The sequence below is a fragment of the Notolabrus celidotus genome, chromosome 11, assembly GCF_009762535.1.
Source record: "Notolabrus celidotus isolate fNotCel1 chromosome 11, fNotCel1.pri, whole genome shotgun sequence".
Lineage (NCBI taxonomy): Eukaryota > Metazoa > Chordata > Actinopteri > Labriformes > Labridae > Notolabrus > Notolabrus celidotus.
The window spans coordinates 33,494,704-33,549,847 of NC_048282.1; the positions used below are offsets into that span (position 1 = coordinate 33,494,704).

Consider the following 55,144-nt stretch of genomic DNA (forward strand, 5'->3'; position numbering starts at 1 on the left):
ACCCTCATCATGTAGGTCATTAGAAGGAAGAGAGAAGCTCAAAATCTGTCCAGCTGTTCCTGTAAAGTGAAATATTTTTATGTGCCTCGTAAATATGAAGCCAATTTTTCAGAACAATATTCAACCACTTGAAAGAGTTTGTGGTTTGTTTATAACAAATCTTATCAAAGTGAATCACAGCATGTAATGCTGCTGGAGTATTAGAAACCAGATCTAATGGCCTACATAGAGGCAAAAGTCCATGCCTCCCTCTGCCCCCTGAATTTCCTCCGAAAGTTTTCCATGAGACACGACTCAATTAACCATTTCCATATTGAGGTTCCACTTCTTGGGTTTAAAAGCTCAACCACACATGTTACACTTGGAAAACTCAAACAGGGTTTATGCTCTAACCCAGACAACTCTACCTCAATGAGCTGTTTTTACAGTGATGGAAAATACTGCATGAACTCGGAAAAAGTGGGCTCTCCGTGGAGAGAAGAAAAAAGAGAGACGGAAGTGCAAAGTCGGCCGTCTGGACACAGGCGGGTTTTCCTTTCTTAAGCGTGTGCCGTATTCATTTACTCATTCATAATTTGGGTTGCATAAGCGTTCCGTAACAGTGGAGGAATTTACATCTGGAAGACGAGGCTTCTGCTGCCGGATGGTAACCCCTTAAAAAACGAAGGCTCTCTGGACGCCGACGTTTACAAACACATCAAGTCACCTTGTTCAAGCAGCAGGCCAGGACGGGATCCCCTCACTCAGACTAATCCATGTCTCAATCCAGAACAGATCCTCTGATTACAGTCCAACCCGCTCCCCCTCCCCTCCCCTCCCTGTAGTACACACATTTTCCTATGAATGGCCTTGAGTCTGACATGTCTGATGTAAGCACTGAGCAGTCAGAGGCCATGCAGGCAGCTTTGAACATGATATATAGTGAAGATGTTTTATTCAAGGCAGAAAATTAATCCTCTTTTTTTTTAAGTTACCTCTCATGTTTTGAGTATTTGTCAGATTTCTGAAAAGTGTGTGCTCTGAAGAACAGGAAGGTGGTCAGAGTGGAAGGCCTGGAGAGAAACTCCATCTTCTGCTGTGTTTGATATTTTCTTTTTTTGAAAGTATTTCAAAAACCAGAATCATTTTTTATCTGACGGCTAAAAACAACTTTGAGCAACATTTTTAGAACTTATTTGAGACGCAGAACTTCACCATGAATAAACTGTTTAGTCACAGCAGCCACAACAACTACACAGACAACACCGCAGTCTATGTTTAAACCCTGAAAAATGTACACTCAGGCATATTTTCCCATTTTAGACAAAGCTGCAGATTCTGTTTCATAATGTAGAGCTTTTAAAAACCCTCACATTTTAAAAGTTTCACCATATGTCAGATCTAACATGTAATATCACTGCATACTCTTACAACCGACTGGACTGAGGGGTCTTTGAGGCGTCTGTCTGACAGTGTGAACATTGTCCTAATGTTTCTGGGACATTTTATGATCTTGAAAACATCGTAATTTGCATCTTGGAGAAGATTCAATGTGGTGTGAGGCCGCTGATAATAGATGGAAAACAGGGTTTCTGCTGATCCTTGTAAAGTCTCACTAAGTCCTAAATTAGATTGTGAAATTTAAAGGCCTTTAAATGTCTTATTCTTGCTTCGATTGAGTCATGTCTGAATACTTAATCAGCATCTGAACTCTCTAGTTTTGTTTCATTTAACTTTTTTATAAATCTATTTTTAGGATTCGCTTGTATATGTGAAAAATCACAGCACTTACACACTGGGATCCTATCTCACCCCCTTCCCTCCAACCCCTTCATCACTTACTTTAACTCTACCTGTCCTATTAAAAGTTGCTAACCATAGACCTTTCTGGAGTCCCTGAGCTCCCTTGTCTTATAGGTTCCTCTGATCCTCCTGCTGTGGACGTTCCAGACTCCAGCTGATACGGATGTGCTGGACTCAAGCGGCAACAGCTACTACTACTCGTCTCATCACTATCACCGCTCCCTCTGTCTCGTATTCTCCTCTATCCCTCTTTCCAGACCCAACTCAGTCCAGGCAGATGTGTGTCTAACATGAGTCTGGTTCTGCTCAAGGTTTCTGCCTGTTAAAGGAAGTTTGTCCTCGCCTCTGTAACTAGCTAAGTACTGCGAGGTGCAATTCTCATGGTGGATTAAGATGGGGTAAGACTGAGTCTTGCTCTGTTTGTAAAAGCGTCTTGAGATAACATTTGTTGTGATTTGGCACCATACAAATAAAGATTGATTGATTGACTTAGAGAGCATATAACATACATATTCACAAACTGTGGAGGGAAGAGAAAAAGAAGAAGAAAACAGGGAAGTTTAAGTTCAAGGAAACTTGCTCTCCAGATGAAATTAAAGGGGGAAGGTAGAGTCAAACAAGGTGACTTGCAAGATGTGTAAGAACTCTTTAACTTGGAATAAACTCCTCTGATTAAATGTGTCACTCCTGTGTTAATTGACATTTATCCTGTAGTGAATAAAGGTATTCATTTTCCTTTTTAGGATCTTTAAAACCTTACATTTGATTTTATTAAGTGTGAAGCAGCCCTGGAATAACAAAGCAAGGGAACCCCTCTCACAGGCCACACATACCTTTGTAGACTACGACACAGACGTCACAGAAAGTAAGTTCGAACTATTTTATTATTCACTGTTTTAATGGGGCTCTTCTTTGACGTACTTTATTCATATTATTTTAAAGCCTTTCTGCTTTTTATACATGTCTGAGGATACTAAAGAATCTTTCATACAGTGTGTTTATGCTCTACTTCATTTGTATTTACTGTCACCAGCTTTGTAGGTTGTTTATTTTAAAGGTACATTAAGTTGCACCGAGCTGTATGTTTCTTTGGCACACTTGCTCGCGGCACATTTCCCCCTCAGGAACAATAAAAGTTAACCAGCCTGAAAGCAGACATTCTGGATATGTGAATATTCTCTTTCATGCCAGAGAGATTGAGGCTACTCTAATGTGTAGGGTATTAATAAGGCCACAGCAAACAGCATGTTAGCTTAGCATAGGTTGTTAAAGTATTGTGTTCTGCACAACTTACTGTGTATATGGTGGAAGTTCTTTTTGACTTTAAGATTTGTTTTAATCTTGAGATAGACTCAATTATTATCTGTTGTGATCTTCTGACTGTTTCTGTATTCTTTGTATTATTTTCTGTTTCTCTTTTAGATTATTTTTCTCAGGGTTGCTATGGCTTATTTCACGTTCAGCAATATTTTATTATATATTTTAAGATGTTTTGAATTGTGTTTGTAAATGACTGTTTTTTATTGTTATGTGTGGACCCCAGGAAGACTAGCGACCATGTTGTGGAAGCTAATGGCGATCCGAATAAAGAATAAAGTTCTTTTTGGCAGGGTTGCTCCTTTAACTCCAAGTCATTATTTTAAGCTAACAAGCTCAGCTATGGCTATCTGTCAACTGTTTGCTTAGCTTAGCTTGGATTGGTTTAGCATAGCCTAGCATATGTTTAAAAATGTGGTGATTTGCGCAACGTAGGCTTCAAGTTAAGTGACCAATGTGCTGGAAGTTATTTGAGACAGAGCTGCTCCCAATACTTCAAATCATTATTTTAAGCTAGCCAGCTCAGCTATGGGCATCTGTCAGCCGTTTGCTTAGCTTAGCCTAGCATTGATTTAAAAATACTGTGATGGAAGTTATTTAAGACAGAGCTGCTCTCCATACTTCAAGACGTTATTTTAAGCTAGCCAGCTCAGCGAAAGGCATCTGTAAGCAAAATTAGCTAGCCTAGCCTAGCTTAGCTTAGCTTAGCCAAGCATGGACTTTAAAAAATTTACTATTTGCACAACTTACGCTAATAGTTAAGTGAACTATGTGCTGGTAGTTCTTTAAGACAGAGCCGCTCTCCATACTTCAACGCATTATTTTAAGCTAGCCAGTGCCGAATTAACTTAGTTTAGCCCAAATTAGCTTAGCTCAGCTTAGCTTATCTTATCTTAGTATAGGGTTTAAAAGAACGTCTTCTTGTTGTACACCTTAAGCCGTATGTTGGATAAGTTAGCAAGATTTGATTTTCCTTAATTCCAGCCAGAAAGCTAAGCTAACCACCGCCAGGCATTAGCTTTATATTTAATAGACAGACAGGCGAGTGGAACATGTTTTTGATGTCTTTATTCAAACAAATAAATGTACTTTTATCAAACATTAAGTGCCACAAAACATATTTAAATCACCCTTTAAATGTGATCAGACAACATTTTTGTCACAGCTTTTGTATTTCAGTCTTCTTGTGTTTTCAGGCCTTCACACTCCAAAGTTCTACCAGGTAAGTATCTCCTCACCTACTCACCTGTTCCTCCAATCTTTCACTAATTACTTAGTTTATTCAGCAGATCATTTACACCACTTATCTGTCTTTGAGCATTTAGATTACCTGCCTGCTCTGAGACCTGGTCTCGTTGTGACCCAGTTTCTGTAAGTTGGATTTTTTGTTTGTTTGTTTTAAGCACACCTGTATTTACTGTTTGCTTCTCACCTCCTGAGTCGTGCTGCAAGGTGACTTTTTGTGAACTGTCGCAATTATCCACACTCTGTACACTTGGAAACTTTATCCTCCATTTGGGATTAATTCAAAGGTGGTTCTGGTTTTTCTGAATCCAAACACACACACCCCTGGATCTCCTTCTTTTCACTCTTTATTTTGGAGTCTATACCATAAGCATGGCACTGCGCTGAAAGCACCTGGGCAGGCATGAATTCATGGCACTGAAACAGTAATGTATAGTTTGACTTGGCTCTTATGGATGGTTTATGCTACTGCTTCCTCTTCTGGCAGAATGTGAGCTTCTTCTTGTTGAAACAGCTTCTTTTAAAAAACAGTCTCAACTACCTGCTTTCAACAGCTTCAGCAAATACATTCAGGGTGCATTTCAAACTGTTCCCAAACACCTGAAAGCACCTTTATTTAACACTTGGGACTGTCATGACTCGCACATCTGCTGTTTGCTTCCTGCTACGTCTGTTTTTGTTGTTGTGATTTTAAGGAGTTGTAACTTTACACTCATCATCTGTTTAGAAATTAAAAGCGAACCTCAACAGACGAGTGCTATTAATACACATGACGGCACATAAACTGAGACATGACTCAGACTCAGCGTATAAGATTAACCCGTGGATTGTTTGCCAGCACTGCAGTGAGGTCTGTGTTGGATTTAGAGCAGTATGAGACAGTTCATCAGATATGCTGGAGGCTAATATCATCATCACTCTTACACAATACTGACTCCTTTGAGTTATGTTACCCAGGTTCAACTTTGAGTCGCCTCAGTTTGAAGTTTTTATGTTTCAGCGAGGCTCCAGTGAAGTTTCATGTGGAAATGAAAAAGTGAGTCTATATTTTTGGCATCCAGAATATCCATACTTTTTTCCCCTTAGATGCTTCCTTATGTAACTTATATTGCAATGGAGAATACGTCTGGGGTCAGTCTGTGTCTTGTTCGTCCTCTTTTTCCACTCAGCTATCAGAATATGCTGCATAATTCCATGAGGACATGGAAATATTAGTGGCTTCAACACAATGGAAACAATGGAATTCTCTATATTCCATGTTCAAAAACGCACCTTCCCCCTTTTTCTGAGTCCAGACTTATTCTCAAACCAGGAGAAAAGCTGAACTCCTCCACAGTCCAGTAAACTGTGTGAAGTAAATTTCATGTAGTGTATCCTGTAATCAAACTTAAACTATTTTTTTCCCTCTCCTTCTCTCCTTCTCTCTCAGCGTCCTACAGTAATTTCTTCATCCCCACAATGAAGTTCTTGTGTGCTACTGTCTGAGAGAAGCCGCAGAAATGCCTTGGCGCAGGACTCGGAGACGTCATGGATTCCTGAGTGTGGGGCTTTGCAGGAAAGCCCTGAGTCTCCGACATGGACCGGCTCCAGGTTTCCATGGCAAAGGCGCACAAACAGGAGGAAACACTGAGGGAATCCCGTTATTTTACAGCATTGGACCATTATAAACACCCAGAGCGGGGAAGGAAGCTGCTCTTGATACTCAAGTAATCCTTATAGAGCTCTAGGAAGAGGGACTTCATACCAGATCTGCTGCTGGAGCTGATGCGACTGCATGTTTGTAGTTACAGAGTTTGCGCGCAGCTGCTGTGTCGCAGCTTGAAGTTTTTCTCAACGTGTCCTGAAAGTTTTTTTTTCCTCTTTTTGAATCATTTTAACATTTTTAACCGAGGAGATTTCATTCTTCTGGGATCATCTGAGGAGATTATTTTTTTTATTTTTCTGTATTTTGTCGCTTCTTTTTTTTTTGTCTCCAGATGTTCAGAGAGGCTTGGAGGCTGGCACAGTACCACACCATGAGGTCCATGGATCAAGGTACTGCTGAAGTGTTGTGATTATCTGGTAATCAAAACATTTGATTTTTAATTTAAAGTCGTTTTTAGCCCTGTCTGTTATAATGTGAGCTTGTATATATATAGTGCCATGTGTCAGTGACAGTGACAGATCATCAGAGACAGTCTGGATGTTGATGTTTGGGGGATGATGAGCGCACAGCATCACGGAAACACCTACATATTGATTAGGGAACAATAAACCAATCAAATACAGGGACGTACAACTATTATAGCCTATAATAAAAAGCAGTACAAACTTTGTTTAATGGTGCAACATGTCAGAGAAACTTTGGATATGAAATAAAGTAAGTTCTTTTTAAGTTATGACAAACTTTCAAACTTAATAATGACATCAGTGTGTTACCTCGGAGCAAAGACAGCAAACTTATATTTTTAAATCCTCTGTCTACTGTAAACCGGGTGTCGCTATAATTAAGAAACGGACTCGTGTTTCCTTTAATAGACTTATTAAATCATGGAGTGATTATATCTAACCCCAGAACAACCTATAAATGATAGTATTGTCATCTTGAATACTTCCTCACATGTTTTAGACTTTATAATCAAGTAAAAGTGGTGTGAAATTCATGTCTTTGGTTCTAGTTTCCAAATTACCCTCTCACACACATCACAGTCCCTATAAATAAATTACAGTGTAGAATCAGACACATCTGACTGTTTTTATTGGGTACATGATGTGCATGAATGCTGAGTGAGCATGCAGCCTGCTGGATGAGTGAGTGGGTGGGAGAAACGCCCCAGGATCTGTTGCTGTGTCGTGCGTAAATCTGGGGATTCCCTCAGGAGTCACGACCTGTGCGTAAATCTAGTGAACTGTCAAAGAGCGTTTAAACGACACACTGGTTGGTTGCTTCCTGAAATATAATCCAGGCTGACACGATGATGTGGCGCGTTTCTGGTGACTCTCTGACTCTGTTATTGTCCACACGAGCCTGAGTGAGCGAGCCAGCTGCGTCTTTACGCATACCTGAAGGTGTAGTCAGTTGTTAAACCGGTTTGGGAATCCGGTCAGAACCCTGCTGTGTCACTGCGACGTGTCAGACACCCGGGGGCAGCACCAGGCTGCAGTCTGTCACAAACAGAGTCTGTGATCAGTCTGAACGGGGGCAGTAATTCATCCACATCAAGCTTTGCTTCTTTTTTTTTCTTCGACGCATCATCGAGAAGTGGAGGCGTGATCACACTCAGAGATAAACTCCAAAAGCCTGCATTCAGAGTGAAAAATAGACCCGCCTCCCTCTGAAAATACACTGCGGCGAGCTCAAACAGGAAACTCGGGTAGCCTACTTCACCTCCTTGCAGCTCACCGATGCATCACCTGACAGTCGAGCAGCAGGTTCCCCAAATCCACATCAGCGCCGCAGCACCCAGATCCGCGTCCTCTTCGCTTCGCTGTACCTGCAGGGAAGGAACAGATTTAGACAGATGACCTCTTTTTACGACGAGAAAGATCTGGAGGAAGAGCTCAGTCGAGTCGGCTGCCCAGATGACGATTTGGAGTTTGAGTACTTGTTTGAGTATGAACCACCTGGCAGCGACTTTGCAGGAGGGAATCAAGGTTTGTGTGAGGCGTTTTGAAGAATAGGATGACTCCTCTCTGTCTCTCTTTAGGTCACAAATTAATATCTCACCTGTTGTGTTTATTCATGTGAATGGGAATGAAAATCAGGAAGTAATTTTGACAGGCTGCAGTGAAAATGTCAACAATGAAGAAGCTTCCTATGCTGAAAGATGTGATTGAAATAAAACCTACACGTGTCTGTGTTGTTGCACATCAACCTATGATGAAGTTACTGTTGACTTAATACTGAATATCTATGACAGCTTTTGTTGATTTTAAATTATTTCCTCCCCCTGCAGATGATCCAAACCTTGCATCTCAAAAAGTCCTCAGTCCTGAGTCTGATCAGGCTTTCCCCTTGGAGGAGGCTTCCCCATACGGCATCAAGTCCTGCAGCCCCTCCTACAGCGAGCACAACACAGAGGTTCTATCAGGATATGAGAACCAGGAGGCCAGACACTACCTGGACAATACCCGGCCCGCAGGCCTGGCCCTGAGCCCGCGGATAGAGATCACCCCCTCCCGTGAGCACTACAACTATGTTCGGGACTCCCTGCAGAACCACCATCTGAACATCAGCCCTAGACCCACCCTCACCGTGCCCGGACATGATAACCTCTCCTACCGTGAGCCCCAGTGCCTGAGCCCCGCCAGCAGCAACTCCTCCACCAGCTGGCACTCTGAGAGCTACTCCCCGTGGGCGTCTCCCTGCGTGTCCCCCAGTAGCGGTCAGAACCCCGGTGACCTCTGCCCCCGACTCCAGAACATCCACACTGGCTCTCCTCGCACCTCTCCGGGCACCTCTCCTCGCACCAGTCTGACTGAGGACGGCTGCCTGGGACCCCGTTCACCTTCCCCTAGACCTGGCTCCCGCTCCACCTCCCCTCAGGGCAAACGCACCTACGACATGTACAGGAACCCGAGCCTGGTCCCTGGGCACCGCTCCCGCAGCCCCTCCCCCCACAGTGGCCATGAAGATCACAACATAGGAGCCCACTATCCACACAGCACCCTCGCTGATGCCATGAACGGCTTTGGTCAGCCCGGCCTGGTGCCCACGAAAATAGTCAAGACGTCCAACCAGGTTTACACTCTGTACCCAGAGAACCACCTAGAAGGAAACTACCTGGTGTCCTGCGACCAGGACATCAAAACCAAACCGGCTCCTGAGCCTTACTTTGTTATCCCCCCAATCTGGTCCAAACCTCTGGTCTCCAGCATCTGCAGGTAAATCAGCTGGAGGCCCACAAACTCATCGCTTACACAGCTCACACATTACACATCTCCATCTTTGTGATGATTCACATCTTCATGTGTGTCCTTCATGTTCTGTAGCATCCCTGTGACGTCTGTCCCTCCTCTGGAGTGGCCGATCCCCAGTCGCACAGACCAGTATGAACTCCGCATCGATGTCCAGCCCAAGCCTCATCACAGAGCTCACTATGAGACGGAGGGAAGCAGGGGAGCCGTCAAAGCCCCCACAGGAGGACATCCTGTCATTCAGGTACGACTCAAACAGGATAAAAGATCACATTACTCGACCTCTGTTCAAAACAAAAGTGTCAGATAAACCACAGTAGAGGATTCTGAATGCACAAATCTTACAACACCATCTCAAAAAACCCTTTTAGATAACATACATGTTATTTCTATTGATAAGCAGCTGCAGGGAACATCTCTCCTCACTTCTGAAAGTGATGTGATAAAAAGTGTTTGATGGGAAACCCTGCTCACTGAGATTTTGCTAATGTTGCACTCTTTGCTTGGAGCACACTGCACCTCTCTGCTGCTCTGAAACAAAGCTGCTGGTTGCAGCCTGAATTTATGTTGTCACTGTGAAGGCTAATACCTGTGAGAATAGAAACAACTTCCTGTTTGAGGAGACAGAGACATGATCATTTCAGGCTGATGGATGGTTGAACACACATTGTAGCCTTAACTTTACTTCTACATCAGTTAAATTACAGAGAATACTTTTGCATGAGTAGAATCTTTTAGTTTCTTTCCAACCCTGAATGCATTGGATTTGACTTCCTGCTCATTATGCATATCTACAAAGGATCCTTGTTAGTTACTTAAATGTTAAATAGCACAACTTAAACAAAAGCATAACGCTCTTTAATTCATAAAATGTCACCAAATCAGCAGATGATTGAACGGTAGATCCTGTATGTCTTCTCTTATTTCTAGTATAAAATGTCTGTAAGACGTAATATAAGCCACATTCTCCTGACAAGTCCAGAGAAATTTCTTATTTTAAGGTATTAGAAGACATAAATAAGACCTGAATATCTTCTAATGAGCAGAACAATCTGCCAGGGGAATAAAAAAAATGCACTTCTGAAGTTTTTAAAATAAGAATAATAATTTAATTCATATATTTCTTATTTCTAGTATAAAATGTGTCTTTAGACATACTATGAGCCACAGTCTCCTGAAAAAAACAGAGACATTTCTTATTTTAATACATTAGAAAACATAAATAAGACCTGGAGCTGCAAATGGAATAGGAAAAATGTCCCTTTAAAGTTTCTTGAAGTACGAATAATCTTTTTAATTCAAGAAGCTTCACAAACACATTTTTCACCTCTTGTAGTTTCTTCAAATAAGACATTTTTCTGGACTTGTCAGGTGAATGTGGCTTATTTTTTAAATTTTTTTTTAAAGTTATATTTTTGGGCCTTTTTGCCTTTATTTGATAGGATAGTGAAGAGAGACAGGAAATGTGGGGAGCAGAGAGCGGGGGAAGACATGCAGGAAATGATCGACCAGCCGGGAATCGAACCGGCAACCCCTGCGACGAGGACTATAGCCTCTATATGTGGGGCGCTTAGACCGCTAGGCCACCAGCACCCCAAATGTGGCTTATTTTAAGTCTAATAAGATTTTTTTTTTCCTGAAATTAGATAAAAACACTTGTTTTGTTTTGACTTTTTGCAGGGTAGCTTAACTCTCCCCTCTTATCCCTTCAAATATGTAAAATCTGACTCTTTTTTAAGACTTTATTTCTTAATTTCTTAGTTTATTACCTTGGTGAAATGTACTGTTGTTGTCCAGGTGCAGCAGTATGAAAAACTTCCTCTGATTGAATTGCTCTCACATCAAACAGCTCAGACCTACACTACCAGCCCAAGACCAATTTTGGACACACCTTCTCATTCAAGGGGTTTATATTTATTCCAATTAGTTGAAACACTGTAGATTAATACTGAAGACATCCAAACTATGAAAGAACATAAATGGAAATATTGAATGCACAAAAAAGTGTTAAACAAAGCAGAATCTGTTTTATATTTCAGATTCTGTAAAGTAGCCCCCTTTTTCCTTCATGACAGCTTTGCACACTCTTGGTATTCTCTCAGTCTGCTTCATGAAGTGGTCTCCTGGAATGCTTTCTAATGAACATGAGCCTTGTCAAGAGTTCATTTGTAGAATGACTTGCCTTCTTAATGTGTTTGAGACCATCAGTTGTGTTGTTCAGAGGTAGGGTTAGCACACAATGGATAGCTCTATTTGACTACTGTTGTAATCCAGATTATGGTAAAACCAGATTATTTCATAGTTTAGATGTCTTCAGTATTAATCTAATATAATTGGAATAAATAAAAACCATTGCATGAGAAGGTGTGTCCAAACTTTTGACTGGTAGTGTGAGTGACACACAGTAACCCCCTGCAGCCTCACCATGCCCTGAGGCTTGAACTCAGGTCAGTGAGCACCACAGACTGTCTGATTTGCTTATTTTCAGCTGTGCTTCTTTATATAGTCTGCTGTTGTTCCCCCTCCCCCTGTTTTTTTTTTCACTACCACACAAACAGATCAGTGTTCACGTTGTCTTTAACTTCCTCTTACACACTGGTTTGACTGCCGAGGTGTTGAAACACTCGGGCCTGTGCGGACCCGTGTGAGAAAAAAGTGTGAAGATAATTACAGATCAGGAAAGAAAAAGTCCCAACTTTGAATCCAAACACAGCATGTTGAAATTAGCAGTGACACGGATACGGGTCGGCTGTATCGTCCAAGAATAGGTTCGACTTCCCCTTCTCTGAGTTGCTGTGGCAACATTTCAAAGCTGTTTTTGTTGGTGATAGGAGCAACTTGTTGGAAAGAAAGCGTCTCTCGCTGCTTTTCCATATTCTGCCCAATCCGAGGAAGCCTCACCCTGAGGTCAGCTCTGCCCGCTCTGCCCGGCCAATCAGATGGTCAGGCCTGGCTAGACACGACTGCACTCTTTCACCTCCTCTCTCTCTCTCTCTCTTCCTCTTCTCCTCCTTTTTTTTACTCTGTTTTTCCTCTTTCCCCCTCTCTCTCCCTCTCTCTCTCTCTCTCTCTCTCTTCTGAGCCTCGTACCGTCCACTTTTCCAACACCGCTCTCAGTCATGACTCACTGCCCCTGCCACTGCCATGACAACCAGCCCAGCGCTCACATGGCCCCGTTGAGTGTTTGCTGTCGGCTTCCTCTGTTTCACTCCGCTGTGTGTGTGTGTGTGTGTGTGTGTGTGTGTGCGTGTGTGTGTGTGTGTCAGCTACCTGGACACGGAGCCAGTACGCTCCTGCATGTTGCCATAGCTTCTGCTCACACTCGGCAGCTGCTATGATAATCACGTCTCAGATGTGAGTGATGCTGAACTTGATGTTTGGAGTTTTCCTCATCGACAGGAAATCTGCATCTGGATGTTCTGCTCTTTGAAACGCTGCATTCAGAAAAAAACTAACACAGTCTCTTCTTTGAAAAGAAAAAAAAAAGCGGTCACCTGTCGAGTTTTTGTGTTCTTGCACAGTGCAACGACTTCATGGTTCTATTCTTAGATAAAGGTTACGCATTTCTGTGTTTGCACAAAAACAGCTCTCAGATGCGAAGTTGGTGCCTTGTGGTTTTTTGCAGGTTTCCTCAGGAGGCACCCTCAGGTTAGGTCTGTCTTTCCGTCTCACTATCTCTCTGCAGAGCTTCACCTTTTCACTTCTAGGGCACAGCATTCAAGTCGGTGTGAGGGGCGAGAGGGGATGAGCGTGAGCAAAAGTTAGACAGTATGAAAGAAGGAAACAGGGGGTATGATTCAGTGGAGCGTTATAAGATTAAATATTATAAATTAAATCTAAGAAAGAAGTTGTTAAAGACACAAGACAACATGTGCATGAAAACAGAATGAAACAGAGTATTATTTCATTCTAACTCAAATCTTATTCACTTATTTTATGTATAAATATTATAGATGACAAAACAGACCACCATCATGTTGGACAGGAATACAAGAATAACTCAAATCAGTTACAGTGCAGTGAGCTTAACTAGTGCATGAATTACAATATGTGATTGCATTACTATATTATGTGATGCATCAATCCATCATCTTGAGGACGTCAGCGTTTACAGGCCGTCTCTTTATTCCTTAAGCCTGATTTATACTTCTGTGTCGAATCAACGGAGTACCATACGTCAGAGGTACGTGTAGCTCCTGTACCTACGCAGAGGCCTACGCACGTAGCTGACGTGCACCTCCTTCAAAATGTAACTACCAGTAGAATCGACACAGACCACAAGCCCTGTGATTGGTCCACTCGGTGGCCGTGTATTTCATCTCCTCCTCTCTACTCTTCATGTAACCATGTCTGTATGATAAACAGCAACATGTATCAGCTGTAGATGAACATAACACGCTCTGAAGCCGTGTCAAGAAAGTGTTCTTTTTAATGGAAACAGGACAGTGGGGTAACATTCAGTACCACAGCACTACTTTTTGTGCAAAATAATAAACATTACCCTGCAGAGAAAAGTCTAATACTTGCATATAAACTACAAACTATGAATTGTGAGTTCAATAACTTCATAATCAGGGTTCACACTCATATTGGAGATGTCTTTATTTAGATTTAAGGTCATAAAAAGTCATACAATGTCTTAGTTTTAATTCATTTCTTTAGATCCAAGAATTTTCCACTAGAGGTGTCCTGATACAACATTGTCACTTATGCAATATGATGCTGATATTGCAGCCTCGAGTATTGGCCGATACTGATGTGGATGAGATACGATATCAGTACAAACATACTGTTATCACTTGTTTTGTAGTATGGAATGTTAGAAAAGGCTTGATCAAGTGATATTACTCAAACAGAGAACAATAGTCAGCAACAGTAGGTATGAGAAAAACTAACCCATGTATTATTAACCAATTGGCTACATAACTTTTAACCTTAAACATAAGAATATACTACAATTTAATAAAATAAATAAAAAATACATTAGAAGACCCTGAAAAATAACCTCAATAAATCCCCTAAAAACAAATTATGCTGCCAGGGTGGGTGGGGGGAGTCGAGCTTGGTTGGCTCTCCAGTAATGTCAAGGATTGTTCTTGCGTTCAATATTGGTAGCTCTCCATTTCAAAGATTGCAATACTGCCACACGGCCGACATCACTCCTACTCCTTGCTACTTTCTTAGCACCTTAGCACACGCTGTTGTTGTGATCACGTGGGCTCTGGAGTCTGGAATGGACTGCTTGTATGGGAGTGCTTATATCAGAGATTTTAGATGCAGTCTGATATAATCTGATACCCGTTTTTTTGCTGATATCGGACCGATATCCGATTTCAATATCGGATTGGGACACCCCTATTTTCCACTAAGTCCAGTTACTTTTACGGATCAAGCTTTGAATTACCATGACCTGGATGGATGAGAACCTTCAGAGACACATCTTATTTTTTCTTGAGTCTCAGACATATCAGAATACTGTATCAAATCTACACTAACTACAAAGTGTTAGAATTAACTTGCAATAAATGCAAAGAAGCTTTTAATATTGGGATCTATTTTTGTTGAACGTGCCACATGTGTCAATTGCTGTTTGTTCTGATCTGCATTTTATTTGTTTTCTCTGTTTGAGTCCTTAAAAGTTCTCAAAAAGTCTTGATTTTGATTTAACATTGCATCACTAAAAGGTATCAGGATCTTCTCACGCTGCTGTTTGACATATCTCAGAGTGAAAGTCATCACTGCGCCTCTGAGTCCTCCCCGCTGTGTTCAAAGAGCTTCTATTTGGCTCAAAGTTGTGATTGTTGGATTCTATTTCAGGCTTTAGAGGCGGGACTCACGTGGGTGCTTTAACGCGTAGGTGTGACGGTGATTAGCCACCTGAGGGGAACAACATCTGGCAACACAGAGTTAGAACAAACCCAGACAGTTTGGGATGACTCAGATGTTTCCTTCATTCTGTGTTTCTGCTGTAACGCTTTAATAAGTATCTGTTTCTATCATCACTTTTCTGATGCAGTTACACGGCTACAGAGGCAAGGAGCCGCTCGGCCTGCAGATCTTCATCGGCACTGCTGACGAGCGCATCCTCAAACCGCACGCCTTCTACCAAGTCCACCGCATCACCGGCAAAACCGTCACGACCACCAGCTACGAGAAGATCATCCACGGCACCAAAGTCCTGGAGATGCCCCTGGAGCCGAAGAACAACATGAAGGCAATGTAAGAAAACTGAAACATGCATTTTTATTATTTAACGATTTAAATCAATCAATCAATCTTTATTTGTATAGCGCCAAATCACAACAAACATTATCTCAGGACGCTTTTACAAACATAGGAGGTCTAGACCACTCGATGTCAAATTATGAACAGAGACCCAACTTCAAGACAGGATAAGACTCAGTCTGACCCCACCTTAATCCATCATGAGCATTGCACATCGCAGTATTTAGCTAGTTACAGTGGTGAGGAAAAACTTCCTTTTAACAGGCAGAAACCTCAGGCAGAACCAGACTCATGTTAGACAGCCATCATGCCTCGACTGAGTTGGGTCTGGAAAGACAGATAGAGGGGAGTAAGAGAGAGAGGTGATAGTGATGAGACGAGTCGTAGAAGCTGTTGCCGCTGGAGTCTAGAACGTCTGCAGCAGGAGGACGTCTACAGCAGCTCAGAGGAATCTATGAGACAATGGAGCTCAGGGACTCCGGAAAGGTCTATGGTTAGTAACTTTAATGGGACAGGGAGAGTTAAAGTAAGTGATGAAGGGGTTGGGGGGAAGGGGGTGAGCTAGGATCCCAGTGTGTCAGTGCGCCAGTTCCCCCGGTAGTCTAGGCCTATAGCAGCATAATAAAAGCTGGTCCAAGCCTGAGCCAGCTTTAATTATAAGCTTTATCAAAAAGGAAAGTTTTAAGCCTACTCTTAAAAGTGGAGAGGGTGTCTGCCTCCCGGACCCTGACTGGTAGATGATTCCAAAGGAGAGGGGCCTGATAACTAAAGGTTCTACCTCCCATACTACTTTTAGAGATTTTAGGTACAACTAGCAAGCCTGCATGTTGGGAGCGTAGTGTTCTAGAGGGGTAATAGGGCACTATGAGCTCTGTAAGATACAAGGGTGCCTGATTTTTAAGAGCTTTGTAGGTTAAAAGAAGGATTTAAAATTCTAGTCTATATTGTAGAGAAGCTAACACTGGAGAGATGTGCTCCCTCTTCCTAGTTTTAGTCAATACTCGAGCTGCGGGTTTTTGAACTAGCTGAAGAGTCTTTAGAGACTTATTGGGGCAGCCTGATAAGAGGGAGTTACAGTAATCTAACCTGGAGGTAACAAATGCATGGACTAGTTTTTCTGCGTCGCTCTGAGATAGGAAGTGTCTAATTTTAGAAATATTGCGCAAGTGAAAATAGGCTGACTTTGAGATTTGTTGAATTTGGGAGTTGAAGGATAGATCTTGATCAAATAGGACTCCTAGATTCCTAGCAGAGGTGCTGGATGCTAGACTAATGCCGTCTAAGGTATAGGGGAGAACCCAACTAAGGATTTGCTTAGTCGAATCTGATCCATCAGATTTTGCTCATAGTGGACGAATAGTGGAATGTTTGTTGTTTTTCCTTATTGACCCAAAGTCTGCATGATGGTGACCGCATGACAATATTACACATAACCCTTTACAATTAAGAGACTCATAGCTTAAAGTCAAAGGGACAACAGAATATTATAAGTATAAAACTTAGATTTTTTAAATCTATATTGCAAAAACAACGAGGTGATGAAGGAGAGAAAACTCAAGTAAGGCCACCATCCGTTAAACATGGAACAACGCTCCACTATAGAGAAAGGAATCAGGAGATATTTAAACAGTGTTCACACAGAGGAGAGCAGCACTGCAGAGGGTAGTTTGTCCAACTTCAGGCTAAACATGTTTATAATGTTCAAAATCAAACCTGAACCAGCTAAAGGGTTTTTAAATCTCTTAACAGAACCTTTTAAAACAGTCTTTCATCGCATCTTTGTCCGCTTGAGTCTTTTCAAACTGTACGTGAGGAAAACCATCGTGTTTACAGGCAGAAGTGCGCTCCTTGCTTTGTTGACTGTAAATCCTGTCTTTGAGAACATCCTCTCTGATGGCGTGGAGGTGGATGGGATGCTGTGGATTGTTTTTGAGGCTTCGGACAGCTTTGGGTATCCCTCCTCGTTCATTTGGCCCCGTACAGTTTTTATGTGGTCCTGTAATCCTTGATCTCACAGCCCTCTTCATGAAGCTGCTCCTCATCTTCATTAATATTTTTTAGGATCAACTGAAGTTTTATTTCCTGACATTCTGAGCTGCCATGAACGTAGAAAGATTTAAAGACCAGCTGAGGTACGTCTGCTCCACAGGTCCCGCTAAATGGGAGAGTCCACCTTTAATTACCAGGGGAGATTGAATTACCACTTAAAGGAGATTTAACACTTCAAGAGCTGTTCTCAGAATTACATTAAATAAGTTTATATTTATATAAAAATAGTCTAAATGAGACACTATTTTTACGGGAAACAGGAAAATAGTGTAAAATTAGACATTGAGCACCCCCATGGTTTGAATGGAATGATCCACGTTTCATATGCAAATATTCAACTATGAGATTGGCAGTCGACTAAGGCTCGTTAGAACCAATCGTCCAATATTCGACTATTTGGGTAGTTATATTATTATCATTATTATTAAAGGTGACATATCATGCAAAATTGACTTTTTAATGGTTCTCTACCTGAAATATGTGTCCCTGGCATGTCTACAAACCCCCCGAGAATGAAAAAAATCCATTCTGCCCCTGTTCTGATTTCTACACCTTTCTGTAAATGTGTGTGAAACGAGCCGTTTCAGACTTCCGTGTTTTTGTTACGTAACAACAATATCCGGTCTGTCACGGAGTCAGAGCTCGGAGCTTGTTCAGCCCATAGACTGTATAAAATAATACTGAATCCCTCCTCCGTTTTTCATTACCTGCACAAATGTGTGCTAACAAGGAGCTTAGGAGGGAGGCATGCTAGTTGTAGGCTGTCTTAATAAACACAAAGGTCGGTTTTACTCCCCACGTCTGCAGATTTGAAGATATAGTGGATGATTTTTATTTGTCATGGATAAGTGCTAGCGCTAGTTAGCATAGCCACATAGCTATATGTTCATAGCTGTAGCTGTAGCTGTAGCTGTAGCTGTAGCTGTAGCTGTAGCTGTAGCTGTAGCTGTAGCTGTAGCTGTAGCTGTAGCTGTGTACCAAGACACACGTCGAAATACTGACAAATAAAACAACAAGAAACACAGAATCTGTGACCAATCCTTCATAAAAGGTCCTGCTGCCTTTCTGGCAGAGGTCGGTTTTACTCCCCACGTCTGCAGATTTGAAGATCTAGTGGATGATTTTTATTTATCATGGATAAGTGCTAGCGCTAGTTAGCATAGCCACATAGCTACATGTTCGTAGCTGTACCAAGACACACGTCTACATACTGATAAATAAAACAACAAGAAACACTAAATCTGTGACCAGTCCTTCAGAAAGGTCCTGCTACAGGCGCCTCTCCATCAGGATCAGATTCAGAGGGTTGAAGTAACGTGATCTCTGAGCAGCCGTGTATATTCAGCCAACATGTAAACATTAGATCAACGTGCTGGAGAGCCGAGGCACATCCACTTCCGGAGGGGGCGTGGTCAGAGGGAAAACAGAGTGTTCTGATGAGGAATGAAGAAGAGGACTTTTCAGGCAGACCAAAATCTGATTTCAAAGTGTTTTTTTGAGCATAAACTTTAAAGATATGTTTTGGGGACCTCTTAGACCAATATATATTGATGAAAAAAGCGTGATATGTCCCCTTTAAATCTTTCCTCCTCACGTTTGAATTCACATTCTCTTCTCACAGGATCGACTGTGCCGGGATCCTGAAGCTCAGGAACGCCGACATCGAGCTGAGGAAGGGCGAGACGGACGTCGGTCGGAAAAACACGCGCGTCCGCCTGGTGTTCCGCGTGCACATACCTCAGCCTGGAGGACAGCACGTCTCTCTGCAAGTGGCCTCGCATCCCATCGAGTGCTGTAAGCTCCCAAACATAAATCATCTCCACAGAATGATACCCTGCGTGTGCTGCTTCACCTCTTGAAAAGTGGTACAGTGCTGCGTGTGTTTAATCCCTGTGTGTGTGTTTCCTGTTGAGGTCAAACTTTACACAAAATCAACATCGTAAAAAAAAAAAAAAAAGGGAACCCACATTCAAATGAGTTAGGAGCTGGCCTGATAGTCCAGAGTCCTGCACACAAAGACGCCTTTATGCAGCCAGGGCTTCCATCCAGTAGGTGGGCGCTGCCTGTGTGAGCGTGTGTGTGTACATGTTTGTATGTGCGATGTAGTAAAATCTGTGTTTGGGTACATCAGTACATGTGTACACAGCGTTATTAAAGCACCTGGCGTGATCAAACTCAAACAAGAAGGCCCTTTACTCAGCTTTGACCAACACCCTGGTCAAGACGTCATATCAGCGATGACGCAGTTGTCTCCTGACATCGTAAAAAAATCCTGACGCAGAGTCACAGATTGTAATATTTCATTAAGGTTCCCCATCTGTTCTCTGATCTCAGAGAGGACAGAGTTACTTCCTGTCTGTCGCAAGATGAACTTCAGGAACAATCGCTGTCAGTGAGAACAAACAGAGCGTAAAGGTGTTCACGGTGACACCTGTGATAAATCTGTCAGGGAGATAAGAAGTGTCAGTGGTGTCTGCTGAAGGAGCTTGAAGAAACCTGCTCAGAGGTCACAGGGTTTAAACTTTTAAAATGCTCTTCTCCCTTTCCCTGTCTTTTATAAATTATGTCTCATCTTATCCAAAGTCTTCACAGCAATATGATGTTTGCACAGAGAGGACCTCCACTATCTCCAAAAACTGAGCGGACAATTCCTTTCTTACACTCCTGCTCCAGGATATAAGGCACCGCTCATTAAGTTATACACACTGAACACAACAGCAACAGTTCTCCACATGTAGCTCTTATCTAAATGCTAAGTATAAATATAAATGTTAAATGTTAAATCAAAATGTTAAATATAATGTTAAATAAAAACTTAAATGTTAAATCTAAATGTTGGCTGTTAAATCTACATGTTAAATATTACATCTAAATGTTAAATATAAATCCAAATGCTAGATGTTAAATCTAAATGTTAAATATAATGTTAAATAAAGATCTAAATGTTAAATCTTAAATAATAATCTAAATGTTAAATATCAATCTAAATGTTAAATATAATCTGAAATAAAGATCTAAATGTTAAATATAAATGTTGATTGTTAAATATAAATGTTAAATATAAATGTAATATCCAAATGTTAAATATCAATCTAAATTTTAAATATTATGTTCAATAAAGATCTAGTTGTTAAATGTTAAATATAAATGTTAAACATAATGTTAAACGCAGATCTAAATGTTAAATCTAAAAGTGGATTGTTAAATCTAAATGTTAAATCCAAATGTTAAATATCAATCTAAATGTTAAATATAATCTGAAATAAAGTTCTAAATGTTAAATATAAATGTTAGATGTAATGTCTAATAAAGATCTAAATGTTTAATATAAATGTTAAATCTAATGTTGAATACATTTCTAAATGTTAAATCTAAATGTTAAATATTATGTCAAATAAAGATCTAAATGTGAAATATCAATCTAAATGTTAAATATTGATCTAAATGTTAGATACAATGTTAAATAAAGATATAAATGTTAAATCTAAACGTTAAATAAAGATCTTAATGTTAAATCTAAGTGTTAAATATAATCTTAAATAAAGATCTAAATGTTAAATATAAATGTTAGATATAATGTTAAATAAAGATCTAAATGTTTAATCTAAACGTTACATCTAATGTTGAATAAATATCTAAATGTTAAATGTAATGTCTAATAAAGATCGAAATATTAATTATCAATTTAAATGTTAAATATAATGTTAAATATCGATCTAAATGTTAAATATCGATCTTAATGTTAGATATAATGTTAAATAAAGATCTAAATGTTAAATCTAAAAGTTGATTGTTAAATCTAAACGTTAAATAAAGATCTTAATGTTAAATGTTAAATCTAAGTGTTAAATATAATCTTAAATAAAGATCTAAATGTTAAATATAAATGTTAGATATAATGTTAAGTAAAGATCTAAATGTTTAATCTAAATGTTAAATCTAATGTTGAATAAATATCTAAATGTTAAATATAATGTAAAATAAAGATCTAAATATGAAATATCAATTGAAATGTTAAATATAATGTTAAATTAAGATCTAAATGTTAAATATCGATCTAAATGTTAAACATAATGTTAAATAAAGATCTAAATGTTAAATCTAAATATTGATTGTTAAATCTAAATGTTAAATCTAAATCCAAATGTTAAATGTTAAATCTAAAGGTGGGCAGTCCAGCTATAACCCGTAGGAGTCAGTACTGACAGACAATGGTTGGGATATCTGTATCAAAATTAAGATTTAACTTTTAACATTTAGATTTAACATTTAGATTTAACTTTTAACATTTAGATTTAAGAGTGATTTTAACTGAAATATTTTTATCACAACAAAAGTAAAGTGAAGAAGATCACAAATATTGTTTTAAATGTGATTAAAAACAACTTTACAAACGGCGGCCCACACCCTGAAGGAATAGTTTTTCAGTCATGAGCATTGACGAACATAAAAGCAATGTTTGTAACCTTTGCATGCTCTGATAGTTAAACCCTTAAAAAGAGTTTCAATTCTCACATTCAGCGGGTCGTTGTTCCTGCAGAGCTGTTTTTATCACATTGCATCAGACTTCCTCCTATCTCTTCTCCTTGCACTAAACTTTCTATATAGAGGCAAACTTTCTTGTTACCTCTCCACAGTCATGATCTGACAGATTTATAATTCTGCTTATTCAGATAGAAAGTTGAGGCTGTGATCGTTGAATGAGTCAGCATCACCTTTGAGACTTCTTGGTAAAAGGTTACCGTGAGACGTTGCAGGTGACATGTTTTTCTGACTGTCATTTATGAAATGTCAAACAGAGAAAAAGCCCAAACAACACTTATGCATATCCTCCATATTGTTGTTCCTAATACACCACATTAATGCAGGTGTGTTGGACTCATGTGTGGCTGCACACTGACGGTAAATGTTACACAACCTCTCTCTGTGTGTCCCTGCAGCCCAGCGATCAGCACACGAGCTTCCCATGGTGGAGAAGCAGGACATGGACAGCTGCTCCGTTCTGGGAGGCCAGCAGATGATCCTGACCGGGCAGAACTTCAGCTCAGATTCCAAGGTCATTTTTATGGAGAAAACCCAGGGTGAGTGTGTGACTCATTCTCTCTTCTTTCAAACATTTTCACTCTTATTTTGAGGAACTTTAAGATCCTTAATACCTCGACAATCAAACCCACCATTCTGTGAACTCTTACTCTCTGTGCATCTGTCAGTTCTGCTTTTACACAACACAGAGTCACAGTAAGGCCACAGCACAAGCGATAACTAATGACTCATAAGTTACCAGGTCAGTTTAACACATTCATGACTTCACATGTCACCACAGTCATTGTTTGGAGCGAGCCACAGGAGATATTTGCATGATTCATACGATAACACCGCCGCTTTACTTCCTTTTACCCTTTTGGTCCTCTCTGAGTTCCATGGTGTCTTATCTCCTCTCAGATGGGCCTTTTGTTATGTGATTAACGGCTCTGGAGGTCACATGAAGACAGATTTAAGGACATTTGTAGATGCACTGACTGACACTGGTTGATTGAGGGAAACAGTTACTTTATATGTCCATCCTGGCTGCAATAAGACATGTAGGTTTCCCTCATTTCCAGCGTCGTTGAGCTCACAGTCACATCAGAAACAATGCACACATAAATATCCACAAAACAATAGATTCATTAAACAGAGACAATTTGAGACACAGTGGTCAGAGATTGAAGTCTCTAACTCTGCAAAGGAGAGAATAGATATCAACTTAAAGGTCTGTTTGAGGGTATTCCATGATTTAAGGGCTTCAGTGGGAAATGCTGACCTACCAAGTTCAGTGCAAACTCGAAGGGCTTTCAGAACGAGCCAATCAGAAGAGCGAGTCAGGTGGGATCCATTATTCCACTCCAACAAGTTTGCAATGTAGTTAGGAAGCAGATACCAGAGTTTGTTTGGCCTCTGCTCAAGAGAAGGCCAACCAACCTTCTCAGAAAGGACGCAGTGATGAGTGTCAACTCCTGTTGTTTTTAAATCACAGCCAAAATCAAAGCCAGAAGTCCCTCGATCAATGACAAACACATCTTTTTACTCTTAAAGCTGCTGTTGGTAGTCACAGAGTAAACATCTGTTCAGAGAGAGGGACTTCGAATGTCAACACTATCCCTCCCAACCAGATTTCCTCTTAGCCCCCACAACACAGATCGGCGTGTTCATTCATGATAGTGCGGGACTCATAACCAATCGGAGGACGTAGTAGGGGCCGCCCCTTAACCAATCAGGACAGAGGATTGGAGAGTAGCTGTGATTGGTCTGTCATAACAGGAACAAGGGGAATAATAACATTGCTTGATACAAAGGCATTGGAAAACACAGAGATTTCGCAATAGTCTCAAATGACTTCACTTCCTGATGAGTACCGAATGGCATTCTGACCTTTTCTCCAAACCCAGCAGAAAAAAAGGAACGTATTTTACACCATTCCTACCAACAGCAGCCTTAATAATGTAGAGTTAAAGTAAGAGTTGCTAATTATTTGCATAATTTAATGACTTCAGTCCCATATGCAGCATCTGACTTTCAGGAAACTGCAGAAATTGCAGATGTCTTTTCAAATTACCTACCACCTAGGGGGACAGAGCCTTTGCCATCGCTGCCCCAACTCTCTTGAACGCCCTCCCTCCACACATCCACAACTCTGACTCTCTTCCCTCATTTAAAAACCACCTTAAGACCTTCCTGTTCAAAAAAAGCATGCAACACATAACCTCAACTCCTGCTCCACACCTGTCTTTGTTCTGATTTTTTATTTATTTTCTATTATATTTTTTTGCACTTTATATAAAGGTTAATTTGAATAAGTTATAAGTCATATCAATTATTATTTATTATTATTAGGAGTAGTAGTTGTAGTAGTATTATATTTACCCAAATAAGGTAATTTGTGATAAAATCCCAGTGATTTGGTATCTTTTCACATTTTTTTAAGTGCTCTTTTTTTATCATAGTTTTCCCTTTTTCGCCTCTGTCTGGTTGAATGTCAGGGAGGCTGAGTTGTCAGTCATACAGACAAGAATGCTTGAATTCTGGATGCAAACTCATCACCTGGCTGCTCAGCATTTGGACACATTTGCAGGAAAGGGATCTCCAACCCATCATTTGAGCAACATTTAGAAAGATACTGAATTTAATGACACGCAGGGCTGCAGGATTTATTCATCTTTCAAGAGGTTCAACATATATTTATGCTACATTTTACAAAAGTGCTATCTATGCAGGTCTTTAATGTCATATAGGGGATAAAGTAGGTCACTTTGAGTAGAAAGCACAGATGTCTTGTAGGATTGTGATTTGGGATGTGTCCCTTGTTTGAGGTCAGAGTCTAATATTTGATCCTCCTCTTGTATCAGTCTCCTCATGAGGCTCTGGGATGTGTCACCTCTGTTCACAGTTAGTTTTATAAGAAGTGTTCTGGTTTCATGTCAGAGATCACCTGCTGTTAATCACAGAGACGTCTGTTTACATGTCTGCAGCTCCAAGGTTCTGCGGTGAGGACGCTTGTGTCAAAAAGCTTGTCTGATATCGTGACTCACTGACTCCACTTCTGTCTGAGAAAAGAGTTTTTTGGCTTTTTAAAACGCCTTAACTAACACTTGGACCCACATGCACCGGTTCCTTCCCTTCTTTTTTTCTGCTCCGGGGTTCCCTGCCGCTGTGTTACGACACAGCGCAGTAATGGATAGTAAGACAGAGATGGAAAAAAGAAATCTTACGAGGCAGAATTGCCATGGTTTTTGAGTTTCTGTATGACACAAAGTTCTGGAGCAGTGCAGCTGTGAAATCCCTCTGAAGCAGGGACAGCTGCGCCTGGCTGCCGCTCCCCCGGAGTGGGAGGGTTGTACGGAGGAGAGGAACGCTTTTCCCAGCCAACTCAAGCCTGCTCTGGCTCTCTCTCCCCTTTATTCCTCCCTCTCTTTTCCACCTTCTTACACAACAACCCCCCGAGGGAGAACAAGAGTCGGGGTATCCCTGCAAACAAACGCTTCAAGCCAAGAAAGCAGTAGTCATCACGTTTTGTAAGACGTGGAGGGAGTTGATCATAAAAGTGAAGTTTGAGAGAAAAAGAAGAAAGTCTGGCAACACGAGTGGAATCCCCCTTTCCTCCTGCTGACTCATTTAAGCCATGTGTTTGTAATTTAGCAGTTTGACAGAGGGTTTCCCACCTACAGTAACATCCAAACAGAACTCACTGCAGTGCAAGCGTATGTTGGATCATGTGTTGGAGCACATGGAGTTCACATTTACAAACCCATTTGGTTTTCTCATTCTTCACCTGGACGACAGCTCCAATGTGATCCGATGAAGTGTGATGTAACAGAAACCATAATCAGTTTAACATGGAGCGCTGAAAACACTTTGCAGTTCTCATCACGTCTGCAGAAGTTAAACTCCCGTCGGCTTTAAAGAGCAGACGAGTGTGTCCGTCTGATTTATAGATGACGATAGGTTTGGTTGGTGTTAACATGCAGATCATTACAACCTGTAGATATTCTTAGCCGTGCAACAGGAAGTGGTTTTAAAAGCTGATATTATCTAGAAGCCTCAAAAGGGATGCAGACACACAGACAGTTGTTAAAGAAGCTGCAGATATCACGCTCACTGTGTCTCGCAAAAAACAAGAAAAATCAAAACAAGATGATTTCTACTTTTTCTTTGGATTCAGCGTTTTTCAGATTTGCAAGCTAAGGTCTTACAGAGTTACACCGCTGTGCAGTACATCTTGAAACAATCCACCTCACTCACTTTAACTGCTGAGTAAATCGCCACATTGTTAAAGGGCTCGGTTTTCACTTTGCCTCTTTTCTTCCCTTCTAGATGGGCAGCAAATCTGGGAAATGGAAGCAACAGTGGACAAAGATAAGAGCCAGCCAGTACGTATAACACTCCACAATCTAAAACAACAACAGCAACAAGCCTGTTATGATGGATGGATTTAAACTCAAAGATCTGCAGTGAATAATAACAGAGCTCTGTGTTGCAGAGCATGCTGTTTGTGGAGGTGCCGTCCTACAGAGACGCGTCCGCCTGTCATCCTGTCAAAGTGAACTTCTACGTCATCAACGGCAAGAGGAAGCGCAGCCAGCCCCAACACTTCAGCTTCACACCACTGGCATGTAAGAATGCTGCTCTGCCTCTGTGTGGAATGACAATATCATGTCATGGTGTTTATATAATAAATCAAAGGTGTTAATGTGACGACAAGGATCGGTCGATACATAGCATGTCAGCTATTTCTCGAGGGATCAATCAATCAATCAATCAATCTTTATTTTTATAGCGCCAAATCACAACAGACGTTATCTCAAGGCGCTTTTACAAACATAGCAGGTCTAGACTGTACTCTATGTCAAATTATGAACAGAGACCCAACACCAGGACAGGATAAGACTCAGTCTTACCCCACCTTGGTCCACCATGAGCATTGCACCTCGCAGTATTTAGCTAGTTACAGCGGCGGGGACAAACTTCCTTTAAAGGTGACATATCACGCTTTTTTCATCAATATATATTGGTCTAAGAGGTCCCCAAAACATGTCTTTAAAGTTTATGCTCCAAAAAACACTTGGAAATCAGATTTCGGCATGCCTGAAAAGTCCTCTTCTTCAGTCCTCCTCAGAACACTCTGTTTTCTCTCTGACCACGCCCCCTCAGGAAGTGGATGTGCCTCGCCTGTCCAGCACGTTGATCTAATGTTTACATGTTGGCTGAATATACACGGCTGCTCAGAGATCACGTTACTTCAACCCTCTGAATCTGATCCTGACGGAGAGGCGCCTGTAGCAGGACCTTTCTGAAGGATTGGTCACAGATTTAGTGTTTCTTGTTGTTTTATTTGTCAGTATGTCGACGTGTGTCTTGGTACACAGCTACGAACATGTAGCTATGTGGCTATGCTAACTAGCGCTAGCACTTATCCATGATAAATAAAAATCATCCACTAGATCTTCAAATCTGCAGACGTGGGGAGTAAAACCGACCTCTACCAGAAAGGCAGCAGGACCTTTTCTGAAGGATTGGTCACAGATTCTGTGTTTCTTGTTGTTTTATTTATCAGTATGTCGACTTGTGTCTTGGTACACAGCTACAGCTACGACATGTAGCTATGTAGCTATGCTAACTAGCGCTAGCACTTATCCATGATAAATAAAAATCATCCACTAGATCTTCAAATCTGCAGACGTGGGGAGTCAAACCGACCTTTGTGTTTATTGAGACAGCCTACAACTAGCATGCCTCCCTCCTAAGCTCCTTGTTAGCACACGTTTGCAGGGAATGAAAAAGGAGGGGTTCAGTATTATTTTATACAGTCTATGGGCTGAACAAGCTCCGAGCTCTGACTCCGTGACAGACCGGATATTGTTGTTACGTAACAAAAACACGGAAGTCTGAAACGGCTCGTTTCAGCACACATTTACAGAAAGGTGGAGAAATCAGAACAGGGGAAGAATGGATTTTTTTCATTCTCGGGGGGTTTGTAGACATGCCAGGGACACATATTTCAGGTAGAGAACCATTAAAAAGTCCATTTTGCATGATATGTCACCTTTAACAGGCAGAAACCTCGAGCAGAACCAGACTCATGTTAGACCCACATCTGCTGAGACCAAGTTGGGTCTGGAAAGAGGGATAGAGGAGAACAAGAGATAGAGGGAGCGGTGATAGGGATGAGACGAGCAGTAGTAGTTACCGCCGGAGTCCAGCACGTCCGTATCAGCTGGAGTCTGGAACGTCCACAGCAGCAGGATGCCAATGGCAGCTCAGAGGAACCTACGACACAAGGGAGCTCAGGGACTCCAGAAAGGTCTATGGTTAGTAACTTTCAATGGGACAGGAAGAGTTGATTGGATTGTGATTGGTTAATTTGAGGTGGAAACAGAAGAGAAAGCTTTAACCAAGAGAGGTTAAAGACATCAAATCTTTAGGCTACATAATCAAAGATGGCGCATGAAGTGAACACTCAAAAGAACTAGGGATGGGTTTGTGTGGCTGTCACGTTAACCAGCAGCAGGACGAGGTGCTGCTAGTAGCGGGCACTGACGGCGTCTGTCTCGATCTCTATGTCTGTGTTTCTGTGACACAGCGTGGCGTGTGTGTTTACAGCCATGCTCAGTCTCTGGAACAACGTGTGTAGTAGTGTGAGATACAGAAACAGAGAAAATCACTGCGACTGTATTCTTCTTCTTTTGTTATTTAATGCAGTTAGCAAACAGCTTTAAGACGCTCTATAGCCACTGTCTGGCAGGAATACTGTGTTACAACCAGGCACCGGTAAAAACTAAAATCATTGCCCATCCCTCAAAAGAATACAGTACTGGATACAGTGGTTGAAGGACTGAGAACCTGCCTCTCAGTTTTTCCTTTTTCTGCTGTGTCTTATCTTATCCACTCATTGATCAGTCTTTGCTGATGCTCTCCCTGCCTTGCCTTTTCATGTATGCACATGAAATGCCCTTCCACGTGTGAAGGTGGAAGAGCAGGGAGCTCTAAGAACAGACTTACCACCAAATCATAGGTCTCTTTGATGACAGCCGTGTGATAAGCAGGATCATGTGTAGTGGGTGGGTCATGATGGTGGAGGAACCTGGTCAGGGACCTCACCTTGTTGAGCAACCCGCTCACTCTTCATCAAACCTATCTAGTACTTACAGCCCTCTTTGATCTCTAACTCTCTCACAGCTCCCTCCATAAAGACGGAGCCTCTAGACGAGTACGAGGAACACATGGGATTCGCTATGCCTCAGATCCTGGGCTTGTCCCCTCACTCTTACTACCACAGCCCTCGCAGCATCCTCCATCCAGACAACGGCCTGGTCTCCGGCATGTCCTCCTGCCAGCGCCTCAGCTCCAGCCTGCCAAACCAAGACGCTCGCTTCCCGCAGCAGAGCCCGACTATCGTGTACTCTCGTGGGGGGAAGAGTCTAAGCGGCACCCCCGGTCTTTACCAGCAGCCTGGAGGGATGATCCCCGACCCTCACCGGTCCGTCCTGGTGCACACAGGCTCTCCAGCTCAACCTGGAGGTCCCATCGGCTCCGGCCAGCACCCGTCTATCATCCAGTTCTCCCCGACCAACCACCACCTTCTCCGGGCGGGCGACGCTCACACCCTGCCTCCTCCTCCTCCACAGCAGCCCGACAGCCAGCAGATCATCTACTGCGACGGTTACTCCCCACAGGCAGCTGCCGCCCACTCACCCACTCCCCCCCAGGTTCCTCAGGCACCAGTGTCCCACCCCGAGGTCTACCCCACCGTGATCCAGCAGCAGCCGTACGTGCAGAAGGGGCAGCAGAAAGAACGGGCACCGGCGGGTGAGGGGCAGATGGAGGGTGCAGGAGACGGGCAGAGGAGGGTGACGGTGAAGGAGGAGAACTTGGACCAGGCCTACCTAGATGATGGTGAGTGTAAGTTCATGCGCTCATACTCTGTGTGTGTGTGGGAGAGCTTGTGTTAGAGGCCAAATGGGCTCTTTAGAAAGACATTGTGAGGAAACCTGCAGTGTGTGAGGACATTGTTCGATATTAGGAAAGTAATATGGATGAATGTTGATATACAGTATCTCACAAAAGTGAGTACACCCCTCACATTTCTGCACATATTTAATTATATCTTTTCATGGGACAACACTGCAGAAATGACACTTTGATTCAATGTAAAGTAGTCAGTGTACAGCTTGTATAACAGTGTAAATTAATGTCTAAACCACCGGCAACAAAAGTGAGTACATGTCCTCTTGGGCATGGAGTTCACCAGAGCTTCACAGGTTGCCACTGGAGTCCTCTTCCACTCCTCCATGACGACATCACAGAGCTGATGGATGTTAGAGACCTTACGCTCCTCCACCTTCCGTTTGAGGATGCCCAACAGATGCTCAATAGGGTTTAGGTCTGGAGACATGCTTTGCCACTCCATCACTTTCACCCTCACCTTCTTTAGCAAGGCAGTGGCCGCCTTGGAGGTGTGTTTGGGGTTGCTATCATGTTGGAAAACTGCCCTGTGGACCAGTTTTTGAAGGGAGGGGATCATGCTCTGCAGTTGGCATTCATGGTTCCCTCAATGAACTGTAGCTCCCCAGTGCCGGCAGCACTCATGCAGCCCCAGACCATGACACTCCCACCACCATGCTTGACTGTAGGCAACACACACTTGTCTTTGTACTCCTCACCTGGTTGCCGCCACACACGCTTGACACCATCTGAACCAAATAAGTTTATCTTGGTCTCATCAGACCACAAGATATGGTTCCAGTAATCCATGTCCTTAGTCTGCTTGTCTTTAACAAACTGTTTGCAGACTTTCTTGTGCATCATCTTTAGAAGAAATGTGAGGGGTGTACTCACTTTTGTGAGATACTGTACATAATTAACCATGCAGCACTTCTCAAGACTTTCAGCTTTTCTGCACCTTTTTTAAAACAACTTTAAATCTCATGTTTCTCATCTCACTGACTATGAAAATGTGATTTAGTGTCTCTATCAGTGAGGTGAAGGACGAGAGGAAGACAAGTGATGGATCTAAGCTATTCCTATCTTTGAAGGAGATGGATGATAAGACTTGAGAACAGAGATATGTCCCCGCCTCAGAACAATTCAAGGATATTTACAATATCTCCACAATCTCCTTTACACACACACGACTTGATCTATGGGCTTTAGCATCCCCCTGAACAAAGCCAACCCAACGCGCTCACACTGTTAAAACAATCTTCTGAGGAGGTGTAGTTATGTTCCACTCAAGGTGGAAATAACAGAGGATTATGAGTCATATGTTTATACTTATGCTTGTCAACCCCATTAGCCTCTGACAGAATTAATGTCAGGCCACATCCAGCAGCAGGCAGGAGATTGAAGACCTCTTTACTTTGGAGTTAAAGGTTTTGAAAACTCAAACACATGTTTCAGAATGAAATGAAGCGACCTGATTGTTTGAACTGTGTGAGTCAGGTGAGCTTCAGAGGCGGTGTGAGGTTGTTCAGTGTTCACTCTGCTGGTCACAGAGGTTCGTCTGGCACCGACACACATCAGGATACAAGTTTTTTTTTTTGCCCCCTGCTTTAAAGGCAGACAGGGAGGTAGAAAAAAGTGTCACTCTCCTGACCGCCCGGACATGTTGACACTGTTATGAATTGAAAAACAACTTCCATGGCAACCATTGTCAAACAGTGGAACGGGCTGCCTGGGAGAGCTGGGGAAAGCCTCTTTGTTTGTTATAGTTGGCCGCGGCTTCTCCTTGGCCTTACGCCCCTCGATTCAGCGGGGGAACCCACCAGAGGATTAGCTTTTTTTCCGACCGCGGGATTCTGCCAATCTGGCACAAGAAATTCCTATCTGCAGCTGCTCTCCTCCAGAAACCCAGCCTGATCCCTGAAAGATAGCAGGGGAGGGTGGAGGACAGTTCGCAGGAAAAGGGAAGGGGCTGTGTGTGTGCGTGTGTGTCCGTGCGTGCGTGCGTGCGTGTGTATTTCAGTGGAAAAAATGAAACGACGTAAAAAGCCAGTAATGGTATTTGTGTTTTTTGGATGAGGCTTGCAGGGTTTCCCTCCGCAGTAAACAGCAACAGGGATGAATTAACAAGGAGCTGAAGGCACAGAGAAACCGAGCCTCCTGTTTGATCCTCCCATCATCCTGAGGAGATGACAGCAGCTCGGCTCTAAGATGCCCCTGCAGCTTTGTTCACATTTATTCCTAATTCAAAGACCACATTACCTTATTTCTGGAAATCTTATTTAAAAAAAATGTAGGATTAGCTCGTTATTTCTTTTCAGTTTCCTTCTTTTATCATATTTATTTATGTTTACTTTATTGTTTAAATCTACCCTATTATGATCAACACATCTTTAAAACTACATCCTATATTGCACATGTTGGATGGAGGCCAGCTCAACTCATTTTTATTTATATAGCAACTTAAAGCATGCAGACTAAAGTGCTTCACAAAAGAACAGAGACACAGAAAATAACAGCAATAGATAAAATGATACAATAAGACTGAAACAAGAAAGAGGAAAGTAATATGAAATACTTAAAAATAAAATACAATTAAATACAATTAAATAAATTAAATTTAAAAAAAGATAGATACCATAAAGTAAGATAAAACAATACATTAAAATAAAATAAATTCAATAAAAAAATAAGAGAAATGAAATAAAATAAATACAATAAAATGCATTCAATAAAATAAAATTAGATAATGCAATACAATAAAAATAATAAAAATCATAAAACAAAATAAGATAAATGAAAAAAAAAAAATTCAATAAAATAAAATAAAATTAGATATTACAATACAATAAAAATAATAAAAATTATAAAACAACATACGATAAATGAAATAAAATAAATTCAATAAAATAAAATAAGAGAAATACCATAAAATAAGATAAAACAATAAAATAAAATAAAATAAATTCATTAAAATAAAATAAGATAATACAACACAATAAAAATAATAAAAATTATAAAACAAAATAAGATAAATTCAATAAAATAAATTCAATAAAATAAAATTAGATATTACAATACAATAAAAATTATAAAACAAAATACGATAAATGAAATAAAATAAATTCAATAAAATAAAATAAGAGAAATACCATAAAATAAGATAAAACAATACAATAAAAATAAAATAAATTCAATAAAATAAAATAAGATAAATACAATAAAATGTATTCAATAAAATAAAATAAGATAAATACAATAAGATAAAATGAATTCATTAAGATAAATACCAAAATAAGATAAAATAAAATGATGGATGGAGGCCTGGGTTTCATGGCCATGCTGTCACTCAATGTTGATGCTATCAGATGAAGCCCATGTTAGCAATCAGTGACCATCAGATTAACTGATGTTAATTTAGTGGTTAAAAAAAAAAGTTCTCTGGATCAACTTTGGACTCGGGAGAAAAATGCTGCAATCACATGTGTTTTGTAAAACATGACGAACAGCAGATGAAATGAGATAAAGTGTGTGTGCACTCTTTAATAGTTGTTTATTTAGGACGCTTTAAATCAATATTGCAATTGTGAACAGTGTAATCACACATTGCATATTTGTCTTATATTGTGTGGGCTTAATTTATAGTCACAGTTTGACATCCCATCCCCTGCTTATCACTCCTACAGCTGATAACCCACCTGCCCACATCATAAAAAGCAGAGAAGGGGAATTCTAACATTTGAAAAGGTGTGAAGACAAACCATGGTCAAAAAATCCCCCCTGAGTTAGTCTGCAAAGGTGTTATAGTCTTGATGATAGCCACCAACAATCATCTGAATTAGGGGCTATCACTGAAGAGAGAGACTGTCAACATTACTCATCCAGAGTGTTTCTGTTTGTAGTCACTCTGAGAAAAACGGGGTGAAGCCACATCCTGGTGTCGTCTCAGTGTTGTGGTCGATAACTGTCACATCTCTGAGCTGCACGAACCGTGTCAACTATAGTCAGGTATTTGTATATTTGTACCGGGGCTTGCTTCATGCTCTCTCCCACACAGAGGGGTTTTCGAATCCTCAGCCCTCGCACAAGTTCCCATGCCCCAGCAAGGTCTGCACATCGTACTCTGCTCTACAAGTGAAAAAAATCTAACCTGTAGGAACCTGCCTTTTCTCTTTCACCACAAAGGTCAGGAAAGTTTGGCACGGCTTCTCTGCATGCCACATACTTTGTGAAAACAGCAACAGAGCGACTGGCAGAGCCTACAAAGCAGAGAGTGACAGATTTAGTGGGTGTGGAATAAAGCCCAGAGGCAGTGGAGCAGGTGAAATTGTTCCAGCAGGTAGAGATCAGGGCAGGAGAGATAAAGCACACAGCAACAAGCCCCGTGGACACGCATTAGTCTCAGCTCACTTCCATCCCATTTGAAAGGCTTGATCAAATACACGACCGGGCCGTACCCAGATGGGGCTACAACGGACGGGATGAGCACATGACGACTGCATTAAGATACTTCACTGTTTATTTAACAGTCAGCCAGTGGAGCTAATGTGTGTGTGTATGTTGATGTTTGGATGTGTTTGCATGGATAGTCACCCTAATGCAGAACTCATCCATCCGTTTTTACAGTGCAAGATATATCGGTTGCAATAATTGTTCCTTTACACTTAAGACAGATCTTCAAAATCAATAACACAGACTGAGAAAGCAAGATATTTCTCTGCTGATAATCCACTAACTGCTGCAGCTCCACTCATACCTCCACATGCTTCACAAGACTGAGAGTTTGCAGTCAAACTTCCAGCTCTGTCAGGCTCTCCTTATCAACAGCTGCACTTTGAGCTAATGCTAGTTTAGTAAGTTAGTTTTGCAGATGTTTGGTCAAAGTACTGGACTCATTCAAACTTCTTCCTGAATGAGTTTTCAATTAAATTTAAAATAAAAATGTCAACCTTATGCTCGTGCAGCCAGGAGTAAGTGGCTCTTCAGTGCAGGGATGTTTGGAAGCAACTAATTCCCTGGATGTTTAAACAGAAATCTAAATTCCAACTGTCCAACTACTCTAAAGGTGAGATTTATTTAAAGTGGCTCATCACATGATCTCAGCGTCTGCAGCGTTTGCATCACCAGCCTTCAGTCCTCCTTGCAGGTAAACGTCCACATGCCAGAACTGGTTCCACATTGCTCCACTAGAGTGATTACACCAACACAGCTTACAAAGAACTTTATCTTCATGTTCTAGATCAAAACACTGACAAACCACGCTGCACTTTTGAGATGCCATCGCTCAGCTGTGCTTGTTTACATCCGGGTCGTAGAGCGTTACAGCGGCTGCCTGAGCAACAGCCTTAGACACAACATACTGTATGACCCACATTTAGGGCCTAGAATAATACAAATATAATATTTTCTCATTTTAAAAGTACAAATTTTCATCGTTTTACCGGTGCCTGGTTGTAATACGGTATTCCTGCCAGACGGTGGCTATAGAGCGTCTTAAAGCTGCTTGCTAACTGCATTAAGTAACAGAAGAAGAAGAGTGCTAACTGCATTAAATAGCAAAAGAAGAAGAAAACATTAGCAATAGTGGCAGGGATTTTCTACGTTTCTGAATCTCACACTACTACACACGTCTTTCCAGACACTGAGCATGGCTGTAAAATGTAAACACACACGCCACGCTGCGTCACAGAAACACAGACATAAAGATGGAGACAGACGCTGTCAGTGCCCGCTACTAGCAGCACCTCGCCCTGCTGCTGGTTAACGTGACTGCCACACAAACAGGCTGTTAATGTGACAAGTGTGTATGTGTTGGGAGTGGGAGGATTATTCAAATAATCGTTGAATAGATGCCAATGATTATCAAATAGTACTTTGGCTTGAAATGCCCGTCCCTAATAATCAAGTAGTTTAAGTGACTCATAATTCTACAAAGACGCAGACTAAATGTGGACATCTCTATTTCAAAGTCATTGGAATGTACCTCTGAGGACCATGAAAGCCTCAGAATATGCTGTTGCAATTCAGATGATTCAGTCTTAACCAAAGTGGTGAACCACCCGGCCAAGCAACAACCACTGTCATCTCTACGGACCCTTATAACTCTATTTAGAAGCGCATGTGGAGCTGATATAAGACTTCAGCAGCAGGTTAATTAGATAAAGAGAGTAACTTTTATAGTTTATCCAATACAAGCTTCCTTTTTGTGTTTCCATACACAGAGTTGCTCAACTTTCTTCAACTTCTGAAGCAACGTAGCAGCTTCAGTTGAACTCTGGTACTTTCTGTGCAAAGAAAGAGGAGTGTGATATCATACTCTTCAGTACAAAGAGGAGCAGTGATTGCAGCAATCAGTAACTCTGGAACTGTACGCACTGGTGTTTAAGCAATACTCGAAGACAGATGACCAGTTCCACACCGGATCTGTGGTTGCAGTTGTGGTTAGCCGTCAGTCCACTCGTTCTGCTTTCCCTTTCTTCTTTTCAGCTTCATGCTGTCACTACACTCGAGTCCACCCAGTCAAACATATGAGCACAGTGTACACCCTTCAACAAACAAACACTATGTTAGTATGCAAATGCTGCACAAACACACACAGTCTAGCTCACAGCAGGCAGTGTGTATGTGCGTGTGTGTGTGTGTATGTGTGTGTGTGTGAGGCTGAGTCAGCTACAGTAAAGTGTGTTTCTCTCTCTTCCCCAAATGTTGGTCTGTAAACAAAGCAGCTCATTGGTGCAGAGCTCAGGAGCCAGACACTCACCTATTGAACAGACTACCTTGAGTGTTCCCTAGACTCAGCCTCAAATACCCGACCCGTGCCAACCCTTCATTAGACTCAGTAAAGCCCCTCTGTATGTTGCCCCCGCTGTGGTGCTCCTGCTGCTTCTCTGAGCTGGTTTTTATGCTCAGGAAAAACCCTGTGGCAGCTCTGGGGAGATGAAAGTTTCTTTAAGGCGTTAGGTGTGAGAGGGGATTCCTCAGCAGACTAAAATAAACAGGGACGCTGACGTTGTGACGACAGCGCGGCACCCAGATTGGCTGCTCCTGCAGTTTTTAGCGACCCTCAGATGCTGCCCGGGTTGTAAAACGTGCTCAGTGTTGAGCTGCTGTAACTACGTGGTGGTGTTTCTCTTTCACATCTGCAAATGATCAGATCGAGAGGCAGCGAGAGAAACGGAGAGAGAGATGGACAAAGAGGAGTTTGTATCATGGAGGCAATCTCTGCCTGATTGCTCAATTTCAAATCCCAAACCCTTCACTGGTAATTAAACTTCACAGCTGTTGAAGTACTTAAACATTTCAACAAGAGATAGTTGAGTCATTTGCTTTTAACTGCAACAACTGAATGCTAACGTTGAGACAAAAAGGCCTTTATCACCTTGCAGCAGTTCCCCCTTTAGCTACTTTTGTGCAAGCTCTTTCAGCCTGTAGAGGTTCTGTGTGTGGCTGAAGTGGTGTCTGATTCAATTCATTAAGTGCTTTAATAGTTGACTCACCAGTGTGTAAATAAAAGGCTTAAGAGGAGCTAGCATTAGCTAACAGAAAAAACGTTCCTCAGATGTGAGCTAACAGTATTTAGCAAGCTAGCCTGGTTCTTTGGGAGCGTGCCCATGTTCCCACATTCTGCTGCTTATCGAAATGAAATTACTCATTCATTCATTCATTCGTTTACTATCTTGTGGGAGGATAGGGCTTAAGTTGAAGGGAAAAGTAGGAACACAAGACCTAATTTTGAAAATGTCCTAGAGATGTGGGACCATTGGGCTGTGGGAACACAGGGATGACACCGGTTCTTTAACATTAACATCTTAAGGTGCATTTCGACCAAGAGCTCCGGGGTGTTTTAGCCCCCAGAACTACTTTACCCTGAACTAAAAGGTTCCTGTGCCCCCATTGTTGTCTGCGTTTCGATCGTGTAGTTCCCGGGTAGATTGTGCAAATCAGGCCAGTGATGTATGGAGAAAAAAAAAAGTAAATGCACTACACCACCAGACCAGTAGAGGGCAGTAAAACAAAGACGAATGCCATTTAACTCAAAATACCTTGGCAGAGATCGCCGGTGTTTTGGTTTAAACCGCAACCCTGTTAACTGCCGACTCTCAGCCGGATGCATCCCTCACAAACGTCTTCAGACGATCATTAAATATCTGATGAGGATATTGAATCTTACAACTCCCTCTGTGATTCAACAGCTGTGTAAACTCCCCAAACACTGACACGTTCAGCTGAAGGTCTCCAGTTTACAGGGTCACTTTTTAAACCGTAACACCCGGAGAGACGCATTCACGGTGGGGCTGAGAGAACACTACTGTTACAAGCTGCTAAATCAAGAGAATCACAGCTTCCTCTTTTGAAAAGTACACACACATACAAAAAAGATAGGACAAATAAAAACTAATGAAAGAAAGAGAAATCAAGAGAATCACAGATGTGTGTGATGATATTGTGGACGGCGGGCGGAATAAAAACACTGCGGTTAATCTACCAATCAGACACGTTCAGGATTGCAGGCCCTGCCCCCCAAAAGCCCCAGGACCTTTGTAGAGTACTAGGGGGGAGATTATCTACCCCTGAACTACTTTTAGACCCTGGGTCCATTGGTCAAAACGCATGTAGTTCTGGGGTAAAGTCCCTTTGGTTGAAAAACGCTATAAACCCTTTATTTATTCTGTTGCTTTTAATGGAGTAGTTTTACTTTCACACCTTCTTGCTAACAGTCAGAGTGGATGAAAAGATCAATACCATTGTTGTGTTTGTCCGTTTAATTCCAGACGAGCAGCAAGCAGCCAATTAGCTTAGCGCTGTTTAGCATAATGGCTGGACATGAGTAGAACAGACAGGCTTAACTTGTCCAGAGAAAAGAAAGTAGCTTTCTCTTCTGAAGATGAAACATTAGTGAAGTAAAGGTTTGTTGTTTGTTTTGTCACCAAAGAGACTGTTCAATCAATAACTGGGCACTTAAGCTAGCTGTTTTGCGCTTCGTGCAGTTTTCAGCTTGGCAAAGCTAAGCTAAGCTAATCGGCTGTGACTTATCCAAATCTTAGAGCGATGGGTATTGACTTCTTCAGAGCTATTCTCTCAAATGAAATGTAATGTAAGAGAAACTGTTCAACAAAACTGGAACAAGTTGTTTTTGAGAAGCATCACACCAGAAAATAATGTTTGTGAATTTTTCAAGTATGAATTTCAAAATGAACCACCGATGTTTACGTTCAGATTTTAACACACACATGTTGAAAAACCCGAACTCACAGTGTGGCCAATTACCATGGTAACTCAATCACAGACACACAATCTTCTAATGACTTAGTTACAGGCAAAAAGCTTTTTTGGCCCGTTCAGAATACTTATATTACTCATCGACCCTAATGAGTTCCCCGAGGCAAAGTGGAAGCAGTGGCACCAGTCTATAATGTCTCCAAGTGCCAGTGCACACACACACACACTCACACACACACACACACAGTCGGCTTCTAGGCGCTGGGCTCACAGATAAACAACAGAGCTCAACACAGATGGTGTGAAATATCTGAAGAGATGTTACAGCATTGTTGCAATCCCGCTGAGAGCTGCACGGCTACCTGCTCACAGTGTTTCTGTGATTTAACAGGTGAGCAGATTTACTGCCAGCAGCGTCACACAGTCACAGATAAGGTTCATTTCAACCAAGAGTTCCGGGGTCTTTTAGCTCCCAGAACTACTTTACCCTGAACTAAAAGGTTCCTGTGCCCCCATTGTTGCATCTGCGTTTCGACCGCGGGCTGAAGTCCCGGGGAGATTATACTTTTAAAACATTTCATTGTATTCATAGTTTATCATAGACTTTTTCAGTCCGTATTTAAAAGCATGACACCCATACTGAACACCCTTCCTCCTCTGTTGATATGTATACATTTATATTAGACCTTTCATACATATAAACATGACGCCCAAAGTCCTTCATGAAATAACAGAGACAGAAAACAGCAGAAATGGTAAAACTATAAAAGGCATGGTTAAAGGTGACATATCATGCAAAATGGACTTTTTAATGGTTCTCTACCTGAAATATGTGTCCCTGTCTACAGACCCCCCGAGAATGAAACAAATCCATTCTGCCCCTGTTCTGATTTCTCCACCTTTCTGTAAATGTGTGTGAAACGAGCCGTTTCAGACTTCAGTGTTTTTGTTACGTAACAACAATATCCGGTCTGTAACAGAGTCAGAGCTCGGAGCTTGTTCAGCCCATAGACTGTATAAAATAATACTGAATCCCTCCTCTGTTTTTCATTACCTGCACAAATGTGTGCTAACAAGGAGCTTAGGAGGGAGGCATGCTAGTTGTAGGCTGTCTTAATAAACACAAAGGTCGGTTTTACTCCCCACGTCTGCAGATTTGAAGATCTAGTGGATGATTTTTATTTATCATGGATAAATGCTAGTGCTAGTTAGCATAGCTACATAGCTACATGTCCGTAGCTGTGTACCAAGACACACGTCTACATACTGACAAATAAAACAACAAGAAACACTAAATCTGTGACCAATCCTTCAGAAAAGGTCCTGCTGCCTTTCTGGCAGAGGTCGGTTTTACTCCACACGTCTGCAGATTTGAAGATCTAGTGGATGATTTTTATTTATCATGGATAAGTGCTAGCGCTAATTAGCATAGCCACATAGCTACATGTGCATAGCTGTAGCTGTAGCTGTGTACCAAGACACACGTCGACATACTGACAAATAAAACAACAAGAAACACTAAATCCTTCAGAAAGGTCCTGCTACAGGCGCCTCTCCGTCAGGATCAGATTCAGAGGGTTGAAGTAACGTGATCTCTGAGCAGCCGTGTATATTCAGCCAACATGTAAACATTAGATCAACGTGCTGGACAGCCGAGGCACATCCACTTCCTGAGGGGGCGTGGTCAGAGAGAAAACAGAGTGTTCTGAGGAGGACTGAAGAAGAGGGCTTTTCAGTCAGACCAAAACCTGATTTCAAAGTGTTTTTTTTGAGCATAAACTTTAAAGACATGTTTTGGGGACCTCTTAGACCAATATATATTGATGAAAAAAGCGTGATATGTCACTTTTAAATAAAATACTTGAAAAAAAATAAAAATTAATAAAATAAGTAATAGTGGAAAGAAAAGTTAAAAATAAGGTAGCGATGAATACAAGAAAAAAATAGATAAATAAAGAATTAAATAAGATAAATAAATGTTAAAGCAATGATTCAAATAATAATGTAGTCCAGGGCTAAAAACAAATTACTCCAAATTAAAAGCCAGATTAAAAAGGTAAGTCTTAAGTTTACTCTTCTGCAGCCTGTTGCACCAGCTGTGCATAAGTTGAGTCCTAAGTTAGAGTGTAAAGTCCTCCCTAAACCAAACGTTGAAACTAGTTAGTTTGTAACTTAAGTTGTGACATAGTTTGGTTGCACCACGGAGACGTAAGGTTCATCTTAACTAGTAGACAGTAACGTCCAAACTAACCAAAACATTGTCGCATATATGACGTATACACCTCCAGCAGCCAATCAGAGGAAAGCACCACTTTTGATGCATTGTTATCTTTCGTGTCTTATCGTCTCAGAACTGACCAACGGCTGAAACAAACTAAAGTAAGGTGATAATTACAGCCTTAATCCTTAATCTACAGTGTGTGTAATAACAGTGACATCGAGTGGTACAATTATCAACTACAACATATGTTAATCATAGGAGAGCAAATCTTGGTCATCATATTTTTCGAAAGGATTTAATCTCTCGCAGGTATCGCGTATATACAGTCTATGGTTGCAGACGTCATGTAGCTGGGAGGACCCTCTGTATCTCCTCATCATCCCACTTTTCAAAACGACACGCCATGGCAGCCGATATACTGTACGGAGGACTTTACACCTACTAGGAGCCAAGTGTAAGAATTAAGTTGCAACTTAGGCTGACGTTGGAACTATCTCAGCTGGTGCAACGCCCAAAATGTTAGTAGAGTGTAAACTCCATCCTAAATGAGAAATTACGTTCAAACTAGGCTACGTTTGAACTTACGCACAGCTGGTGCAACAGGCTGCTGATGTCCAGAGGCAGAGAGTTCCATAGCTTAGGGGCATAAAAATTGAAAGCCCTCTCTCTTTCACGAGGAACATTTAAAAGGGAAGCATTCGAAGGCCTCAGTGATCGAGCTGGAACATAAAATAACAGGAGATCTGTGATGTATGGAGGAGCTTTAAAAAACAATTAAAAGAACTTTAAAATCAATTCTAAAAGAAACAGGTAACCAGTGTTGGCCAAAGTGCTTTATTAACAGGTAAAAGTACATAAAACATATTTATATACAAAGTAAGATCAAGTCAAATCTGTCGGGATGTTTATGTTCTCATCTCGAGGAGAGGACCAAAGAGAAGAGATGAAAAATGAAGCTGCTATGGAAGTGCAAAAACTGCAGTTCCTCAAGTGTCCACTTGAAGTTGTCTCCAAAAGCCAAGAAGACATATTAGAGTTAGAGTACAAGTGCTGCAGAATTGCAGCAGAATTAAAGATGTTTGCACCCTGTTACAAAATGAACAGTTCTCTTAAGCTCATCTCTCTGCAGAGAAAAAACTCTTTCAGGTAGATAACTCATTTTATACATGGAGCGCCACCTGCAAGCTAGTCCAGGCAGACAACTCGAGCTGCACCGATTCATACTGACACGTTATCTGCTCTATCAGCTGATCTCAACATCCTCTCATTTGGCAGTCTATTTAAAGCTGCAAGTCTTCCTGTCTCTGCCTCTGCTTTGCCAGTGCTACTGCTGCCCTGGCTCTGTCCTGGGTGCAAACTTTCAAACCCACCCCCTTCCAAGCATCCACCTGTAGACTTCGAGGGGGGTTAGTCCTGTCTCATTACTCCTAAAAATTCTGCGTAAGGAGGTTCAGAGCCTATCCGCCAAACACAATACTGTATGCTGTGATAATGAGCTTTAGCTTGATGTAACGTGAGTTGTCTGACTGAAATGCTATTCATTCATTGTTTGAATATGTTAAGGCTCATATTTAAGGGCACGACCATCATTTCCACCTGAAGTCAACCTCCTTTACACAATCCCAGCGTCCACTCTCAAGCCTGAGCACTGAACTCTCACAGACTTCAGTGGCGTCAGGCGGGCAGTGAGTGAGTTTGTTAGGCAGTGAGGGCTGAGGTGGTTAAAAATGAGGAATGGGGCACACTTTAACGACATCACATGCTGCCTGCAAAAAAAGATGCTAGTCTCCAGCATGAATTTATGCCTTACAGTACACTGTACAAAGTCTATAGTGTGTAACAAGCAGTCTTCAGAAGTGAAGTGAAGTGAAGACTGCAGTGTGATTGTGAGACTGGCTGCATAAAAGTTCTGCATATTGATTTTTGCATTTTATTTTGAAAGGTTTAAATACTTCCTGCCGCCGTCTGACATCTCTGTGTTTCTTTTTTCTTTACAGTGAATGAGATCATAAGAAAGGATCTGACCGGCGTGCAGGCCAGAGGGCAGACATAGAGGAGGGACCCGAGAGGAAATGACAACATATCCCACCTCCCCTCGGACACACACACACTCACACACACACACACACATAGTGAGAGAGGGGGAGAGAGAGAGAGGGACGGACATACACGCAGTCTTTAACCTTCGAGAGAGGTGACGCACATCCACCAGCAATCAGACCTTCTCTTCCCTATTTGTTTTACCCACAGAGATAGAAACAACCAGCTCCCGGCTGCTGTTTGCTTTGGATGTTTTCCCATAATAAACAGCTTCGTAAGGCGAGAGGAGGAGAGTTAAGCTAACCCGTCAGAATTAACACACATCGACAAATTTCAGAGATGCAGCAGGAAAAAGTGCCTTATTGTTTTGTTTTTAACTTAGTGGTTGAAGTTTGAGGAGTCAAAGTTCAAATCAGTTTATCCCCAGAAAGAGTCTCACCATCCAGGCGATGAAGAGACATTTAGATACACTACCAGTCAAAAGTTCAGACACACCTTGGAATTATTTAATGAACAAAAAAGTGTTAAACAAAGCAGAATATGTTTTATATTTTAGATTCTGTAAAGTAGCCCCCTTTTTCCCTTCATGACAGCTTTGCACACTCTTGGTATTCTCTCAGTCCGCTTCATGAAGTGGTCTGTTACGGCTTGAGCAAAGGACTAGGACCCAAATGCAGAGTACAGGGAAAAAGTATTTATTAAGCGAAAACCAAGGTTCAACAAAAAGCGCCTTGCGGGTAAAAACAACTGAGAAAAAGTACAAAACTAGGAGTAACACAAAATCACCCAAAAGGGGAAAAAGGTTCTATCAAAAACTCACAAACAAAAACTAGGAATCAATCCTCTGGAAACAACTCAAGATAAGTAAACAGAAAAGCGTGGCTTGAATCTCCTCAGGAGCAAGGCTACAACGGGACATGGAGCATGCGGCTAGAGGAATAATCTGGCACTGGAGGAGTGTTTGGTGGTGGCTTAAGAAGCCAGTGCTGATGAGCAGATCAGGGACAGGTGTGCCTGATGAGCCTCACTGCTGAGGAGACCGGCCCCGCCCCTACCCATGCAACCTGCAGGCAGAGAGAGAGAGAGGGTTAGGGCAAATCACACAACAAATCAGGACCATAACATGGTCTCCTGGACTGGTTTCTAATGAACATGAGCCTTCTCAAGAGTTCATTTGTAGAATGACTTGCCTTCTTCATGTGGCTGAGACCATCAATTGTGTTGTTCAGAGGTAGGGTTAGCACACAATGGATAGTCCTATTTGACTACTGTTGTAATCCAGATTATGGTAAAACCAGATTATTTCATAGTTTTGATGTCTTCAGTATTAATCTACAATATTGGAAATAATTCAAATATATGAAACCCATTGAATGAGAAGGTGTGTCCAAACTTTTGACTGGTAGTGTACAAGGGAATGGAAATTCTGCAGCTTTGAATGAAGAACTATAAGTCGTACCAAAATCCCCCCCCATACAGAGTTTTAAAAAAAGCTTTATGCAGCTTTAAGCCAAAAGTTTGTCACATTTGTAACTTTCTTCTTACCTAAAGTGTGTATTCTGTTCATGTGTGTGTCTTCAGTTTTACATGTAAAGATTGTCCTGAGCTAACATGCCGATCATCTCGTTCTAAAGTGCATCTATCTCAAAGAAGTGAAGCGCACACCGCCTTAACCGTAACACAAAGAACTATCGTGACACCTCCTAATATGCACTGTTTTTAAAAAACAGGGGGTCCATGTTATATAACTTTTTTTATATATATAATATTTGAATCATGTGAATAATGTTGTGTTTTATATGCGTAAAAATATATATTTGCATTGCATTATATTCAGCTAGTACTGCCAAAGATTGCTTGTGATGCTACAGCGGTGAGTTTACCTTTTTAAATGGTTTCAAGTTCAAATCTTGGAAATGATTTAAAAAGGCTGAAGATTTTTGTACACTCAAATTTAAAGGCAGTCTTGCTTTTTTTAATCAAAAAATATGTCTATATTTGTAATGCTTTAAATTGTGATAACAGAATACTCCAAAGCATATCCAGTATGTTGTGTTTTGTTATTTTGTATAGTTGAGTCCATCAGTAAAGCTAAATATGTGCCTATGCAGAAGCTCCACACTTGCCTTCTATATCACACACACTGTTTGCACAGTAGGGGAAAAAGAGTGTGTGTGATTTCTGTGCTCATACAGGATGCGTGTATGAAAAAAAAGTTGCATATAAAAATATTTTTGTATATTTTAATATTTTACTGACTGGATTGGAGTTCAGAAAAAAGTGCCATTAAAAATGTCAAAATGTTGCAAATGAAGAAAACACACGACAGAAGTAAAACCTAAGACTGAAACTCAATGTTTTCTTTGATAAGGACCGATTCATTGAAATAAGACGTTACTCTCATTGAGCCAGTGCAGCACAAAATGCCTTTTTTGAATGTAGTCATGTTAAATTGTTTCCCCTCTTCTGTAAATATGTGTCACAAAGTGTGTCCGTCCGAGTGTCCGACCTGTCGTCCATCAGTCCTGTTTGTGTCACCTGTCTCTGTGTTCTTAATACACACCATGATATAGTTATAATATCTGTTATCTGTTTTATTACATGTAAAACTCTCTGAAGGGAACTCTGACATTACTTCTAAGCTTTAAGTGTCTCTTAATAGGTGATATGTTTTGTCATTATTTTTTAATCTGAACAGAAATCCTTTACAAAGTTAAAGTGTATTATTAATACTGTCCTATTTTATTCTCTGTGTTGATAGCTGTCACATATTGTTTTATTATTTTAAGTCTACTTTTCTCTGTGTCTCTCTTTCTGATATTTTTGTATCCTTAAAGTAGCAATAAATAATATCCATATTCATCATGAGCATCTTTGTGTCAGTGTTTTATTCCTCTGGTCGTTAATGAATGAGTGTATCATGCATGTAAAGATCTATACTCAGATAAAGGAGATAAGTACATTTACACTCTGCACACTGATGCCTCTAAATACCTCTGCTCCACAACATCTCAGAGGAAATGTTTACTCAAATGCATCCGTCTGAGAACGCTGGTTGTTCGGCACATTTCCAATTTAGATTAAGAATGTCAAACACTTAGAGAAGCATTAGTCCACAAAGTCAAGCTTGGTCCACAGTACATCATCTGATTATATCTATGCATCCAATCAACAAGCAGCAAAATGTGCGTTCTGTTTCAGCCTGCCTTCTCTTCCTACTCTCCATGCACAGCTTTGCAACCCTCCTTCACTCCAGCTCCTCCTTTCCTGCTGTGTCTGACTTTACCAGTACCATATGTATTCTCACTGATGACTGCTTTGCTGCTGCTCTCCCTGACTTAGCTTTCATGAATGCACATAAAAGAGAATGATGGTGTGCTCTCCCTGACTTAGCTTTTCATGAATGTAAATAAACGAGAAGGAGGGTGTGCTCTCCCTGACTTGGCTTTATATGCACATAAAAGAGATGGAAGGTGTGCTCTCCCTGACTTGGCTTTCTATGCACATAAAAGAGATGGAGGGTGTGCTCTCCCTGCCTAAGCTTTACATGAACGCACATACAAGAGAAGGATGGTGTGCTCTCCCTGCCTTAGCTTTTCATGAATGCACATACAAGAGAAGGATGGTGAGCTCTCCCTACCTTAGCTTTTCATGAATGCACATAAACAAGAAGGAGGGTGTGCTCTCCCTGACTTGGCTTTACATGAATGCACATAAAAGAGAAGGAGGGTGTGCTCTCTCTGCCTTAGCTTTTCATGAATGCACATAAACCAGAAGGATGGTGTTCTCTCCCTGACTTGGCTTTACATGGATGCACATACAAGAGAAGGATGGTGTGCTCTCCCTGCCTTAGTTTTTCATGAATGCACATACAAGTGAAGGATGGTGTGCTCTCCCTGACTTGGCTTTACATGAATGCACATGAAAAAGCAGGACGGTGTGCTCTTGCTGCCTTAGCTTTTCATTAATGCACATAGAAGAGAAGGGACATCTCAGGCTTAGATATTCCACACAGGCACATGGAAGGGCAGGGCGCTCCCAGAATGGAGCCATACCGCCAAATATGGTGCAGTAGGTAGCGCTGTTGCCTCACAGCAAGAAGGTTCCTGGTTCCAGCCCCGGTCGGGCAGGTGCCTTTCTGTTTGGAGTTTTCCTGTTCTCACAGTCCAAAAACATGCTCACAAGGTTAATTGGTCACTCTAAATTACCCTTAGGTGTGAGTGCATGAATGGTTGTCTGTCTCTCCATGTTTGCCCTGTGAAAAACATGGAGACCTGGGTTAGGCTCCAGCCCCCGGCGAACCCCAACCCCAAACGAGATAAGCAGTTAAGATAATGATTTTGACGTGATACATTGACTCCATCTATTGTGAGATGTGAAGTCAAAAAACATCCTTGATGGACTCTGACATCATTCGCTGTACAGTGTGTGCCAATCGAGAAATGAGCTATTCAGACTTCACTCGTTTTTTGTACCAGGCTGTAAACATGTTTATTTCTGCTGTAAAGATCGTCTTTTTGGGATTGGTGTGTATGTGGTTTCCAGTACTTCTGGAGCCAGCCTGAAGTGGACACTCAAGGAACTGCAGTTTTTAACACTTTCGCACTGGATTCATATTTTTAGACGCTTGGTTGCAGCATGATAATGCACGGACACATGTTGCAAGGATCTGTACACAATTTCTGGAAGCCGAAAACATCCCAGTTCTTGCATGGCTAGCATACTCAATGGACATGTCACTCATTGAGCTTGTTTGGGATGCTCTGGAACGACGTATACGAAAGCGTGTTCCAGTTCCTGTCAATATCCAGCCAGCCTCAAGTGGATCCTTGATGAACTGCAGTTTTTAGCACTTCTGCATGGGACTCATATTTTTAGACCGTAGGTTGCAGCTTGGTTTTTAACTATCATGCCTCCCTTGTATAAGTCAGATCCACCATTGGGCCACCAAGGCCAAAAGTCCGGGTACGCCCCTTTTACCATGATCACATTATACATATTTGTTTAGTATATTTATCATTCTACTTTCATATTTTGATGCTTTGATTCTACTTCTGTTTTTTTTACACAAGTACCATTTGCAACACAAGTTTCTTTCCTTCCCCCGAACAAAACCTGAGTGCTTTTTCATCCACTGCTGAGCAGACTTCTATACCTTGTTAGAAATGTCCACCAGAGTTGTCTCTTCACTTTCTGTGCTGTCTGTTAAAAGAGGAAAATGTAATTGAATCAGTGGACCAACAGTAGACAGTGACTCATCAGGTGCTCCAGTCCTGACCTGACCCAGGAGAGGACAGACGGCTTGTTTTTTTAACAATTTATGTAACGTCAGAATAATTAGAATTTCACCTGTAGAGCGATGTTCGTGTTATTTCCATAGACATACATGTCCACGTTCAACACACACACACACACATACACACACACACACAGTCTCTAACTCCTTCCTCTCCTCAAACACCAAACAACAACAAGAAGGGGCCTCACATACCCGGAGGCTGTAGTTACCATGGAGCCAGCTTGTTTGGTGCTTGGTCCCCGTGTCGGGAGGACGGCTCTGTGAATGAACCTTGTGTTCAGGAAGTCTCTGGATATGACATCATCACGGGTGAAAGAAGAAGAATAAGAAGAAAAAAGCAGCAGCAGCAGCACGTGGGCTTCTCTCTGCATGAGCCCTCTCAAACAGCCCACTCAGACAGATATGCTGCGGTGACTCACTCGACCTTTAGCGCCCGATGGTGTCATGAGTCCAGACCGTGTTCAGATTTACTGTGTGAAATCAAACAAGAATGAAATACATGTCAAGCTTGGCATTTCATTCACTGTGTCAGGAGAAAAATCAAACGAGTCTGAGCTCATGGTGACACAGAGGGCATGAAGCTGCCATGACCACATCAGCTCTGCAACGTCAAATCCAAGAATTCACATTTAAAGCCGTCGCATCCAAAACAGAACATGCTGTTTCATATAAACGTTGACTCTGGATGCTAACTTTCTGACTTTCTGTTAAAGTAAAATAAACACATCAGCAGCAGAGACGGGGTCAGCTGCAGAGCGACAGCACAACAGGCTGTTTGTAGGGGGAGTAAATAAGGATGACTTTGTGCGTTTTCAGACACTGTTAAAAACTCTGCATCATTTTCTCAGAGACATGAGTCAGTTTCCTGAACTTCAGGTGATGAATGTTGAAGTACGCAGTCTCTCTGGACTTATGAGGTGGAAGACCAGATGGAGGAACTGAGCATCTTAACATCGTCCAGACGGGGAAAGTTATTACAATTTTGAATGATGGGACGGTTTGTCTGTGGTTGTCAGGTCAATACAAACAATCAGCAACAATTTCATCATGAGGAGGACCTGAGAACATCCACATTTTAACATTATTATCATTATTTTCAATTTAACTTTTATTGACCAGGATAAAAAAATCTGTTTTTCAAGAGAAGCAGCAGCAAATATTTAAATCTTTTAGAGACACAGTTTAAGAAAACTCCTTAAAAATGTCTGTTTTAAGAAATCCAGTTTCAAGATTTCCCTCCTCTATCCTCTGATTGCCCTCCTCTCTCCTTTGTCCTCTCTCTGATTTCCCTCCTCTGTCCTCTGTCCTCTCTCCTCTGATTTCCCTCCTCTCTCCTCTCTCCTCTGTCCTCTGTCCTCTCTCCTCTCTCCTCTGATTTCCCTCCTCTCTCCTTTGTCCTCTCTCTGATTTCCCTCCTCTCTCCTTTGTCCTCTCTCTGATTTCCCTCCTCTGTCCTCTCTCCTCTGATTTCCCTCCTCTCTCCTTTGTCCTCTCTCTGATTTCCCTCCTCTCTCCTTTGTCCTCTCTCTGTTTTCCCTCCTCTGTCCTCTCTCCTCTGTCCTCTGTCTGATTTCCCTCCTCTCTCCTTTGTCCTCTCTCTGATTTCCCTCCTCTGTCCTCTCTCCTCTGATTTCCCTCCTCTCTCCTTTGTCCTCTCTCTGATTTCCCTCCTCTCTCCTTTGTCCTCTCTCTGATTTCCCTCCTCTGTCCTCTATCCTCTGATTTCCCTCCTCTCTCCTTTGTCCTCTCTCTGTTTTCCCTCCTCTGTCCTCTCTCCTCTGTCCTCTGTCCTCTGTCCTCTCTCCTCTGATTTCCCTCCTCTCTCCTCTCTCCTCTGTCCTCTGTCCTCTCTCCTCTGATTTCCCTCCTCTCTCCTCTGTCCTCTCTCCTCTGATTTCCCTCCTCTCTCCTCTGTCCTCTCTCCTCTGATTTCCCTCCTCTCTCCTCTGTCCTCTCTCCTCTGATTTCCCTCCTCTCTCCTCTGTCCTCTCTCCTCTGATTTCCCTCCTCTCTCCTCTGTCCTCTCTCCTCTGATTTCCCTCCTCTCTCCTCTGTCCTCTCTCCTCTGATGAAGTTATGATGTTAACTCAAATATGGGAGCAGGACCTCGCCTAAACCACACCCTCAATCACCTGATAAGCCGACTTAAACGTAGCCAGCCTACTCCAACCGTTTATCTGTGATTCTTCAACCCACTCTCCCTTACCTTTCTCTACTTAAATTAACCTCTTTCCTTATCCCCTTCAATTCCTCTGAGCATTCCAGACTCCAGCTGATAACGACATGCTGGACTCCAGCTGCAACAGCTACTACTACTACTACTACTACTACTACTACTTGTCTCATCTCTGGCCTCTCTTTCTCTTTTTCTCCTCTATCCTTCTTTCCAACCCCAACACAGTCTCAGCAGATGTGTGTCTAACATGAGTCTGGTCCTGCTGGAGGTTTCTGCCTGTTAAAGGAAGTTTGTCCTTGCCACTGTAACTTGCTAAATGCTGCAAAGTGTTCTGCTCATGGTGGATTAAGATGAGATCAGACTGAGTCCAGTCTGTAAGATGGGACTGGATCTTATCATGTCTTGATGTTGCGTCTCTGTTAATTATAGAACATACTGTAGAGTACTGTCTAGACCTGCTCTGTTTGTAAAAGCGTCTTGAGATAACGTTTGTTGTGATTTAGCGCTATACTAATACATATTGATTGATTGATTGATTGGCCAGGTCACTCTTGAAAAAGAGGTTTTAGATCTCAATGAGTCTCTTACCTGGTTAAATAAATAAAGAAGAAGATTGATTGACTGAATACATTTTGGTCTCTCAGTTTACTCGTCTTATTTTGCTAATTTTCTCGAGAAAACAAAGCTTCATTGAGATAATGAGAAAACTAAGTTGCGATCTTGAGAGAACAGAGAGAATACAATTTAATCATGTCCTTTTAGGGCTTCCGTAGTCAGACTGCTACTGTCAATGAACACTTTTTTAGCTGTAGGTAAAAAGTTGGGGAGAGCCCACTAAAGATGACGGGTTGAATATTGAAATATAAGTTGATGATATATCCACAACTCTTAATTTATAGAAGTTAAAAAAACAACCACAGAAGAATGTGACAATTAAGAAAACAACAAAATGAAAAACAATGACAGTCATCCTGAATCAACCAACAGATATATGTTGCTCTTCAAGATTGTTTTAAAGCTTAATTCAAACATTTTTAAAGAGCTGCTCTCTCTGACTCACAGGTAAAGATTTCCACATCCTGCTCTGACAGTTTGTCCAAATGTTACAGACCAGAACTTAGTGTAACAGCGCCCTCTAGTGGAAGCTTTAAAGACCTCTCCTCCTGGTTTCAGAGACTGTTATAGATGTTGTAATGCATTGTAGAATTAATTCTAATATTAACATGTTGAATGGTAAAAATCCAGACAAAGGAACACTGTATGTGAAGCTTTATGTTCAGAATCTGTTACAGTGCACTAACACTGAGCTGCAGTTCTCTGAACATCCTGCAGAGGGAGACACAAACCTCTGAATGTGACACATGAGACCGAGGAGCTTTCCAACGACCCTTCACTGAAATCAAGAGACTGTTTCTGAAGTATATTATAGAACATAAGCGCTGCTCCCTCAGTGGAGTGATAGGAATACTTCACAGTGTATTTTTACTTCCTATCCAGTAAATCAGTCACTTCAGGAACACAATTGAATCAAATTGAGCTCATATCCAGTGCTTACAAAAGCTTCTTTCACAGAGCAGCTGCATGCTTAATCAAGCTCTCATAGAGGCATTTTATTCACTGTAACTTTGTGATCTTAAAAGCTGTGATAGACTTTCTTTTAGATCGCACATATCATCCTGTGAAAGGCAGAGCTGTTAGAGAGACAATAAGACATTACAGAGAAATGCTGAATTAAACACTTAGCAGAGGCACAGTTTTTCTTCATTGGGATATTAATGTAATTCCCTTTTATCAGGCTGCTCTTATAAGTTGTTGTTGTTTTTTTTCATTTCTACTCTTGTCTGCATATATATTTCTGGTTTGTGTCATGTTTGTCACAAACTGTCAAATATTAATGCAATTTATTCTTGCAGCAAAAGAAAAGAAAGAAAACATTTTTCTTCTGTGCTTGTGACTGTGTACATGCAACCATCACCATCCCTCTTAGAACTCTGGCCTATCTTTTATTGACAGCTAATATCATGTTCTGTAAAAGAGGGCGTGCACACCTAGGTTGACCACAAAAATAATAAAAGAAAGTAAAAGAAAGATTACACAAAGATATACAAAGGGACAGGGAAAGAGAAGGAGAGAGAGACCTAAGACACTTAGATGGAGAGGGACCATCTCACCATGACGCCAAAAAAACTTCGTGCGGTGATACTAATGATTAAGCAACCCTTAGTGTCCACAATCATTACTGAAGCTTGGGTCGCAGAGGGTTGCCGCCGTGCCGTGTTCTATTTGTGTAACAAGACCACCACTGATGCAGATGATACCACTTGGGTCAGATCAGCCGAGCGCGAGAGCAGTCAGACCGAAGGATCCAACGCGCCGCGGGAGACCCAGGCCAGGGGACAAGCCAAGGACCCAGACCGGAAGCAAACAGGTACCGCCGGAGCACCCAGGGCGACCCCCAGGTCACCCAGCAGGAGGAAAGGTCTTATAAGTTTCTAAAGACTCTTCAGCTGGTCCAAAACGTTGCAGCTCGAGTATTGACTAGAACTAGGAAGAGAGACCACATATCTCCAGGGTTAGCTCCCCATAAAATGTAGAATACAATTTAGAATCCTTCTTCTGACCTACAAAGCTCTTAATGGTCAGACACCTTCGTATCTTAAAAAGCTCATAGTGCCCTATTACCTCTTTAGAGTGCTACGCTCCTGGCATGCTGGCCTGCTGGGCGTACCTAAAGTCTCTAAAAGTAGTATGGGAGGTCGAAGTCTTCAGTTATCAGGCCCCTCTCCTTTGGTATCATCTACCAGTCAGGGTCCGGGAGGCAGACACCCTCTCTACTTTTAAGATTATGCTTAGACTACCACTGAAACACTGGGACCCTATCTCTACCCACCATCACTTACTTTAATTCTCCCTGTCCCGTTAAAGTTACTAACCATAGACCTTTCTGGAGTCCCTTGTCTCATAGGTTCCTATGAGCTGCCGTAGACGTCCTGCTGCTGTGGAAGTTCCAGACTCCATTACAACTACTACTATCTGTCTCATCACTATCATCTCCCTCTCTTATTCTCCTCTATCGCTCTTTCCAACCCCAATACGGTCTCAGCAGATGTGTGTCTAACATGAGTCTGGTCCTGCTGGACAGGGAAGGCAGAGCCAAGATGAGATGCCAGTCTAGGCTCCAACTAATCCCAGGCGGTCTAGGCTTGTGTGCTCCACCCCCCCTCTACTGAATACTTCCTTAATTCTATTTTGGCCTCCAACTGATTTTACCCCTCCTCATCCAGATCCACTGACTTGTCTTAACTGCTTCATCTGACATTTCATTTACTGGCTTGAACAGAAAGTTATATGATTAAGTATTGTGGTTCTTATTTGCAAAGCATCCAATCTCATCCCCCTCACTTACTTTAACTCTCCCCGTCCCCTTAAAGTTACTAACCATAGACCTTTCTGGAGTCCCTGAGCTCCCTTGTATCGTATGTTCCTCTGAGTTGCTGCCATAGACAGCCTGCTGCTGTTGACGATTCCAGATTCCAGCGGCAACACCTACTACTATCAATCTCACCACTATCATCTCTCTCTCTCTCTTCATCTCCCTCTATCCCTCTCTCCAACACGGTCTCAGCAGATGTGTGTCTAACATGAGTCTGGTCCTGCTGGAGGTTTCTGCCTGTTAAAGGAAGTTTGTCCTTGCCACTGTAACTTGCTAAATGCTGCAAAGTGCTCTGCTCATGGTGGATTAAGATGAGATCATACAAAGTCCTGTCTGTAATATGGGACTGGATCTTGATGTTGGGTCTTTGTTAATAATAGAACATAGAGTACGGTCCAGACCTGCTCGATATGGTATGAGAAACATAAGGAAGACTAAATGAAAAAACTGAACAGGTTTGAGAAACATAAGTTGTGTGTTTTGTGGGGACCAGTTTGAAGAGAGAGTGAGCTGAGCTTACTGCACAAACAATGTTTGCAACCTTAGAGAAACCTCTCAGTCTGACAGAAAAAAGAAAACATAGGGAGAGAAAAACAGTTCTCTAATGGCCACTTGAGACTGTCCCTCCATCCGTCCATCCGTCCATCCTTCCTGATCTTACCTTATGAAATATGAAAAAGCACTTCACAGCAGAATAAAGTTACAGCCTGGTATTTAGAAAAATAAAAGGAGGTTTAGCCTCTCCTACTCTTTGAACGATCATGAATA

At 41.6% G+C, this 55,144-nt stretch overlaps 1 protein-coding gene across 1 annotated transcript; it reads left to right on the forward strand.

Moving 5' to 3' along the window:
* Positions 1-7,692: 7,692 nt before the first annotated feature.
* Positions 7,693-46,337, forward strand: nfatc2a (nuclear factor of activated T cells 2a). Its single transcript, XM_034694931.1, has 10 exons — positions 7,693-7,977; positions 8,280-9,207; positions 9,316-9,484; positions 15,257-15,459; positions 19,136-19,308; positions 22,455-22,595; positions 26,365-26,420; positions 26,531-26,663; positions 29,227-29,943; positions 43,426-46,337. Exons 1-10 carry the CDS (start codon positions 7,845-7,847, stop codon positions 43,479-43,481), a joined length of 2,709 nt encoding a protein of 902 aa, XP_034550822.1. The 5' UTR covers positions 7,693-7,844; the 3' UTR covers positions 43,482-46,337.
* The last annotated feature ends 8,807 nt before the right edge of the window (positions 46,338-55,144 follow it).

Bases quoted from the DNA above. Each gene is read 5' to 3' on its own strand.
- nfatc2a (XM_034694931.1), top strand. From the start codon at position 7,845: ATGACCTCTTTTTACGACGAGAAAGATCTGGAGGAAGAGCTCAGTCGA. The intron at 7,978-8,279 runs GTTTGTGTGAGG...CTCCCCCTGCAG, and splicing joins CTTTGCAGGAGGGAATCAAG to ATGATCCAAACCTTGCATCT. The intron at 29,944-43,425 runs GTGAGTGTAAGT...TTTTCTTTACAG, and splicing joins CCAGGCCTACCTAGATGATG to TGAATGAGATCATAAGAAAG.